General features: G+C 44.7%; 1 protein-coding gene and 3 non-coding genes across 4 annotated transcripts; 3 read left to right on the forward strand and 1 right to left on the reverse strand.

Moving 5' to 3' along the window:
• Positions 1-3,987: 3,987 nt before the first annotated feature.
• Positions 3,988-6,411, forward strand: LOC140207952 (probable G-protein coupled receptor 139). The gene is made up of 2 exons (XM_072276488.1): positions 3,988-4,057; positions 5,504-6,411. Exons 1-2 carry the CDS (start codon positions 3,988-3,990, stop codon positions 6,409-6,411), a joined length of 978 nt encoding a protein of 325 aa, XP_072132589.1.
• An 11,816-nt stretch (positions 6,412-18,227) lies between these two features.
• Positions 18,228-18,309, forward strand: trnas-uga (transfer RNA serine (anticodon UGA)). The gene has a single exon. It is a non-coding gene; the product is annotated as a tRNA-Ser (tRNA).
• Positions 18,310-24,369: 6,060 nt separating this feature from the next.
• trnar-ucg (transfer RNA arginine (anticodon UCG)) lies at positions 24,370-24,461 on the reverse strand. The gene is given in 2 exon segments: positions 24,370-24,405; positions 24,425-24,461. It is a non-coding gene; the product is annotated as a tRNA-Arg (tRNA).
• An 877-nt stretch (positions 24,462-25,338) lies between these two features.
• trnas-gcu (transfer RNA serine (anticodon GCU)) lies at positions 25,339-25,420 on the forward strand. Its single transcript has one exon. It is a non-coding gene; the product is annotated as a tRNA-Ser (tRNA).
• The last annotated feature ends 46,669 nt before the right edge of the window (positions 25,421-72,089 follow it).

Genomic DNA, 72,089 nt, shown 5'->3' on the forward strand with positions numbered 1-72,089 from the left:
GCTGTTGCATCACCGTCAGGTGTGGAGGTGCTAATGCAGAAGATCGGAAAAAGCCACGAAGTGTTGTAAAGTTGTCATCTCCAGTAATGGCATCAGGCTCCCCAGCATATTCAAAAAGCAATGCCTGTACAAGACGGCATCCATCATTACGGACCCTCAAGGTGCAGAACACTTTGCATTACTGTCTTCAGTAAGGAGGTACCTGGTCACAAGTCACACCCTGAGCGTTTCAGCAACACATGAGCGCATAATGCATACAGAAATACGGTATCGTAGGCACTCGTTTCTGCCCACGTTTTAGTCTATTCCAAGATCAATCTGACCCTTTATTACAACATAGCCATCATCTTTCCATTCATCTACGTGCCGATCTGAGAGTCAATGGAATGTCCCTAACGTATATGACGCTACGTCACCAGTTACAAAGGGTTGTACGTACACACCACTCACTGTGTAAAAGAAAAGCCTCTGCCATCACGACAATACTTTCCGCCCAACTCCATAAGGTTATGACTCCATGTTTTTGCCATTTCTGCCTGGGAAATATGCAGTTTCTCTTGCTGTGCAATCGACCATTGCCTCTCATCATCTTCTACGCCTTTCTGACGTCACAGCTCACATCCTGTCCTCCTAAAGAAAATTCTTAACTCGCACAACCTCTCTTCATAATCACGGTAAATCTCCTCTGCTCCGTCTCTAACGCTTCAACATCCTTCCTACAATGTGACGACCAGAACGGGACAGAAGACAGCAAATGCGGATTCAGCAGGGTTTTACAGAGCTGCCAAATCATCTATTGACCCTTGCACTCATTCGCCCATCTCATGAAGGCCACCGCAGCCTTTGTTTTCTGCGAAACCAACTCTGAATCCACATAGGTAATTTTCCCTGGAACTCATGCCTCCTGCCTTCTTGAATGAGCTGACTGAATGGGCGAAAATACCATACTATAATGAATTTTCACAACCTCCAGTCCTCGGTTTTTAATTAATATTTCTTTCCAATTCCTCAGGGAATTCACTTAGGTTCGTGACACATGCTCTTCTCTTCTGAAAGTCCTGTGGAATATCTTCAATCAGATTGTGCTTCTGCAAATGAATGGAATAAAATGGAACCTTTTTGTCATTGCTGAAGACAACGAAATTACTTTCCTCCCGCATACTGGGCAAAAACAGATATTTGCAATGGCCCTCAGGAAGAAGTTATTTCAGTCTACTGTCATGGAGAAGATGATTCCCTATCTCCTACCGGATGGCAGGAAATTAAACAGACAATATCAGAAATCGGATGGGTCTTTAATGTTGCCGTAGGCATCTGGAGTTGAAGATTATCTCCGAGTCCGGTAGTTGAGTCCCAGTGATGTTTTGAGCAGTCCTAATCGACCGTTTGAGCGGATTGCAATCTGTCTCGCTGCTTCTAGAGTTTAGCACATACAATGTTGACCTGCTGTTTTTGAGACAGATTAGCTCTCCCTAATCATCTCACACAGTATAGTCACTGTTGTGCTTTCGCCACCAACGAGGTTTTCATGATGGACCGAGAGAGCTGCTCGGTGATATTCATCACCAAAACCTTCCACCTGATGACGCTCTCCATTACGTCACCGGTTAGAAACAATGGGCCTTGTTCGAGACTTCTGGCATTTTTGAAGTCGACTGTCATTTCTATTTTCTTCTTGATGTTGACTGGAAGGCTGAAGTTCATCCTCTCTAACTTTAGATTCATTAGACTTTGTGATTAGTCCAGTCACTGTTGTGTCCTCTGAGACTATGATGATTGAGTCTGTAGCGTGAACAGGAGTGCAGTCATAGGCGGAGGGAGAGTAGAGAACTGGGCTCAGTACACACCAGTGTAAGGGACCTGTGCTCAGGGTTTCGGGATTTGATGCGCACCTGCTTAGTTTCACCGGCTGGGTACGATGAGTGAGGATGTCCACGGTGCAGTTACAGGTTGATGTGCCAAGCCTTGTCGAGCTCCTGCGTCGTATCTCCAGGAACTCGCCACCATTTTGCCCATCACTCAAGTAGGAGTCGCTGATCTATCATTTCCAGGGTTATTCCTGTTACCTTTCTTGAACAAAATAATTATATTTGCCAGAACCTCCAACCATCTAATCCTTCACACCTATTCATGTAGCCAATGAGGACTCACATGTCATTAGCAAAGCCGAGACAATCTCTTTCCACGCACCCAGTAGTAGTATGTGCTATGCTCCGTTCGGTCTCGGTGTCTTATCTATCTTCATTCTCTTCAAAATCTCCAGTGAATCTTCCTTCGAAACCTTGACATATTCCAGCATATGAGGCTGTTCACGCTGCCCCCTCGTTCATCAAGTTCCCTCTGGGATTCCTACTCTGTGGTCTACGGAGGACTGGGTTCATAGTGCTGGTCCCCGGCATCAACTCTGTCGGGAAGCTCTGCACTGGTGAATACTGAAGCAAAGCATTCATTACCGACCCGCACTGCCGCCCCCGACTCCCGGCGCATGTTTCTTTCCTCTTGTATCCTTCATCGTCTCTACGCTGTCGTCCTCCTGTTCTCCTCCTCGCCAATGCACACTCCTAACACTTATGTCCACTGTTTGCCTCATTCTTGATGACCTTGTAACTCTCCAGAAGCGTCTCTGATGATCTCTGCTTCTTAAGCCTTCAGCATGCTTCTTTCTTCCTCGGGAATGGATATTCCACATCTCGTCACAGCCGTGACCCCTTCGAGTTAGCATACTTTCCCTACCTCAGCGGGACAAACCTACCCAGAACGCCAAGCAAGGGCAACCTAAACAACCTTCACATTTCTGTTGGGCATTTCCCTGAACACATCCATTCCGAGTTCACATCCCCAGGCTCCTGCCTCATAGCGTCATGATGGGTACTCCCCCAAATTAAAAACTTCACAATATATTCTACTCCTATCCTTGTCCATGGTTGTGTAAAAGTCCAGAGAGTTGTCGTCAGTATCACCAAAATACTCGCCAAGCCTCGTATATCTTAGTTGAACTTATTCTCTTCAAGCATCGGCTTTCTAAACTATTCCGAAACTTTTCTAAATTATAAGAAAACTACGTCACTGTTTGCATTCTTTCTGCGCGATCCTCTCTTGTTTGTTTATTTCTTATTACTCATTTTGGCGCTTTTGGACGTATTGCACTGCACACGCATTTCACGACACTTACTGGAGATAGTAAACGTGATGCTGGTTCCGATTCTGATGATGGAAATGAGGAGCCAGTGATGATCCATAATATGCACCGCCATTTATTGAGACCTTATTCGGCGCCAGAAAAGCCGATGCGCGTTTGGTATCGGTAATATTCATCACAGAGGTTATTATAGAGATCTTTAACCTTCAATGTCAAAAATCAGGGGTTACTTCAATATATTTCGTGCTGTTGTTGTCAATCAGGCCTGCACAATGGGTTGGTGAGTTCAGTGTGACTGAAGAAGAATGGACAAAGTTGGAATAAGGTGATGAAATCCGTGCAGTCTGCAATTACATCGGGCAAATAACGCAGACTGTGCAAACCCGCTGTAAAGTTCATGCGATGTGGGATTGTCTTTAGGATAAATCGTGAGCTAACTCAAAGCTAACATTTGCTTTGTGAGATATAGAGCGAGATATCACACAATTAATATCAAATAAAATGAATGTGAAGGCAACAGTAAAAGTAGATGATAGATCATGACGGGCATTTCAATCCGGAATGCGCGGAACAGCTTTAAAGACTTTCTGATTGTCTACTTTACTAGACGGTGTTATGAACTGAGCTTTAAGTATTTCCCTTGGTGCCGAGGGAACACAGAAGTAGAAACGTCACCTTGTTTATTAACTGAATATAACTAACTCGAGTTGTCGTGCAACCTTTATTGTTGTTGTTGTTTTTTTTTTAAACGGGGTATAGATTAATATTTAAAAGTGCAGCGAGATCAGAACGCAGGCGACTGGCGCTTCCTGCAAGGAGTGCGGTACATTTTGCACGATACCCGAAAAATGGCTCTACCGGCAATCCGGCAAGTAAGGATTGTATTTTACCCTATCCTCACAGCTTTCGGTGTTCCGGGTAAGTCGACACATCCTCTGTCTGAAATGTTAGGGACGGACTTCTACTGAAACGAACTCAGCGCGGAGACACGGCGGACTACTGCTGCTGAACGGTTCGTCTCCGCTCTTTGTGCTGATGCAGGGTCAAGTTCACTGCCGCTGCACTCCCTCCAAAGTTCAGCACAAACGATGCTGCTGAAATTCAGAGAGATCAATCCTCTCCGCTGTTGACCACTGTCAGCGTGCATTTGATACCCCGGATTATTGCAGATTGAAATATATCTTGTGACCAAACCTTTGGTGAAGAAGCAGTATAATAGTACGAATTGTGGGAAAATTGTGGATTCTACCAACCACCGCCGGAGCTGAACTCTCTCTCTCTCTCTCTCTCTCTCTCTCTCTCTCTCTCTCTCTCTCTCTCTCTCTCTCTCTCTCTCTCTCTCTCTCTCTTCTCTCTCGTTCTGTCTCTCTGTCTCTGTGTCTCTCTCTTTCTCCCTGTCTCCCTCTCACTCTCTGTCACCTCACTCTCTCTCTCTCGCTCTCTTTCTCTCTCCCTCTCTCTCTCTCTCCTTCACCTGCTCTCTCCCTCTCATTCTCTCCCCCCTTTGTGGATTTCCGATCAAACCTTTGATTATATGTCTCACCCGTATCAGTTAGGATTATAGTAAATATTGCTACGACAAAAATGGGGTATCCAGCTGGAGATTTGAGTTAATTTCTCCCTATCGCACCTTTCAGATGATAATGAATGTGATCAAAAATGGCGGATATATCCAAGTAGAAGAGCTTATTTATTGACAGATGTTTCTGAAAGTATTCGAGTTTAAGCTAGATTGTATACAAGGGACACTAGACGACTCAGTGAAGTCCGATTCATTTACTAAACGGAGGGAACGAGTGCATCGGTTTCACCCTGGGACTGATGACCGACAGTCGGCACGACCCCAGTTACTCCGGGCCAGTAGCGACTCAATAATAATGAGAGTTCCGTTGAGTGGAATCTGTCGGCTGCACATCAGCCGATCCTCCTACAGCTACTGTGTTGAGCACTGTCACGGCTCTCATCCCCACGGCTGGTGCCTGAATGGCTCTTCGAGGGTAGTTGCCATTGAAATGACGATCCCACCGGTAGGGATTGTAGGGTGCAAGGGAGGTACGGGAGAAGATGGTGATCACCCCTGTTTTTCTGGGTTGTGGTGGCGAATGAGCAGCAGTGCTGCCCCCTCCCGGTTACATCGACAAGGTGAAATCGAGAGCACGTCACCAGCAACTTAACCAGCACCAAATGTGGAGCTCGGCTGCAAACTGTTTTAGTTCACTGAATGAGAAGAATTTATTCTCTCTTGGAATATATTTCCCTGGTAATTATGTTGATCACTGTCAGCATAGTATTTTCACATTGGACTCCGAGAACGCTTCTCCTCTCAATCTCTTTGTAACTCTCAATTTGTGTCTCTTTCCCTAGCGAACCTATTGACAATGGTGGTGCTCTTCCGAGGGAATTGCGGCCTTTCCAAATGTATATCCCACTACATGTTTGCCATGGCAATGGCGGATCTCCTGGTGATGATGTTTTGTATAATCGCGCATATCGTCATGTACCAGTTTCCATTCACCTTCCTGTCCCACACATCCGCCTGTAAGGTCGTCCTGTACTTCATGTCGACCAGCTTACAAACCTCGGTCTGGTACACTGTTCTGTTCACAGTCGATCGGTTTGTAGCGATCTGTTATCAGAAACTTAAAGCGAAATATTGCACAGTGAGGACAGCTGTTGCCGGCATTATAACCGTGCCGCTCCTGGTGCATTTACAGAATGTCCCGTATCTATTTGAGTTTACACCTGTGCGTGTAGTTAACGGTATTCAATGGGGCTGTCAGCCGAGCTCATGGTTCAGGACGTCTCTTGTGGGAGTCGCATTCTCCTTTCTGCAGATTATCTTAACGGTTATATTACCTTTTGTTCTGATAGTCCTGTTTAACTGTCTGACAGTGAGGCGCATTTTAGTAGCCAGTAAAGTGCGCCGAGAACTGCGCGGTCATAGCAGTCAAATACAGAACGATGCGGAGATGGAAGGCCGCCGGAAATCCATCATTTTACTCTTTAGTGTGTCCGGCAGTTTCATTCTCTTGTGGCTGACAGTCACTGTAAGTTCTCTGATCACCGGACTCACAGGAACCGCGCATTACGACGGCGATTACACCGACCCTGCTTTTGTCGCCACTGAAGCCGGCTACATGCTCATGTATCTGAGTTCCTGCACGAACGCCTGCATTTATACAGCGACCCAGACTAAGTTTAGAGAAGAAATGCGGCTGGTGTTAAAATCTCCTTGGACCCTGTTTTTAATATTGGTTAAAAAACACAGTTAAAGCAAAGCACATGTTCCTAAAGGTCGAATGTTCTTTAAGTACTAATTCTCCGGATCGGGCATCCGTCATTGGGTCGCGATGTACATCTGGGTTTTATGTGTTTAAGTATAATGCGCCTCGCTATTGAATTGACTTGGAATAAAATATAACTCCATTTCCGTGCAAGAGCGTCCTTGGCAGCCGTGACGTCATCAACAATCCCGGTATCCGATCGCTCAGTTGATTTCATTCACTCGTTGCGTTTGACAGCTGCGTTGACACTCAGGGCTCATTCGGCCGCAGGGTAACTCGGGTAAAGGTGGAGTCATCGCAATGACTTTTACACTGGCACTGGAGATTCGCTGCGGTCAGCGCTGTGGCAGAGCTACCTTCTTGTAGATTGCAGTGGGGAAAAATATTGCATAGATTCTGCCCCAGCCCGACTATGCCAATCCCCAGAGCCATGATACAGCCCGTATACCGCTCTACTTCTGTTAACCAAGGGTCATCCAGACACATTTCCATCATTTTGTTATCATCTGCATCCAGCACGTCCGCTGTAGACATAACCACGCAGCACTGGGCGAGAAAACAATCTCTTCAGATCTGAGTGTGTATGTGCCTGCAGTTTTAGCCACTGCTGAGGTAGGAAAAAAACAAAGCTGTTGGCTATCTGTACAAAATACACCTACTCATAATTATAAAAAAACCTTCTACAAGGACCCTTCAGTTTATTTTCTATTTGAAATAATCAAACTCCTCCTTGTAGTTTATCCCCTTCCCCGCAGACCATGAAACGATCTGGTGAATTTTGATCTGCCATCCCTCAGTTTTTCCAACATCCTTCCCATGGTATGGCAATCAGGATTGCAATCATTGCTCTCCGTCTGCTGTAACCAGTGCTTTGTATAGTTGTTAGGCCGAGCCGCAATTCTTCCACTCAAAGCCTTGGTGTACAATGCAAGTATAACATTACTAAACATTACTAAAGTCAATCCAAACTCTATCTACCTTTCGCTTCGTTAAGTCGTCAGATTATTCCTTTAAAAGCACAGTTAAATTTGTGAGACAAGATTTCCCCGGCAAAAGACCACGCCTTTGCACGAATAACGGCACAACGAAATCGAGTTCGCTGGATTTATAGTTCTGTGCCTTCGTATCTAACTCACTCCAACGTCTCGTCCAAATCAGGCCCATGATCCCAGAGTTCAGCGTTGTTTCAGTCATGCCCGCACGGCAATCCCTCCACCGCGGACGTCCATCCTTCAGCTACCTGAGGTGAAATGTCCGCAGTACCATCCGTCAGCTCCGTAGCCTGTCTATCCCTTCCACTTCTGAGCATTCTCTCAGTGGTAATTGAGCGAGATACGCATCCCGTCAAAAACTCATCCACAAGAATGCTCCAAGCCATATGGTAATAGACACGTAACTGAAAGCGTTGCAGGAGAACGAAACGGGGCAAATAGAGCATAGCCTCCTGGGTAATAACTGGGGTATAGCGATCACACTGTGAAAATACGCGGAAATCCGAGTGGGCATATGAAATAGAAGCAAAAGCTATTCCTTAATGAGACATTATCACGGCTAATATTTCCCCACGAAGACGTTCTTGTTTTGTTCCAAAATCTAATCCCGTTGACTGTATATTAAGAAATGGCTATTAGGAAGTATTTCAAAGACAGAGACCCCACGGAACTTCGGGTAAAAATTTACTAACATTCACTACATTCCTCAAAGGATATTCTGTCACAATGGGGGGGGGGGCGGAGGTGGTGAATGGACCCAAATGCAAGACACAGACACTGAAGTACAAAGACCAGAGGAACAGGACTTGACGAGAGTAGGGACGTGACAGATAACAGGCAAGGAGCAGGGGTAAGAACGCAGGCTTGGGCTTGGACCCCGAGCCAGAGACTGGGCAAGGACCGAGAACCTGGGTTTTCCCTCCGGTTCGGGCCCCAGATCTAGGCAAGGACATGACATGACTGTAGGACTGGAGGCTGGGGTCTAGAGGCTTGAGATTAGAGACAGGCTCGGGGTCTTCAGGCTTGAGCTTGGAAACAGGCTTGGGGTCTGGAGTCTTGAGGCTAGGGTACTTCGAGGCTTGGGGATGGACTCCGAGCCAGAGACTGGGAAAGGACCCAGTGATACTTCACTCGGGCTCGGACTCCAGAAGTAGGCGAGGACAAGACGAGGATACAGGACTGGACATGGCTTGGGTGTGGAACTCCTGGGTAGGGCGAGACACAGTGACAGGGAAAAGCACATGGACAGGACTCGGATAGGACTGTACTAGGCATGGACTGGACGAGGGCCTTCAGGAGCACGGAACCTTGGACAAGGAGCACGGAACACAGAGCCGGGACCCTTCCGTGGGAACAGGACGTAGAGTCGGGACTCACATACTTAACACAGAGCCGGGACTCCTCCTTGGGAACAGAACGTAGGACCGGGACTCATACAGAGAACACAGGCAGAGGGGTCAGGCGAGGTATTCAGACAGAAAGTCAGGCGAGGTATCCAGGCAGAGAGTCGGGCGAGGTATCCAGGCAGAGGGTCAGGCGAGGTATCCAGAGAGTCAGGCGAGGTATCCAGGCAGAGGGTCAGGCGAGGGGAACAAAGACAAGGAGGGGAACAGAACAGTGCAGCAGGGAATCCCTGGTTTGCAGAGGTATTTATGTCTCAGCCTCAAAACGAGAAACATGTGTCCACAACAGAAACTGGGGAAAACCAGAAACCCCGGAACAAGGAAGCATGCACCGGACCGTGAACCGAAGCACGGACATTACGGACCGGACTATGACATATTCTTCCCGTCACAGTTCCAAATTAACCCGTTTCTTAACTCCTAACCTGGAGACAATTACCTCTGTGTCCTCTCTAATGCATCCTGTCCGTAGCGTGTAAGTTTGGTTCAGTTCATTTCTGTTTCGTGTATTCACTCCATGGATCTCTTCAGCTCCGCCCTCCTGCATCTATTCTACTCTGTCATCCTCCTCCTTTGGAGCTTCATCACATTCTTACTGTTTCCATGTCTCCGTCGTACTTTTCCACGTTGGAAGATTCTCCACACCGTTACTCTGAAGTTCCGTCTCTCGTTTGAAGTCTTCTCTGCCAATATAGGGAAAATCCTTTCTGTATTTCCATTATTTCCTCTGCATATTCTCCCCACAACTCTCCCCAGTTCACCACGGTGCGATTTGGCTGGTCTGCATGCTCTTCAATATCTATTAGTCAGTAAGATTCTACCAACCTTCACAAATCTTTTTTTTTTCTCTCCAACTCCACGTCTTTCAGCATTTTGAAGAGACCATTCTTCACCTGATTTTCCCTCGCCACCATTATATCCTGGTCCTGGATGTGACACATCCACTGTGATCCAGGGACTTGCAGCTTAGCAAAACACCGGGCTAAGTGCTGGGGAAATTCTAGGCAGTCTCTGGAGCAGGTCTCTCTGCTGTGGGCCGAAGGGCCTGTAATGTGCTGTAAATATCTATGTTCGATGTTCTATGTTCATACAGATTTTCTCTCCATTCAGAGAAAACAGAAATGGAGTGGAACATCTGTTAATTTTGTGTTCTTCATTGAACGTTCAAAGACACGTCGCCTGTGCTTTGCGAAAAAGACAGACGGATGAGTAACCGCTCCTGCTTATCGTTGACTTTCTTTTTCCTGCCACTTTAATTCCTCATTCCTCTAACTCGTGATCTTTGTGTGTCTGGCCACATGCACTAGTATATAGATGAAACACCCTGGTTTCCTTGGCTGCGTAGGTCTAAGGACGGCACTCTCAATTCCCGCCAAACTCGTGAGATTGAGACGGTTCAATCCCACCTCAAACCCCGGGATGTGTGCATGCTGCGTAATTTGCTATTCTACTACAAAGAACAGACTCTACACTGCATACGATTAAAACAACTATATTTCTGAACCTTAACTTATTTAAAAGGTTAGTAAAGAATAACAAAAAGAAAAGCCCAATCCAAATCAAACAGTCAAATGGACACAAAAGTTGGAGCTCATCTGGCACTCTCTGTCACTCCGGCGCTGGGTCCTCGGTCAAGGTGAAAGCCCACACCACCTTCTGAACGTCGCTCGCAATCCATCTCGAACAAACGGGTCTCCCACCGGACCCTATGCTACGGCCGGCCTCCCCAACTTCTTCTCTCCCAGTCTCCCGCCGAACAAGAACCCAAGCCCAACCTTGGTGTCCCTCACCAGAGAAACATCCCCTTAATTCAACCATCCTAATTGGATGGCACACGTGCTTTTGTTCAACCATAAGCCAAAGAAGCTGAAAGCAAGCTGTTTATACAGAACTGCCAATACAAAACACGTACAGCATAACAGTAAAAGTAGGAAGCAGGACATTACACTCTCCCCACACCAAAATATTCATGTCCTCATGACTTGGAAATAATTGGTCCTCTCATACTATTAACACTGCTTTCAATAGAATTTCGTGATGTCATCAACTCCCATCTATTTGTAAACTGCAGTGACATATCTCACTAGGAGGATAGTCTTAGCAGTCTGTTCCTCTGGTGCTACATAGGCAAGCTTGTCTGGGGGTTTCCTGATTCTTTGAGACCTCCAAATCCCATCTACTTCTTCAGTTTCAAACACTCCTTGGGATACCTCTGGTGTACACGACGAGGCTTCCCCCGGTCTATCACTCGTGCCTTCCTATAACCAGGATTCCTCTGCTCAGCTTCATCCCCAGTTACTCTGGAGCCTAGACCCGCTTCCTGGTCTCACAGCAAGCCTGCCCGAGCACTGCTAATCCCCCACACTGACCCGGCCCCCCACCACGCCCAGGTCACCTACCTCAGCGAGAGATAAGTTGGAAATCTCTTGCTCAATTGTTGGGGTGTTGGTGAAAGACAGCATATACGACAACCCCTTTTCCTCATCTTCCGAGTCCATCAGTCTCTCCACGTTGCTTCAGAGTCCTCTTACTAGGTGTAGGGTCCAGGTCAGTCTCTGGGTTAACACGCACCTCTTGTCCCAGATGGAGAATCCTGACAGGCCCATTCCCATCCTCTTGTATCACCCAGAAAACTGGTACGTTTGGCATTTGACTCTCTATTACATAGGACGTAGCCGCCCAGCGGTCAGCCAACATACGCTTCCCTGGTAGCCCCAAATTCATTATGAGTACTCGGTTTCCAGGCATGCGTTAGGAGAAATTAAGTCTTTAGTCATACCTCCCCTTATTTCCTTGATTATCAGTTAATTCATAGCCTTTTTCAGCTCCCTTATCATATCGGACTCATACTTCAGATAAGTCTTCTGTGGTAGATCTTCCTCACCAGTCTCAACACGGAGATCGACGGGCAAACTCTCCTCGTGCCCAGACATCCGGTAATATGGCGAGTACCCGGTCTCTTCATTTCGGGTGCAGTTGTCGATGTGGATCAGATGCCCAATATGTTGACTCCACTTGTTCTTTTTGCTGATCTCCAAGGTTCCGAGCGTATCTCGCAAGGTCCGATTAAACCTATAGGGCCGGGTGATAGAGCGTAGTTCTCGATTCCAAGCATGCTCAGTAACTCATGTATAAGCCTACTCTCGAAATCTCGTCCCTGATCACTATTTATCCGCCTGGGGAGGTCTTAAGAAATGAAATACTTCTCCCATAACACCTTGGCCACCGTGGACGTACCCTGATCCTTGGTATGGAAGGCTTTCACATATCTGGTGCATTGATCCGTAATGACCAAGACTTTCGCCATGTTGCTGGCACCTGGCTCTATTGACAGGACATCCATACACACGAGGTCAACGGTCCCCGCACTCTTCGAGTGGGACAACAGGACGAACCTCGTAGGCACCATCTCCCTCCCTATACATCTAATGCACGACTTGCAATACTCCTCAATCTCCGGCGTCATTCGGGGCCACTGGAATCGATCACTGAGCAATCCAAAGGTCCTTAATCCCCCAAATAGCCAGAATCACCTTGAAGCGGCTTTAACACAATCCGCTGATACTTCTGAGGCAGAGCCAGCTGAGAGTGCTGAGGCCGGTCCAGAGCCGACGTGACCCTGTATTGGATCTGGTTTCTCCACTCCAGTCCGGGCCATTCACTCGGTAGTAGAGACACAGCAGAATGTTTCATCTTGTCTGTTTGGGTCATGTCCGCTTTCGCAACCGCTGACTAAATGGGACCAATGCCCAGGTCATCTCGTTCAGTGGCCGCCACTTCCCCAGGGCTGAGCTCTGGCAAACGCTTTCTCCTCAGAGCAGTCAGGTTACCGTGAGCTTGTGGAACGGCGCCATCAGAAGCTCCCGAATGATCTTCCATTTCAATCCATCCTGCCCTTACCTTTCCTCTGCCTTCCCGGTGATTGAAAACCAGCACATGGCCTTGACTTCAGGGGTAGGGACGCTCTCCCACTCTCCCTCCCTGTCCAGCCCTTCTTGCGCATGCCCGGAAAATGCATCGGCAACAGTGTTCCCACTTCCCGGCCGGTACTTCCGGCTGAAATCATAGACAAACAACGCCGTCAACCATCGGAGGCCTGTGGCATCCAATTTCTCCGAGGTCAGAATATAAATTAGGGGATTGTTTTCCGTCTTCACCTCAAACTTGGTACCATATAGATAATCACAGCTTATCCACCACGGCCCGTTTCAATGCCAGAAACTCCAAACTGTAGGTGGGATAGTTTTACTCAGAGGGTGACAGACTCCGGGTGACAAACGCGACAGGACTCAACCCTGTGCCCTAACCATGAAACAGAACATCGTCTAAGCCCGAAACGTTGGCTGTTCGTTTGTCCGGATGCTGCCGACCTGCTGAGTTCCTCCAGCGTGCTGTGCGTGTTGCTATAAAAACGTACTGTTGGTGGGGTGGGGGTTGTTAGTTTTGGAGGGGTGGCTTAGTGATTGGAGGTGTTGATCAGGCTTACTGCTTGAGGAAAGTAACTGGTTTTGAGTCTGGTGCTCCTGCTGTGGATGCTACGCAGCTTTCTCCCTCATGGGAGAGGGGCAAACAGACCACAGGCAGGATTAGTGGGATCCTGATGCTGCTGGCCCTTTTCCGGAGCCTTTCTGTATATACGTCCCTGATGGAAGGTAGGCTGGGGGTGCCGGTGATGCGTTGGGCAGTTTTGATGACCCGTTGTTCTAATGTTCTAGTGTTGGCCTGCCCTCTGCAGCACAACTGTAGAAGGACGGGAGTGTAGATGTGAGTACAGGTTAGACAACGTCTGTGGAAAGGGGAGAAAGGGGAGATGCTACGAGTCTATGACTTCAAATACAAGTTTGAAAACCATGCTGATTGCAGGTCGGGGGCTGAAGAGGAAAGAGGAGACCGAGTAATTTCAGTAGCAGGTGGTACAAGATTTCAACTGTCACCGGATCTGCTTAGAACACAGAACGGCACAAAAATAGGATCCTCAGCCCACAACTTTATATTTTTATTTTGACTGAATCAAGTAACGATTACTCTGTTACTCGCAAAGGAATACGGGCCCACCATATTTCGACATCAGGCCCTCCTCTCAACAACGGAAGTGCAATGGGTTTTCCAACAATTAACTTTAAATAGCACCGGAGTTCAGTTGTGACACAATCTACGAATGTGGGCTCGTTGGTCCAGTTGTGTGGTTCTTGTTTCCAGTGAGAAAGCATATGCAAGAGATCTCCGGTTCAAATCTCGCACGAACCCCTTTACAGGATATTATCAACATTCGCTCCATGATTTTTGCATCGACGCACAGGATAATTCGCTATTTCAACAAAGACACGGAAGAAGCAAATGAAAATGTATTTCAATGCAGATAAACTTGAGGTCGCGCACTTCTGAATGTCAAACCAGCGGAATATTTATACATTGGATGTTAGATTACCAGGGAGTGGAAGGGCATAGTTCGTTGAAAGCCGTGTCATACGCAGAGAGACTGTGGGAAAGCTGTTCCGCAACTCTGGCCTTCAGCGGTTAGAGCATTGCGTGTAGGAGTTGGGAGATTGTGTTGATGTTACAGTCTATTATAGAAAGACGTGTAAAATGGAAAGAGCACAGTAACTATATGGAAAACGATGGGTTTGTTTGTTGATGAGCGCTGTAGACATTGCTGTGGAAGAACAACAAACTGGCAAGCGAACTTATATAACCTAACCTCTTCCCTCTTTCTGACCAGGGCAGAAGTGGCTCGACATTTCATGGAATTTCAAACCGGCGCGGACCGAAATTGGATTACAAACCTGAAACAAATGACATCGTTCACTTCGGTCACAAGGTGGTGTTCTACTTCGAGGCTACGGTTGTGATCATTAATTATATGCCGACTCTGTGAAGGATACCAGTAATATCTGACAACGTAACGAGCCAACACCCTCAGGCTATATTCTCGTGAAAGTAGCTAACTCAGTCCAGCTTGCCTGTGCAAGGAAATGTGCAAACTCTTTATGAAACGTGTCATTCCTCGTGACGCCGCACTTTACTCCATTCTGTAGATACTGAACCATTTCCGCAACGACCAAGGACTGATTACTCACAGTCACTCACATCGGGTAGTCCAGAGGAACAGCCAATGCGTTGATTGGACTGCTAAACAATGACTGGGACGGGTAGCACTGAGGTGGATGTGACTTTCCATGCTAACCAGACTGCACTCGGAACTTGAAGGAACACATGATTTTCGTGCACTGTGCAGGGAACCTCATGCCTAATGGAGCCGGTAGGCGTACAAGCATCAGATAGATATGCTGGTTGGGTGGAATCGCAGCAACAATTTTGCAATCAATGTCAGTAAGACAAAGGAATTGATTGTGTACTCCAGGAAAATATGTCAGATGAACAAACACCAATCCTTATTGAGGGTTCAGTAGGTTGAACACTTTCAGGTTCCTGTGCCTCAACATCCCAAAGGATCCATACTGGTTCCAAGATGTTGACGTAGTCACGGAACAGTTGCGATAAGTGCTCATTGACGAGATTTAGTGCCGGCAAGTTATTCAATTAATTTCTATGGACCTATGTGGAGAACTTTATGAGTGGTTGCTTCACAGGCTGCTGTGGGGCGGATATCCAATGCAGAGCATCGAAAGAGGCTGCTGAGTGGTATAGCCGTCGTCACTTCAACCACGGGCACACGCTTCGCCACCATCGAGGATATGATGCTCAGAGTACGATGCCAAGAGCAGGCTGAGTGCATCATTCAGGACCTAGAGACTAAACTGCTCAGACACGTCTCAACACATTAACACTAAAGATTCCGTTTTACATATCCATTTAATTTGTTGTATTGTAACTTATAGTGATATATAGAAAATAAATCAAGTTCTTAGAGAGAGGTACTATAGGATCAGAGGAAGGGAGTTATATACAGTCCTCCAGCAGTAGACTGTGAGTACAAATAACAACGGGAGATACACGGACATGTGAAAACGGCAGTATTGCCATGGTCATTGTAGCATTTCAATATGAAGATAGTTTGGGAAAGTCCAGTTGGCGCTGGATCATCAGAGAGGGAATTTGGACAAAGCCTACTAGATGGCTTCTTCGAAAACGCTTTGGTTGAGCCCATTAGGAAAAAAAAACAATTGTGAATTGCGGGTTGTGTTGTGATTTGTCTAGGAAGTTTAAAATACTGGAATGCTTCAGAGGCAGTGTTTATGATATGATCGAATTCACTCTGTAGTTTGAGAGCGAGAAGCTAAAATCACACATATGAGGATTAAGTGCAATAAGTAGAACAGCAGAGGCAGGAGAGAGGAAAACAAAAAGGTTCAAAAGGTTAGTTTTATTGTCAAAGTCTGCATGTACAATACAACTCTAATAGTTGTCTACTCCAGATAGCTGTTAAATAGAGAGACCATGGGTGTAGATGTAAGGTCAGACATCAACCCCGGCCAGAAAAAAAGAAAATAAACAAATCTCGCAGACCCCAAAAAACCTCCTCCTCTGCAGCAAAATAAATACCGAAAGTAATAGTCCCCGATCACGTCACTCGCAAAAATAAAATCACTGACGATAACTGTCCTCGACGCTTTCACTCGCAAAAGCGAACAGCGACCAAAGTCTGGAGATGGCCAAGTGGATTGGAGACGAGAGAACGGCAGATCCACAATGACTGGTGTTCCTGGGGGCAATTGCGATACATCTCAAATAAGAATAAGTGTTCGAAAGGGAGGATGAGGCAACCGTGGCCGAAAATGGAAAGTAAAGTTAGCATAAAGGCAAAAGTGAGGGCTCATAATACAGCAAGCAGTAGTGGGAAGCTGGAGGTTTGAGACACTTTTAAAAACCAATGGAAAGAAATTAAAAAATGATAGAAAATAATAGAGATGAAAATACAAATTTTTCAGACATATGAATAAACGGGAGGCGAGAGTAGATATCAGAAGGCTGGAAAATGAGGCGGGAGAAGTAGTAATGGGTGAAAAATAAAAGATGGGCGAACTGAATGAATATTTTGTGTCAGTCTGCGCTGTGGAAGATAACAGCATAATGGCACCAATAAACGTATGGGAGAGGACATAAGTGAGAGTAGATGCTAAGACAACGGAGAAGGTGCTGGTGAAGCTAATAGTACTGAAGATAGATGTCACCTGGACCTGAGGACTACACCCCAGGGTTCTGAAAGAGGTAGCTGAAGAGATTCTGGAGGCATTAGTAGTACCCCTTCAAGTATCACTACATTCCGGAATGGTTCCCGATGACTGGAAAATTGTAATTGTCACCCACTCTGAAAGAAGGGAGGGAAGCTAAAGACTGGAAATAATATGCTGGGTAGCCTGACTTCAACCTGTTCCAAGATTCAAGGGACTGTTGAGGAGAATGGGCGAAGATTTGTCAATAGATCATCGTGTAGTACGGTGATGCTCCTTGGAAAAAAGATAACAAACGTCTCTATGTGAAGATAGTTTTCCGAAACCAGAGGTACAAGGAGACCTTGTGCAGTATTCTCTACTTGCCTACTTCAAGGCTTAGTCATAGATAAAGGAATTTTAACATGCAATTTTAACATTCAGTTCAGGAGTAGAATATAAAAGCAACAATGCAATGTTGACAGATATAAAACGTTGGTCAGAAGACACTCGGAGGGTCCAGAGGAGGTTCACTGGAAAGACACCGGGAACGCATGGGTTATCGTGTTCAAACGAGGGGAGTCTGATAGTTCCGTGCCTGTGCTCACTGCAGGGGCATCTCATTGAAATTTATGAAATATTGAAATCCCTATTTAAAGTAGTACGGAGGGTCTTTCCTATAGTGTGGCAGTCTAGGATTAGAGAGCGGGGCCTCAGAATAGAAAGATAATAGTTTAGAACAGGGATGAGGCAGAATATATTTATCCAAAGGGTGGCGCATCTGAGGAATTAGATGTCACAGACGGCTATGGAAGCCAAGTCATTGGGTGTATTTGAAGCAGTGGTTGATAATTTCTTGTTTGTTAAGGACGTCAATGTCCTTGCCCAGTAGAATGGGGTTGAGGGGATCATAAATCAGCGCTGCTACATTGGCGAAACAGACTCAATGGGGCGAATTCCTGTTCCTGTTCCTTTTTTTTATGGACCTATGATCTTATATTATTATTCTATATGTGTTACACGGTACAGCTGCCATAAAACAACAAAAATACATATATCCGTCATTATAACCCTGATTCTAATCCTGACCTTTATCCCCAGCAGTGGAAATCTCCTTCATTGACGATACTGACGCCAGTGTTATCCCTCTACACTCACGTTCTGACCTACCTGTCCTGAAACAAATTCCCAAATTGTCCAATCATGCTATTTGTATTGGAATGGTGATTTATCATTTCCATCACTGAAAATAAATCACTTCAGGTGCAGTGCTACGGTGAGTGATTAACATAGATGGAGCTGCGATGGCCGAGTGGTTAAGGCGTTGGACTTGAAATCCAATGGGGATTCCCCGCGCAGGTTCGAGCCCTGCTCGCAGCGGTCACACTACAGGCACGAGGGACCAGAACTCCAACTGCCTGTCAATAACTCCCTGGCTGCTGTCTGAACGCTACATTCTCTGCCAAACCCAGGCTGCAAATGTTAAGATTCTTACACTCTTCAATACTCTTCCATTCTCAGTGCCCAGAGTTCATTTTCACTCCGACTCTGATCAATCTCGGTGAGGAAGCTTAAACAACCCTTTCTCGCGGAGTTTACTTAGCGACGACATTGTTATTGTGCAACCGAGTATCTAAGAATAGATTTCGGGTAGAAACAGAGCGATTGATGTCGGCGAGTTCTACAGCTGTATGGATACAGAGCGCCCCACTTCGTTCACCAACCTACTTCCTTCAGCTAGACTGGGGACGATTTATCGCACTGAGCAGAATTCCTGCATCCAAATCAGCAGTAACTCTGGAATTTTAAGAATTAATGGCACCAATTTAAAGTTAATTGTCTTTATAATTGAAGAAACTCGGAGAAGTAACATCAATAAGTATAACGTAGCGCCCTCTCTTGCTCCTTCTGTTGGAAGATCATGTGTAAACGCATGAACTATTTCCCTCCTCCGTCCGAACGGTGACAATACTTACGAGCCCTCCAGCTTCCGACTTTAAATGAAGGGACGGAAAGAACCATTTCGTTTTCTCGCTGGGGTGAAATATTCTGATGGTCAAGAAAACACTATGAGGAAAACGATGGTCCAAAGTGAAAATGAAATTGTTAAATTGCAGTGTAACTCTCTCTCTTCCACTGCCTTTCAAACTCCCCCGCTTATCTCTCTTGCCCTGTCTACGATGCGACTCTCTCCCCTGTTTTACTTCCATGTCTCACTCTTTCCCTATCCGTCTCTGTAACATACACAAACTCACACACATTCTCTCTCTCCTCTCTCCTCTCTCTCTCTCTCTCTCTCCCCCCTTTCTTCTCTGCACATACTTCTTTCCTCCTCAGTCCCACACTCTCCTCTCAAGGCTGAAGCAAGCGTTCAGCAATCAATATTCGATGTTTGTGCTCAGTGAAAGGACTGCGTATTTGGGGTGGGAAGTTTATAGATATTCCTTTACGACACAGCTGGGATGGAGTATAGGGTAGGAGACGTGAACTGGTGCGGCAACGTAGGGGCGAACAGGTAACAAGACATGAAGGAGTAGCGATTTTCCAATAAATCTGTTCCAGGAACTTTGGTTCAGTGCTCTGTTAAGATAGGACCACCATGTGAATTTTAGCTGAAAAAGTATTGAAGTTTGAACCAATAAAATATTTACTCCTTTCAATAAGAAATATTGTTCAGCCGAGGGTGGGAGGGGGATTGAGATTATGACTCAGTCGCTGAACAGGGCCGACGGGTCCATGAAAGGGAAAAGCTTTCGCAGTTTCATGTCACTCGCTCTGCAGACTCTCCATTGCACTCTCGACCAGCGAGCGACCGTACATTGCCGTACATAATCTGGTTCGCTAATTTTCCGTCAATATCACCCTCGCCGGTTGTGACTGGTGGGGTGTAGCGACTGTGCACACTCCCGTCATCAGACAACAACCCACAAGCCAACCCTCGTCAAAGACATGCACCATACCTGGCTGCCATTGGTGTGTGCAGATGTCAATCTAATATGTTAACCAATGGCGGAAAACGGTTTCACCCAGGGGTTGTTCTCTCCCACAGACCCTGACTGGCTCTGCCTCCCCAAAGTCCTCTCAATCCTGAGCAAAATCTCAGAACAATGTCGCGTTTTTTAACATTTATATCCATATGCTTCTATCGGAAGTTGGCGGCGTTGTCAGGGCGTAGAAATAAAGGCGGACGACAGAAGATTACCTCCTCTCACCAAGGGAGATGGAAGAAGATTTGGTGGAGAACATATGACCGGCAAGTGTGGTATGGGGAGTAGGATTGACAGCAAGTTTGGACCAGCCTGACATTGAATGTCAGGGCTGGCTGAAGAGGATTAGAGCCTTGCCCTTCTCCCTGTTGCCTGTGTGTTTAAAGAAAGGGAATAAACAGACATTTCTTGGGCCAGCATGCTAACTCAATGGATATAATAGGGACCGATGGGAGATCAGTTGTTCCCAATCTATATAATCAGTTTGCCCGAGGAATAATTTCCAAGTCTGAAAACGGCACAAGATTTATATCTAGCTTTTGTTAATAATGCAGAACTGTATGATTTATGTTTTGCGGGCTCTCTGTCTCTTCGAGCCCACAATGATGCTGCAAGTTTTTTTATTGTACCTGTACCTCACCGTCCCGAGGCACACGGCAATAAACTCGACTGGACCAGGCAATACTCACTGAGATTTGAGCAGTGATGCACACGTCCAGATGAGTCAAGGTGATTTAGTCAAACTGAGTGATTACGACTGGAGTCCAATATGGGAAATATATGGTCACCTTCTTCTACAGAGAGACAGCATCACTGAGTGTGTTTAATAGGCGAGGGATTGAGGTGCAGTGAGTCGTGATGAAGATCAAATTATACATTGTATTTGTTGTAAGTTAATGTCTGTAAGACCTCACACAGTTATTTCGGGCTTTATTGAGACTGCACCTGCGATTTTTCTTTTTTTTTCAAAATCATTTTCTCCTTGTCAAACAAATGTCATATAGAACAAATAACGAATCGCTGCAGGAACAGTGGACAGCGGGTCAGGTAACATCTCTGGACGATAAGAAATAGAACACAATTCCGATCCACACACTGCCGCTGAACTGAACGTAGAGAGTTGATGACTAGAGTGGGGAGCTAAGAATGGGGAAGGAGTTGGGAAGGAACTGAAGGGTGCAAGTGAGGATGTGTAGTAGCCAGCTCGATATGCTCACTGTTGTTCGTTAATCGTTATTTATGTCGGTAATATTGATGCAAAATCGCGTCTTGATCAGGAAGTTTCTGCATGACACAAAATTAGGCGTTGCTGTTGATACTGAGGGAGATTACTCTTGATTACAAGCGTACCTGGTTCAATTAAAGAAGTGGCGGATGTGTTGTAAATGGATTCCAACGCAGATAAGTATAACGTCGTACACTTTGGAAATAAAACTTGCAAAGCACGTGTGCTGTAAATGGCAGGGCATTCCGCAGTACAGTTGATACGAGGGACCCAGAGGCACAGGCTCACTGTTCACTGATTTCGGAAGTATAGTGAAAAGCCTTTTCTCATTCCGACCTTCCTCATTCAGGGCAACAGGAAGGAAGGAAAAGTAAGACATTATGATAGGTCGTTGTTGAGTTTGTGGATAGAGTGCCATGTAGAGTTTCGGACGCTCTATTATAGAAAATAGGCCAATAAACTGGAAACAGTGCAAGTAAATTATACAATGTCGTTTTCAGGACAAGAACTGGGTTATATAAAGAATTTGTCCAAGCTTGTCATTTGTTCATTCCAGGACGAGGGGAATGAGATTTAAACAGAGATAAAATGAATGTTAACAGCCTTTTTTTTTCTGTGCAAAGGAGACCAAATTATTTGAAATTGGAATATTTGAAAGGAACGTGGGCAGCAACGTTTCCATGAAGAGTTCAGTGGATATGTGGAATGAGCTGCCAGAAGTAGATCAGGCAGGTAGAACAGTTTCACGGAAGGGCGGGCCCTAGAGGAATATGGTCCGCACGCAGGAAACTGGGACTTACTCTGGTGGGAAGGTGGTCGGAATGGATCTTTGAGTCGAAGAGCCTGTATCAATTCATAATTCCTTCACGACTCGTATCAGTGGGTTATGTCAGATATCACTGGACAGACATGATATGAAGGCAAAGGCAAAGACGAATGCTTGGTTACTAAGCCGATTACCGCTGTGATCAGGCGGTGGAGATGCTGTCATATTGCTGAACAATCATGTTGTCTCTGACTCACTTTTCACTTCTTACGAGCAATGCGGAACAATGTCATCCCGTGATGCGTTCACCGCCGGGACGAATATGTAAACACGAAGACTTCGATCAACCACCAACAGTCAGAATCAGAGTAGACACTGGTGCGTTGACTGTCCTCTTTCTAATTAAACGTGTCCTGCTGGTGCACAAGTAGACAGATGGCAAATAAATTAGATGAAGAAACTTACACGAGCGCTAAATGGGCACAGAATATAGTCATGAAACGGTTTTTGATCTCATCGGTAAAGCAGATGAAATTAATGAAACATTCCAACAGTTCCACTTCAGGGACCTGGAACCTGGAATAGTCGAATCACTCCACTCACCATGTACAGATTCTTCAGAGCGAAACGAGCAGGAGGTCCTTCTCGGAGGTAGAGAGGGTACAGACGAACTTAGGCTGGGAGAATGGACAAAGAAGTGGCAGATGGGATGCAGTGCAGGGAGATACATGGTCGAACACTTTGCTATCAAAAATGAAGGAGCACACTTTCTAAAAGGAGAGAAAATGCAAGCAATAAAACTGAGGCGCTAAGAGCCTTGGGAGTCCTTGTACAGGCCTCCCATTGCGACGTATACAACCGCACCATAATGTCCCAAAGGCTAATTTGTAGTTTCAATCTGTGGTGATAAAGACACATGCGATGTTCGCTTTCATTTCAAGAGGACTAGAATATAAAGCAAGGATGTGATTCAGAGACTTTACAAAGCACTGGTGAGGCCTCGCTTGCAGTATTGTAAGCACTTTTAGTTCCTTTACCTGAGGAAGTATTGCTGAAACTGGAGAGGGTTCCAAGGAGATTCAGAGAAATGATGCTAGGATGGATTGGCTAGTGATATGAAGAGCGTTTGCTGGCGCCGGGCCAACTCAAAACGAGAATCAGGTGCCTCAATTAAGGCACTCAATGGAACAAGGGAAAACAGGAAAACCCGGAATAAGGATCGATGAACCGGACTGTGAACGGAAATGCGGATTTCACGGACCGGACCATGACAGGTACATGGACTGTTTTAATTGGCCAACGAAATGGGAGACATATCTGGACTCATGCGAATGTCCATGGCTACCCATTGAATTTGAAGTTAGTAGGAGGAACCGAAGCAGAAACTGTTGAGGTGAGGACCGGTTCTGCCAGACGGAGGATGGTGATGATAGAGGGGAACTGGTTGGTTCTTTCCTTGAGAAATGTGGAGATTTTTAAGGCCTTTTAATACGGGGACTGGACGTCCGTAGAGAAAATGAGACGGTCATAGCCAGGGAACTGGAATTTAGTGAGTGGCATGGGAAGGTTCGCGAATGCAGGTGGGAAGGGACTGAGTATGGGGCATAGGATGGACTGGTGCTATGAGAACACAGGATCAGTGGGGCAGGAGCAGGAGCAGGTAGAGACCATGAGCCTACCTGGGCAATCAGATTTGTGAATTGAGTCGGAGGCAGAGCGAGCAGTTCAGGGCAATGGAACCATGAGTTATCTACAGTGAATGGAGGTTCTCCAGAGTTGATGACGACAGTGATAATGTCGGAGACAGTTCTGTGATCGTCCGCACCCCGGCGACAGTTCTGTGATCGTCCGCAGTCGGGATTATTCAAGGTGTAGGGATGAAGATGTGTCTGAGAGTTCCCGCCTTGTCTCAGCAAGGTAGAGGTCAGTCCGCCACTCTACAACAGCAGCACTTTGTCTGCGTATTGAAGGTAGATTTGGGGATGGGGGTTGAGATTTGGGAGAGCAGCGTATTCAGAGGGGTACGGTATGAGGAGAAGTCAGGATTCCTGATGCTGAGGCGGTTGATGTCTAGTTGGCAATTGGTGATGAAGATATCCCAGAACAGGCGGAGAACCAGAGTGCTAAGTCCAAGAAGAGGAGGGGTGTTGGAGACAGGAGAATGTACCGTCACTGCTGGGTGGTGAATCCTCGCCGATAAGGTGTGCTCGGAGACGGAGCTCAATGTGAAATAAACTTCACCTTCCCAGCAGAAGCTCCTTCTGAGCATCTGAGAAGATCCAACCAATTGTTTATAAAAGTGTCTGCAGAAATACCACGTAATATTATATGTTGTGAAGACGAGGCATTACATTTTCACTGAGGGTGTAGTACTCTGGTTAATCCCCACGCGGAATTGAGACAACCAATTGGCTGCAGGGAGTGAGAGACAGAATGGAACCGAATCCACCAGGTTTTCAAAACGACCGTGGCAGGACTCGAACCTGCAATCTTCTGATGACTTCCACCAATCAAGCATCGAAGTCAGACGCCTTATCCATTAGGCCACACGGCCGTATTCTGTGAGAAACGGAACATGCTGAATGCTGCAAGGAGGTTCCACCTGTTAAGTGGCTTCCTGACCGAGCTAAAAAGACACTCAAGCAATGATTTCATCCCAGGTGAACATTCGACCTGTTGTCAATATCTCTCCATGCATTCCTGCTTTGAGCTGTACAATATTTAGTTTCTGTCACACAGAAAGGAATTCTCAAAGGCACGTGCCACTGTCTTTTGCAGCGGCGTTATATTCTGGGATTGGAATCAGTGAAATGGTCCACCACATTCAAAACATTATTGATAGAATGAACTCGATTTCTTTTTAGGTATTTCAGCCGTTGGCTTGGTATTCCCGAACCGAGTAGCCATTTGTATGTGTCGGGTAAGCGTTAGGGTGTTCGGATCTGCGGCTGCGCACAGCCGGGCGTGCCGTCAGCGCGTCATAATATGGTAGCTATCGGGTTATTGCATTTGTCCAAATCACGGAAAATCGTCATTCTCGAACCAGATGGCAAATTCCTATAATATGTGTTTACTTGAAATCAAGCAATATGATAACAAAGCTATTCAGATTTTATTTAATTCGACATAAATTTATCTCACTTTACAACTCAAAACATTCACAGTTTCTCCGAGTTACAGAGCACGGATTCGATAGTTATGCCACAGCACGTCCATGGGGTCCAAAGTGCAAAAAAATACCTATTTCCATGTTTCCTGTGGTTGGCACATATCTCTCTAAACTGTCCTTACCCAAACTCCATGAATTCTGGTAAGCACGGCGAGCAAAGTAATTCGGCCTAGAATCTGAACACACATGGGTGGGCCTAAAGCAGAAGTTTTAAATGCTGTGAAGAAAATCAGAGCTTCGGAGTACCAGAGAGGGAAGAGCAGACGAGGTGGCCGAGAGGTTAAGGCGATGGACTGCTAATCCATTGTGCTCTGCACGCGTGGGTTCGAATCCCATCCTCGTCGCGACATGTTAATCGGGTGGACGACTTTTGAAACTGTCACTTAAAAACATCCAAGCCTCCAAATTTTGTCACAGGGACGCCAGGCGGTTTGTTATGTGAGTCATGAAAAGCGATATTCATCATTAATTTATCACCAAATTTGGCCTCAATACCACAAGATATAGGAGCAAAATTAGGCTATTCGGCTCACCGATCTCCGCCATTGCATCACGGCTGACGCCTCACCTTGAGTATTGTGAACAGTTTTGGGTGCCTCATCTTAGAAAATATGGGCTAGCACTGGAGAGAGTCTAGAGGACGTTCACAAGGATGATTGATGACTCCGGGACTGTACTCGCGGGAATTCAGAAGGATGAGAGGGGGATCTAATTGAAACTATTCGAATGTTGAAAGGACTAGACAGAGTAGATGTGGAAAGGGTGATTCCCATGGTAGGGGAGTCTCGGACAAGGGGGCCCAGCGTCAGGATGGAGGGGCGCCCTTTCAAAACAGAGATGCGTATGGGATTTATTTGGCCAAATGGTGGTAAATTTGTGGAATTTATTGCCACATCCAGTTGTGGAGGCCAGGTCGCTGGGCGTATTTAAGGCAGAGTTTGGTAGCTTTTTGACTAGACATGGCACCAAAGGTTATGGGGAGAGGGCTGGGAACTGGAGTCATGAGGAGAGAAAAAAAAAAGATCAGCCATGATTGAATGGCGGAGCAGACTCGATGGGCCAGATGGCCGAATTCTGCTCCTATGCCTTATGGTCTTATGGTCATACATATCATTCCTCTCAACTCCATTCCCCTGCCTTCTCCTCGTCACATTTGACACCCTTACTACCTGTCCACCTCCTCAACTACCGCTTTAAATATACCCAGTTACTTGCTTTTCACAGCTATCCGTGGCAATAAATTCCACAAATTCATAACTTTCTGGCTACAGAAATTGCTTCTCGTTCCTTTTCTAAAGGGACGTCCTTATCTGAGGTTGTGCCCGCTGGTCCTCGACTCTAGCACGACATCAAAATCCTCTCCAGGTGCATTCTAACTCGACTTGTCAATATTCGATAGATTTCACTGAGATCCCCGACTCATTCTTCCAAATTCCATCGACCAAAGCCCAAGGTCCTAAAATATTTCTCACATGTAACTCTTTTATTCCGGGCATCATTACCGTGACGGTCCTCTGGACTATCTCCTTCGCCGGCACATCCGTTTTAGATAAGGGACCCGAACCGTTCACCATACTCCAGCTGCAGTCACATGAAAGTCTTATAAAGGCTCCGCATTACATATTTGTTTTTATTTTCTAGTTCTCTAGAAATAAATCTTGACATTCCATTTGCCTCCCTTTCTACCGTATAGTCCATATGACACTTCATTGCCTATCTCTTCATCTGACCAAGGCCTTCTGCAAATTTTTTGCTTCCTCAAGACCACCTGCCCTTCAACCTTCGTTGGATTGTCCGCAATTTTGGCGGCAAAGTCACCAATTTCTGGCATATAAGTTGAAAAGATGCGGCCCTAATACCGACTAGTCACCGGCATCCCGACCAGGAAAGGAAGGGGAGGGAGAGAGGGGAGGGAACTCCGACTCAGACCATGAGAGGCCTGTGTCGGGCATTTTCATGCCTTACAAGGCGCAGATTGGAAGTGTGTGTGGGGCGCCACTCCTCGCACAGATTAGAGCAATGTGTGATTAAGTGCCTTGCTCAAGGGCACAAACACGCTGCCACAGCTGAGGCTCGAACTAGCGACGTTGAGGCAACTAGACGAACGCCTTAACCATTTGAACACGACCAGAAAAAGTCTCTTTTATTCCAACTGTTTCCACCCAAAGAGTGATCCATTTATCTATGGCGGTATCTTTGCAGTATTATCAGGAGCCTTTATCATTTTTTAGCAGACTCGTGTGCTGCACTTTGTCGATGACCTCCTGAAAATCCAAGTAAACAGCATTCAGTGACTCTCCTTTGCATATTCTGCCTGTTATTTCCTCAAAGAATTTGAAGCGATTTGTCAGGCTAGATTACCCCTTGAGGAAACCGTGCTGACTTCGGCCTATTTTATTATGTGCCTCAAAGTGCCGTGAAACTTCATCGTTAATAATAGCCTGCAACATCGTCTCAAACACTGAGGTCGGGCTAACAGGCTGATATTCTCTCTTTTGCTTCCCTCCCTTCTTAAAGAGTGAATGACGTTTCCAATTTTCAAAACTATTCGAGAATATTGTGCTTCTCGAAGGATCACTACAAATGCCTCCACAATATCTTGGGAGAAGTAGATTGGCGTGCATGTCGATACAATATGCCATGGCGATTAGTTTCGCTTTTTCGCTCTCTCTGCGTCTGTCCCTTCAGTTATCATCAAAGTGTGGAGACTTTATACAGCCCTGGGATTCGGCTGCATACGGTCAGCCACGAAGAAAATAAATCTAATAAAACTCATTAAAACAACAGAGGACTGTCAAACACCCAGTGAGCAGAGAGAGAGAAATACATCGTAGAAAAATAAAACCACGAAAACAGTTTTCAGGTCACAAAGCCAGGCATCACTGCAGCCGGACAAACAATCCACCAGTTGCAGGTCACAGCCTCAGGCCAACACAGAGACGAGCAAAACCCCGCGGAGCAATAAGCAGAGCCGGGCAGTCCCCTGCCTGTAACAACGGGCCATTTCTATCCGGCCTTTTTCTCAAATTGTCAAAACTTTGTGATATTCCTCGCTCTCTGTTACTTCGATCGCCCTCGGGATCGGATTTCGTCGCTTCGATTCGGCCAGTACCCGACACCGGCGTCGTCTGTATTTCCATTTGACTTAGAGTGTGTTTCCAAGTTTTTTGATAACTCGAAAGAAGGTGAGAGGGCCGGTTTTAACGCGCAAATTTGGACTTATGTACTGATAGATAGAAACAGTAAGTGAAAAGTCGGCATGTGGAGGTTAATGGTGGCAAATGTGAGGGAAGAAGAATCAAGTAGAGAAGATTGCACGTAAGTGATGTTCAAAGGGATGTTCTTGCGTCTGAGATATAGAATAGTTAGTTTGATTGTGCATCAAGCAGTCAAGGCAGCAAATGCCACAGTGGTATTTATTACAACAGGGCTGGGGATTGGGAATACAACTGTACAGAGTATTAGCACAGCTACACCTCGACCACTATGTACGGTTCTGAATTCCTTATTTAAGAGAGAATACGTTCACGTTGACAGTCTAGAAGATATTACCGCAGCAGGTTCCTGGATCAAAGGTGTTGTCCTATCACGAATGGCTGAAGATGATAGAATGAGGGGTGATCTATTTGAACCAGACAGAAGCTGAGAGGACGCAGCAGGGTGGATGTTGAGAGGGAGGCAGTGAGATAAATAGCATGGAAATGGGCTCCTCAACCTGTAAACTTCATGATAGCCATCAAGGACTATTATAAAACTAAATATGTCCCAGTCCTTTATATTCCCCTTACATGACCACTTGCTCTCGTCTGCATGCTGCCGCTCACCTACATTTAAAGCGACACATAAAGTAAGTCAAAATCACACATATATTTGGGATGTTGGAGGAAACTGGGACATTGAGGTTAAACACCTGTCATCACGCGAAATTTGTGTAATCTCCACTTACTCCCACCAAAGGGATATGTTTCCATTTGCAGTACAGCTTTCAAAAATGGACATAACGGGTCTGATTCACAACTGAGGTAGTTCTTAATTTCTTCCTACAGAAAGAACGAATGGCTGGCATTCTCTACCTTAGAGGTTTGCTGAAATTAGATCACTGGCTGTACATAATGAAGTAGAGGATACATTTTCAAAGACTAGGGATTTAAAACAATGTGGACATGAGAGAGGAGAAAAATTGTGAGAGGAGAAAGATTCATAGATTGTATCGACTCGCAGGGCTGGTTTGATGGGCTGAATAGCCTACAGTTGCATTTATTTGTTTATGTTCCTGTCTAAAGAGAAAGAGGGATCTCGGCTGGTAACTCAGAACACAAGGACTTGAAGGGAAGGGTTGGAGCATTTACCTCCAGGATGATAAAGTAAACAGGGCTGGGCAGCAGCGATATCCAGAGGGAAATCACACCTCTCCCAGTCCATCGTCCCTCTTTCACCTCAGTCTCATTTGTATTGGTTGTTCAAAGTCTTTGGGAAGAGTCTGGACACAAACTATTCATAGTCCATTCCCCCCGCACGGATTAGTTGCCTGACCTTCTGAGTTTCTGCAGCAATTTGATATTTTTGATTTACGTATCTGGAGTCTCTCATGTCTCCATAGTGCTCAATGGTTTTGTGAATTTTCACCAGATGTTATCTCTGTCTCTGTGTTCCGCTTGGTGACTCCATCTTTCTCTGTCTGACAACTTCCTGTAACAAACACCGCATAGGTAAATACTGCTGCCGCAAACAAATAATTTTACGACTGACAGGTCAGTGACGATATATATCTGATTCCGATTGGAAAATGACCTATGGAAACTATAACAGGCAGCAAGAAATTCAAAGTGCTCGAAGCAAGATCATAGGTGGATCAACTGTAGCAATTGACTGCGTCGTGGGGTAGGAATTTATAATCAATTTTAATAAATGTACTCACGCAGTAACAGCCCATTCAAACCAGGCAGACCCAGCCTGCCTTTGTAATCTGTACCAGCTACATTAACCACGCTCCTTTCAAGTGACGGTCACATTAACTGTTCCCATCTCTCCTTATGCAATTAGACAGCGTCCCTTTGAAAATAAATATTGAGCTGAATTTATAGGAACCATCTCCATGTGTAAAGAAGGCTCCACGAGAGCTGGAGATATCAGCTGAGTTCCCAGGAATATAATGACAACATTTCCCTGTGGAAAATGGCAGTGCACAAGATAAATCCCCCCACACCAGCACAATGTCCCTGTTGGGCAGATATAGAGCGAGCGGGGCATACATCCTCAAAATCAAACCCCATACAATAATGTTGAACACATTGTGTGGTGTGCACCCATGCATGACCACATCCACCCGTAGAATGGCCTTTCATAATCGAACCTCTCTTTTTCTCACAATCTTCTTCAGTACCTGGATGATCAGAGTTTTTGTCACTTTGTTGTTGGAATAAAATTATTATACTGGAAGTAGTGTAGAAAGGTTTGAAGAGGATGTTACTTGTCCAGAGAATCAGAATTATGGGGTAAATTTGGCCAGGCTGGGTATTTATTCCTTTGAACGTAGAGGAATGGGGATAAAAGTTACTGGAATGTTTAAAAACACAAGAGTCATATATAAGGCTGTCGCTGACAATCTTTGCTCCTGATTAGGAGTGTCGAAAATGACTGGTACAGTTTTAAGTTGAGAGGGCAAAGATTTAGAAGGTGCTGAGAATCAGGAATGAGGCCAGAAAAAGTGGCTGACGCAGCTTCACTGGGATAATTTAAGGAGCGCTTGTCACGGTCCGGTCCGTGAACTCTGTATTTCGGTTCACAGTCCGGTCCATCGACCCTTGCTCCAGGTTTTCCTGTTTACCCTGCTTCTGTTCGTGTTTAGCTCTGAGGCAGCAGATGCTCATTGTGGCTGGCTGCATAAATACCTCCAGATACCAGGGCGTGGTTGCTGGATTGTTCTTGTCCTTACTCCTTGTATCCCTTGCTCGGCTTTCTGTTTCCTCACCTGAAGCCCTGCCTTGTCTTGCCGGTAACTGTCGCCTCACCTGAAGTTCTCGTCTCGCCTTGCATTGCCTGAAGCCTTGCCTTGTCTTGCTGGTAAATATCGCCTCGTCTCGCCTGCAGTCTTGCCCTGGAGCCACCTTGTACCTAGTTCCCTTCCTGTCTCTTGCCTCCGCCCAGGTAAGTCAGGCCGTCTTGCCGTTACCTGCCGTTGGTTCTGTCCCTTCCAGTCCCTTGCCTCCGTCGAGTAAGCCAGGCCGTCTCGCCGTTGCCTGCGGTTGGTTCTGTCCCTTCCTGTCCCATGCCTCCGTCGGCTGGTGATCCGTGACCTGCCCAGGCGAACCACGCCCTGCCCAGGAGGATCCTGCCTAGCCTCAAGCCTGAAGACTCCAGCCTCCTGCCTCCTGCCAGGCCTCACCTCTAGCTTCAAGCCTGAAGACTCCAGCCTCGTCCTGCCTGCCTGCCAAATCTCGTCCTTGCCTAGTTCTGGGGTCCGAGCCAGAGTCAAGACCCAGGTATTGGGTCCTTGTCCAGTCTCTGGTCCGGAGTCCAAGCCCGGGCTCCTAGCTCTCTTGTCCAGTCCTGTTCCGGGTTCCCGGTTTTCGTGTCCATGTCCTTGCCCTCACCCTGTATACTAGTCCTGTCCTTAGTACTTCAGTGTCTGTGTCTTGCACTTGGGTCCGTTCCCAGCCACCTCCCTATGAGAGCGCTTCGATCGGTACATGGGCGATGTTTAAGTAAGTTGATAATGATTGGTCTGATTATCTATCTAAGGCATCCGTAAGTCTTGCGAGACTATGGATCTGCGCCTGGAAAGTCTTCACTCCCCAGGGCGCAGGCCTGGCCAAGGTTGTATGGAAGACCAGCAGTTGCCCATGCTGCAGGTCTCCCCTCTCCAAGACACCAATGTTATCCAAGAGAAGGGCATTAGGACCCATACAGCTTGGCACCAGTGTCGTCGCAGAGCAATGTGTGATTAAGTGCCTTGCTCAAGGACACAACAAGTTTCCTCGGCTGGGGCTCGAAATCACGACCTTCAGGTCGTTAGTCCAATGCCTTAACCTCTTGGCCAGTATCAATATTAAAATGTAAGGGTCAAGTCTAAAGTCGAATTTACAATTATACTTCGCACAAGAGCATGGATGCACAGTTTCAATGTACGACGTTTCCGTACATCCAAACTCACCTGGAAGGAGAGTTTAGAGCCCTGAATGGTAGTGAGGGAGGAGGTGTAGGGGAAGGTGTAGCACTTGCTCCGCTTGCAAGAGTACGCGCCAGGAGGGCGATCAATGGGGGGGAGGGTCGAATGGACAAGGAGTCGGGTGGGGAGCGATCCCCGCGGAAAACAGAAGGTGGCGGGGTGGGGAGTGAAGCGAAGATACGCTTGGCGGTGGGATTCCGTTGGAGATGGCCATAAGAGGAGAGAGATGGAGAGATTAAATATGAAGAGCATCATGCCAATAACATCATCAATCATACATTTTTTTGCAGATATATAAATAGTAAAAGACATGGGAGGGCAAACATTGCATTGCTGGAAAATAACCCTGAAGAGACAGTAACGGAGTTCAGAGAAATTGCGGACGAACTGAACAGTATTTCCGCAGTCTTTACTATGGAAAACACGAACAGTATGCTGAGAGTCCGAGGGTGTCAGGGGGCAGAAGTGAGTGCATTTTCTTTGACCAAGGAATAGCTGCTTGAGGAACTAATCAGTCTGAAGGTCGATCGGCCACCTTGAAATGACGGGAAGAGTTCTAAAAGTGGCGGCTAACGAGATTGTGGGTGCTTTAGTAATCACCTTTCAAGCCTTAATATATTCTGGCATGGCTGCAGACGACGGAGAATACCGAATGACACTTCACACTGTAGAAAGGGAGAAAAGCATTAGAGAGGAAATTATAGGTCAGTGACTCTGCCTTCAGTGTTTGGGAAGATGTTGGAGTGCATTGTTAAAGATGCGGTTTCGGGATACTCGAAGGCACATGACCAAGTAGGCCAAAGTCAGCATGGTTTCCTTAGGGGAATCGGACAAACCCGTTGGAATTATCTGAGGAAATAACAAGCAGGGTGGACAAATGAGAATCAGTGGATGTTGTGCAATTCGATTTTCAGAAGGCCAGGTCAAGATTCCGCACATGAATCTGCCCAGTGTAGTACATGAAAGATCCTAGCATAGGTAGAGTATTGGCTGATTGACAATCGGAAAAGTGGGGGAACAAAGCTATAACTTTCGGATTGGCTGCAGGTGACTAGTGGTGTCCACAAGGATTTTTGATACTTTTAAGTCCAAGTTGTGACGATTCTCTCCTAATCTATCTTCTCCACATCTGTAGTAGCAGTATATGTATGTGCGTGTGTGTGTGTGTGTGTGTGTGTGTGTGTGTGTGTGTGTGTGTTTGTGTGTGTATGTCTTTATGTGTGTATATGTGTCTATATATGTGACTGTGTGTGTAGAAGTACCTCTTACATATCCTGTAATATATATGCATGATATTTCCTACTCGTTCTGTGGAATTTGAAACGGTAAAGTGACGGACAAAGCTGTTGTTGAATGCACCAGAGGAACAGTTAGATGCTGAAACACTATGGCGTTCAATTGTCTATAGGAATACGATGGGCTGATAAGGCCGCCTTTCACTGCCCTGTGGATTACGAGTACTGCCATCAACACGTTTCACTCTGGTTTAAACATTGTCATGACATTTGCTTTCATTTATAGATTCAACTCCCTAATCAGATGTCTTCATCCCCAGCTTAACATAAAATACCTCTGTACTTGGGGTTACCTCCGCAGTGTCCTGGTAGAAATAAATGCAAGACCGCCAGATAAGGTCACACATCCAATAAACTCAAATTAGAATCCATTGTCACCACAGACGGATAGACAGACAGAGAGACAGACAGACACACACACACACACACACACACACACACACACACACACACACACAAACAAACACACATGAACAATCACAAGCACTTTCTCCATCTCTGACACGCACGCAGTTCTTCCATTTGTCTCTATCATTCGCTGTCTCCCTCCACTCCCTCTCTCTTCCTCTCCTTCTCCCCTTCTCCCTCTCTCACACTCTCTCTCTCCCTCTGCTCCTCTCACTCTCACTCACTCCCCCCCATGTCTCTCTCTCTCTCTCTCTCTCCACCCCCCACCTCTCTCAATACCTCGCCATTGTCCCTGTTCATGCCTTCCCTTCTGTCACTGAGGAAATAAACAATATTTTAGGTTGTAGTCTGCATATCGATTAACTGACAGGAAAAACAAAACAAGACAAAACAAAACAAAACAGAAGTGACATTGAAACAGCCTCAGGACCATGTTGCAGAAACAAGAGCGGAATCAGAAACAAAAAACTGGGAGTCTTTTCTCTCATTTCTCTCATAATGTGCTGTACTATTCAGAGTTATATGTTCTATATTTCTCCCAAAGGCATCGAGTAATAGCTCAGTCTACTGGAAAGGAGAGGATTCAGAATGCAAGCAAAAGACATCAAAGGTGCCGGTGAACGCAGCAGACCAGGCAGCATCTCTAGGAAGAGGAACAGTCGACGTTTCGGGCCGAGACCCTTCGTCAGAACTAACTGCCGGAAACGTCGACTGCACCTCTTCCTAGAGATGCTGCCTGGCCTGCTGCGTTCACCAGCAACTTTGAAGTGTGTTGCTTGAATTTCCAGCATCTGCAGAATTCCTCGTGTTTGCGGATTGAGGATGCAGTAGGTTTGAAAACGAAACTGAAGAGAGGGTTGATAGGAAATTCACATAAATTATGGGTTAGTGATAGAGCAACAACAGTGCAGAGACAATCTACAAACGGGAGAAATTCAGTCGGATAATATGAGGGTGTGCTGTTCAGTCTGTACCTGCTTGTCGCGGGGATAGTGTGCAGAGAGGTGGTTCATTGTGTACCCACCGGTCTCAGTGGGCTGTGAGAGTGTTGGATTCCTTCTGTAAATATCAGTCCCTGGAGCAGCCTGAAAGTCTGGGTTTCATTCTGTATCTGCCAGTCTGTGTTACAGTGTGAGAGTGTGGGTTTCATTCTGTACCTGTCAGTCTCTGTTACAGTGTGAGAGTGTGGGTTTCATTCTGTATCTATCAGTCTCAGCTATAGTGTCAGTGTGCTGGTTTCATTCTGTATGTGTCAGTCTCTGTTGCAGTGTGAAAGTGTGGGTTTCATTCTGTACCTATCAGTCTCTGTTACAGTGTGAGAGTGTGGGTTTCATTCTGTACCTGTCAGTCTCTGTTACAGTGTGAGAGTGTGAGTTTCATTCTCTATGTGTCAGTCTCTGCTACAGTGTGAGAGTGTGGGTTTCGTTCTGTATCTGTCAGTCTCTGCTACAGTGTCAGAGTGTGGGTTTCATTCTGTATCTGTCAGACTCTGCTGCAGTGTGAGAGTGTGGGCCTCATTCTGTATCTGTCAATCTCTGCTACAGTGTGAGAGTGTGGGTTTCATTCTGTATCTGTAAGTCTCTGCTACAGTGTGAGAGCGTGGGTTTCATGCTGTATCTGTCAGATTCCCTCGAGCGATAAGTGAGTCGTACCAGTCCAGTCGCTGCGTTCCTCTGATTCAGTTTGAGCGGGTGTGTCTTTATAGTGGATAGGGGAGAACCAGTGGATGTGGTATATTTGGATTTTCAAAAGACTTTTGACAAGGTCCCACACAGGAGATCAGTGTGCAAACTTAAAGCACACGGTATTGGGGGTAAGGTATTGGTGTGGGTGGAGAATTGGTTAGCAGACAGGAAACAAAGAGTGGGTCCAAACGGGACCTTTTCAGAATGGCAGGCGGTGACTAGTGGGGTACCGCAAGGCTCAGTGCTGGGACCCCAGTTGTTTACAATATATATTAATGACTTGGATGAGGGAATTAAATACAGCATCTCCAAGTTTGCGGATGACACGAAGCTGGGTGGCAGTGTTAGCTGTGAGGAGGATGCTAAGAGGATGCAGGGTGACTTGGATAGGTTAGGTGAGTGGGCAAATTCATGGCAGATGCAATTTACTGTGGTTAAATGTGAAGTTATCCGCTTTGGTGGTCAGAACAGGAAAACAGATTATTATCTGAATGGTGGCCGATTAGGAAAAGGGGAGGTGCAACGAGACCTGGGTGTCATTATACACCAGTCATTGAAAGTGGGCATGCAGGTACAGCAGGCGGTGAAAAAGGCGAATGGTATGCTGGCATTTATAGCGAGAGGATTTGAGTACAGGAGCAGGGAGGTACTACTGCAGTTGTTCAAGGCCTTGGTGAGACCACTCCTGGAGTATTGTGTGCAGTTTTGGTCCCCTAATCTGAGGAAAGACATCCTTGCCATAGAGGGAGTACAAAGAAGGTTCACCAGATTGATTCCTGGGATGGCAGGACTTTCATATGAAGAAAGACTGGATGAACTGGGCTTGTACTCGTTGGAATTCAGAAGATTGAGGGGTGATCTGATTGAAACGTATAAAATCCTAAAGAGATTGGACAGGCTAGATGCAGGAAGATTGTTCCCGACGTTGGGGAAGTCCAGAACGAGGGGCCACAGTTTGAGGATAGAGGGGAAGCCTTTTAGGACCGAGATTAGGAAAAACTTCTTCACACAGAGAGTGGTGAATCTGTGGAATTCTCTGCCACAGTAAACAGTTGAGGCCAGTTCATTGGCTGTATTTAAGAGGGAGTTAGATATGGCCCTTGTGGCTATTGGGATCAGGGGGTTTTGGAGGGAAGGCTGGGGCGGGGTTCTGAGTTGGATGATCAGCCATGATCATAATAAATAGCGGTACAGGCTCGAAGGGCCGAATGGCCTACTCCTGCGCCTATTTTCTATGTTTCTATGTTTCTATGTTTATCTCTATTTCCCGCTGTTCCTCAAATCTAGTAAATATTCTTAAAATAGATTCTGAATTATCTGAGCTATTTTTAGAACAAGGGACTTCTGCGGTGGGTTTATAAGACCATGAGACGATAAAATATAAGAGCAGACGTAGACCATTCAGCTCATCGAGTCTGCTCTGCCATTCAATCATGGGCTGATCCAATTCTTCCAGTCATCCCCACTTCCCTGCTTTCACTCCATACACTCTGCTGCCCTGGCTAATCAAAAACCTATCTGCATCTGTCAAAATAACCATATGACCATATAATAATTACAGCATGGATACAGGCCATCTCGGCCTTCCTAGTCCGTGCCGAACGCATACTGTCACCCAATCCCACCGACCTGCACTCAACCCATAACCGTCCATTCATGTTTTGTCCATATAGCTATCTAATTTAACTTTAAACGACAACATCGAACTTGCCTCAACCTCTTCTGCTGGAAGCTCGTTCCACACAGCTACCACTCTGAGTGCAGGTGTTCCCCCTCATGTTTCCCCTAAACATTTGCTATTTAACTCTCAACTCATGTCCTCTTGATTGAAACTTTCCCACTCTCAATGGGAAAAGCCTATCCCGTCAACTCTATCTATCCCCTCATAATTTTAAATACCTCTATCAAGTCCCCCCTCAACCTTCCACGCTCCAAAGTATAGAGACCCATCTTGTTCAACTTTCTCTGTAACTTAGGAGATGAAACCCAGGTAACACTCTGTTAAATATTCTCAGTACTCTCTCAAGTCTGTTGACATATTTCCTGTAATTCAGTGACCAGAATACCCCATAATACACAATACTCCAAATTTGACCTTACCAATGCCTTGTACAATTTCAACATTACATCCGACATCCTATACGCAATGTTCTGAGTTATAATGGCCAGCATATCAAAAGCTTTCATCACCACCCTATCCACAGGAGATTCCACTTTCAGGGAATTATGCACCATTATTCCTAGATCCCTCTGTTCTATTGCATTCTTCAATGCCCTACCATTTACCATGTATATCCTATTTTGATTAGTCCTACCAAAATGTAGCACCTCACATTTATCGGCGTTAAACTCCATCTGCCATCTTTCAGCCCGCTGTTCGAACTGGCCTAAATCTCTCTGCAAGCTTTGAAAACATACATCATTATCCACATCTCCACCTATCTTACTATCGCCTGCATACTTACTAATCCTATTTACAACCCCATCATGCAGATGATTAATATATATGACAAACAATACTGGACCCAGTACAGATCCCTGAGGCACACCACTAGTCACCGGCCTCCAATCTGACAAACAGCTATCCACCACTACACTCTGGCGTCTCCTATCCAGCCATAGTTGAATCCATTTTACTAATTTAATATTAACACTGTCACACTGGGAGGCATTGGGAACGGACCCAAATGCGAGACACAGACACTGAAGTACAAGGACTCGACTAGAGTAGGAACGTGACAGGATACAAACAAGGAGCAGGGACAAGAACGTAAACTTGGGCTTGGACATGGACTAGACAAGGAACCCGGACAAGGAACTAAGAAGTAGGAGCCTGGGCTAGGGAGAGCGGGACCAGGACTAGAAACCATGGACTGGCAGACAAGGCTTGGAATCCGAGTCAGAGACTGGTCAAGGACCTAGAACTCCGGTCGTCTCGGGCTGGGACACCAGAACTAGGCAAGGACATGTCATGACTTCAGTACAGGACGCGGCTGGGGTCTAGAGGCCTGAACTTGGAGACAGGCTGGGGTCTTGGGGTTTTGGCTTTTGTGGCTTGAGGCTGGAGGCTGCAGGCTGGGGTCTTGAGTCTTGGAATGCAGAGGCTGATAACTCGGAGGCTGGAGCTCGGAGACAGACTGGGAACTGTACATCAACATAGAGCCGGGACTCAAATTAACTTCCACACCAAGGTGGGACAGATCCCTCGGTCGGGTAACGGTAGAACGACCGGACTTACCCAACAGAGGCGAAGGCAAGACAAGACAGATCCCCCCGCGCAGGACAACGACAGAACGGCCTGACATACCCCACGGAGGCGAGGACAAGAAGAGACAAACACTAACGAACGACAGACAGATCCATCTCTGCTTCGAGGTTATTCCGAGTCGCAGTTACGGCCAGCAACCTAGGTTGGCTATGGAAACAACCAGATCCCTACCTAGCTCGGAGTGGCTGACGGCCACTCAGCTGACTCGGGAAACAGCCGAGTCGATATCGCAAAGACGGCTTCGACTACCGACAGCAAGGCTCCAGGAAGCGATGGTTTTCTAACGCATCCTAAAGATGACAAGTGGCTGCTCTGGCCTTCCACCGGTAGGTTGCTCCCAGGGAAACTTGACAAGAGAAACCAGCCGCCCACACACAACCACAAGGCTACTTATATTCCAAGCCACAAGATGGGAATCAGGTGCCTATGATTAAGTCAACCAAAACAAGGGACAGCTGGAAGACCCGGAGTACTGAATCCAAGAACCGGACCGTGAACCTGAATGCGGACTTCACGGACAGGACCATGAGAAATGCCTAACGATTGAACCTTCCCAACTAACCTTCCGTGTGGAACATTGTCAAAGGCCTTACTGAAGTCCGTATAGACAATATCCTCCGCTTTACCCTTGACAACTTTCTTAGTAACATCTTCAATAAATTAAATAAGATTTGTCAAACATGAACTTCCACGCACAAATCCTTGTTGACTGTTCCTAATCTGATCCTGTCTATCCAGATAATTATATATACCATTTCTAAGAATACTTTCCATCAATTTACACACCACTGACGTCAAACTCACAGGCCGATAATCGCTAGGTTTACTCTTAGAACCCTTTTTAAACAATGGAACAACATAAGCAACACGCCAATCCTGCAGCACCATCCCCGTTTCTAATGACATTTGAAATATTTCTGTCAGAGTCCCTGCTATTTCCACACTAACTTCCCTCAAGGTCCGAGGGAATATCCTGTCAGGAAATACTCCCAATGACTTGGCTCCACAGTATATCTACAGATTTACCACCCTCTGACTAAAGTAGTTTCTCCGCATCTCAGTTCTTACACCCGAAGGGGAGAAGAGGAGGCCGTGGCTGACAAAGGAAGAAATGGACAGTATAAAAATAAAAGAGAAAAAGTATAACATAGCAAAGACGAGTGGGAAGCCGGAGGATTGGGAAACGTTTAAAGAGCAACAGAAGGGAACTAAAAAGGTAATAAGCGGAGAAAAACTGAGGTACGAATGTAAACTAGCCAAGAATATAAAGGAGGATAATAAAAGCTTCTTTAGGTATGTGAAAAGGAAAAAAAAAATACTTAAGACCAAAACTGGGCCCTTGAAGACAGAAATGCGTGAATTTATTATGGGGAACAAGAAAATGGCAGACGAGTTGAACAGGTACTTTGGATCTGTCTTCACTAGGGAAGACACAAACAATCTCCCAGATATAATAGTGGCCAAAGGACCTAGGGTAATGGATGAACTGAAGGAAATACATATTAGGCAGGAAATTAGGCAGTTGGGTCTGAAGTCTGATAAGTCCCCGGGACCTGATGGTCTGCATCCCAGGGTTCTTAAGGAGGTGGCTTTAGAAATCGTGGACGCATTGGTAATCATTTTCCAATGTTCTATAGATTCAGGATCAGTTCCTGTGGATTGGAGGGTGGCTAATGTTGTCCCTCTCTTCAAGAAGGGAGGAAGAGAGAAACAGGGAATTATAGACTGGTTAGCCTGACGTCGGTGGTGGGAAAGATGCTGGAGTGAATTATAAAAGATGAAATTACAACACATCTGGATAGTAGTAACAGGATCGGTCTGAGTCAGCATGTATTTACGAAGGGGAAATCGTACTTGACTAATCTTCTGGAATTTTTTGAGGATGTAATTATGAAAATGGACAAGGGAGACCCAGTGGATGTAGTGTACCTGGACTTTCAGAAAGCCTTTGATAAATTCCCACATAGGAGATTAGTAGGCAAAATCAGGGCACATTGTATTAGGGGCAGAGTACTGACAGGGATTGAAAATTGGCTGGCTGCCAGAAAACAAAGAGTAGCAATTAACGGGTTAGTTTTGGAATGGCAGGCGGTGACCAGTCGGGTACCGCAGGGTTCAGTGCTGGGACCGCAGCTGTTTACAATATATATTAATGATTTAGATGAGGGGATTAAAAGTAACATTAGCAAATTCGCCGTTCAGACAAAGCTGGGTGGCAGTGTGAAATGTGAGGAGGATGTTATGTGAATACAAGGTGACTTGGACAGGCTGGGTGAGTGGGCAGATGCATGGCAGATGCAGTTTAATGTGGATAAATGTGAGTTTATCCACTTTGCTGGTAAGAATAAGAAGGCAGATTATTATCTAAATGGAGTCAAGTTAGGGTAAGGGGAAGTACAACGAGATCTAGGTGTTCTTGTACATCAGTCACTGAAAGCAAGTAATGTAAGTACAGCAGGCTGTGAAGAAAACTAATGGCATGCTGGCTTTCATAACAAAGGGAATTGAGTATAAGAGCAAAGAGGTCCTTCTGCAGCTGCACAGGGCCCTGGTGAGACCACACCTGGAGTACTGTGTGCAGATTTGGTCTCTAAATTTGAGGAAGGATATTCTTGCTATTGAGGGAGTGCAGCGCAGGTTCACGAGGTTAATTCCCGGGATGGCGAGACAGTCATATGTTGAAAGATTGGAGCGACAGAGCTTGTATACTCAGGAATTTAGAAGGCCTAGAGGGGATCTTGTTGAAACATATAAGATTATTAAGCGATTGAACACGTTGGAGGCAGGAAGCATGTTTCTGCTGATGGGTGAGTCCAGAATCAGAGGCCACAGTTTACGAATAAGGGGTAGGCCATTTAGAACGGAGATACGGAAAAACGTTCTCACCGAGAGAGTGGTGGATATATAGAATGCTCTGCCCTAGAAGGCTGTGGACGCCAAGTCTCTCTATGCTTTCAAGAAAGAGGTGGATAGAGCTCTTAAACGCAGCGGAATCAAAGATTGTGCGGATAAGTCAGGAACTGGATATTGATTGTGGATGATCGGCCATGATTACAGTAAATGGCGGTGCTTGCTCGAAGGGCCGAATGGCCTACTCCTGCACCAATTGTCTATTGCCTATTGTCTATTCTGAAAAGATGTCCTTCAATCCTGAAGGCGTGCCCTCTTGTCCTAGAATCCCCTACCATGGGGAATAACTTCGCCGTTTCCAATCTGTTCAGGCCTTTTAACATTCTGGAAGCTACTATGAGATTCCACCCCCGCCCCACACTCATGCTCCTGAACTTCAGGGAATACAGCCCAAGAGCTGACAGACGCTCCTCATACGGTAAACCTTTCATTCCTGGATTCATTGTCGCGAATCTTCTGTTAACCTTCTCCAATGTAAGTATATCCTTTCAAAAATAAGGAGCCCAATACTGCACACAATACTCCAAGTGTTGTCTCAACCGTGTTTTATAGAGCCTCAAAATCTCATCTCAACATCACACCTGCGCTGATGTTCTATCCCTCTAGAAATAAATGCCAGCACTGCATTCGCCCTCTTCACAACCAACTCAACCTGGAGGTTAACGTTTAGGGTATCTTGCACAAGGGCTCTCAAGTCCCTTTGCATCTCTGCATTTTGAATTCCCTCCCCATCTAAATAATAGTCTGTCCGTTTATTTCCTCCACCAAAATGCATCACCATACAGTTTCCAACATTGTATTTCACTTGCCACTTTTTTGCCCATTCCCGTAAACTATCTAAGTCTCTCTACAGGCTCTCTGTTTCCACAACACTATCCACTCCTCCACCTATCTTTGCATTATCGGCAAATTTAGCCACAAATCGATTAATGCCATTCTCCAAATTGTTGACATACATCGTAAAAAGCAGCGGTCCCAACACCAACCCCTGTGGAGCATCACTGGTAACCGGCAGCCAGCCAGAATAGGATCCTTTTATTACCACTCCCTCTTTTCTGCCGACCAGCCAATGCTACACACACGCTAGTAGTTTTCTCTGTAATTCCATGGGCTCCTAAATTGCTAAGCAGCCTCATGTGCGGCATCTTGTAAAAGGCCTTCTGAAAATCCAAGTACTCCTCGTCTACTGCATCTTCTTTGTCTACCGTGCTTGCAATTTCCTCAAAGAATTGCAGTAGGTTTCGCAGGCAGGAATTTCCTTTCAGGAAACAATGCTGCCTTTGGCCTCTCTTGACATGTGCCTCCAGGTACTCCGTAACCTCATCCCCAACAATCGATTCCAACAACTTCTCAATCACTGATGTCAGGCTAACAGGTCTATAGTTTCTATATGTCAAAATTGTGAGATGGACAGTGCACTTATGAATGATGACGTTTTACGGAGCAGTACATTCTGGCAAACAGACTGTTCTATGACTTCATTCTACACCCTATTCGTTGCTCAACCTCATACAGCCAATTGAGCAGCGCCTCATCTGTAACATTCTATGGGTTGGCAACAGAAATTCTTAAATGTTGAATAAAAATAAACAAAATAAATAAATTAAATATTTAAATAAGTAAGTGCGTATTTAAGTTCATAATTTACTCGAAATAAAACTCTCAGTATCAGCGCGTTTATGTTCCAGCAGCGTTTATATGAATACATTTCTCTCTCAGCAATTCTAAATTGCTCCCTTCACCGTGTATCTCTGCACTCTTATGTTTGCTGACTCTGTTATCCGTTCCACTATATGTGCACCAGAGTATCAATTTATTCGAGCGATGCCCCATTCATAAATAATTAAATAATAATTTCGATTTTCTTCTGACAGCTTCAGGCTGGTCTGTAATATGCCTTGTATATTTTTCATGGAGTGTGATGGGACGGTGCGGAAGGATCTACACTCTGTGTCTGACCCTGGGAGAATGCGCGATGGGACAGTGTAGAGGGAGTTTCACTGTTTTTGGACATCCGTGATATACTGTATTTACTCAACCAACTAATGCTGTCGAGCCCCTGTCATGCTATCGCGATTGCATTACCGTGCTGGCCCTATGCCGGATCCTCGGAGGTATTATCGCCCGAGATTTTGACTCTGCTCTCCGTGTCCACAGCTGAGCCATCAGCGAGGGTTGCTGTTTTCTCCCGAATTCCTCTTCCGGAGTGCTGCCATCAGTCTCTCAGTCATTCAGATATTGTTGTGCGGGATAAGCGTTTCCGCAGCATTCAAGTGGCCGGACTGGTCATGGACGATTGCGCTGAGAATCTCTAAAATGCTGATGGGTTTACTTTCCGTGTTAACCAAAGCAACTGCAACGGGATATGGAACAAATTCGCTGTGAAGAGTGGGGATATGTATGACAGAAACATAGAAACATAGAAAATAGGTGCAGGAGTAGGTCATTCGGCCCTTCGAGCCTGCAGCGTCATTCAGTATGATCATGGCTGATCATCCAACTCAAAACCTTGTACCTGACATCTCTCCATACCCCCGACCCCTTTAGCCACAAGAGCCATATCTAACTCCCTCTTAAATATAGCCAATGAACTGGCCTGAACTGTTTCCTGTGGGAGAGAATTCCACAGATTCACCACTCTCTGTGTGAAGTAGTTTTTCCTCATCTCGGTCCTAAAAGGCTTCCCCTTTATCCTCAAACTGTGACCCCTCATTCTGGACTTCCCCAACATCGGGAACAATCTTCCTGCATCTAGCCTGTCCAATCCCTTTAGAATTTTATACATTTCAATCAGATCCCCCCTTAATCTTTTAAATTCCAGAGAGTATAAGCCTAGTCGATCCAGTCTTTCATCATATGAAAGTCCTGCCATCCCAGGAATCAATCTGGTGAACCTTCTTTGTACTCCCTCGATGGCAAGAATGTCTTTCCTCAGATTAGGGGACCAAAACTGCACACAATATTCCAGGATTGGTCTCACCAGGGCCTTGTACAATTGCAGTAGTACCTCCCTGCTCCTGTACTCAAATCCTCTCGCTATAAATGCCAGCATACCATTCGCCTTTTTCACCGCCTGCTGTACCTGCATGCCCACTTTCAATGACTGGTGTACAATGACACCCAGGTCTCGTTGCACCCCCTTTTCCAAATCGCGCACCATTCAGAAAATAATCTGTTTTCCTGTTCTGGCCACCAAAGCGGTAACTTCACATTTAACCACAGTAAATTGCATTGCTATGAATTTGCCCACTCACCTAACCTATCCAAGTCACCCTGCATCTTCTTAGCATCCTCCTCACAGTTAACACTACCTCCCAGCTTCGTGTTATCCGCAAACTTGCAGATGCTGCATTTAATTCCCTCGTCTAAGTCATTAATATATATTGTAAACAAATGGGGTCCCAGCACTGAGCCTTGCGGTACCCAACTAGTCGCTGCCTGCCATTCCGAAAAGGTGCCGCTTATTCCCACTCTTTGCTTCCTGTCTGCCAACCAATTCCCTATCCACATCAATACCTTATCCCCAATACCGTGTTCTTTAAGATTGCACACTAATCTCCCGTGCGGGACCTTGTCAAAAGCCTTTTGATAATCCAAATATATCATATCCACTGGTTCTCCCCTATCCACTCTACCAGTATCATCCTCAAAAAATTCTATGAGATTCGTCAGACATGATTCTCCTTTTACAAATCCATGCTGACTTTGTCCGATGATTTCACCGCTTTCCAAATGTGCTGCTATCACATCTTTGATAACTGACTCCAGCAGTTTCCCCACCACCGATATCAGGCTGCCACAGTGGCGGGTCATGGGGAGCAAGGGTGGACCCAAATGCAAGACATGTCTTGTGTGGTTACTTAGATTTAGTTTATTGTTCGATACCAGGCCAGCAAGGCAGGAGCAGGAAATAGCGAACTGGACAAGGACTCAGGACCTCGACTAAGTTGGGACCAAGGGTCTGGGCTTGGAATCAGAATCGGCTCCCAGAACTAGAGGAGACATGAAGAGGCTAGGATATGGACTCCGAGCCAGAGACTGGGCAAGAACCCAGTACCTGGGACTTCCCTCGGACTCGGACCCCAGAACCAGGCAAGGACGTGACATGGGCTAGGGAGAGGAGGAACATGGGAACACAGATCCTCGGCCTCGGGAAGCAGGTACATGGAACGATGGACACATACACAGAACCGGAACCCCTCCTTGGGTACAGGACATAGGGCGGGACTCACACACAGAACAGAGAGCCGGGACCCCTTCCTGGGTACAGGACATAGGGCCGGGACTCACACACAGAACAGAGAGCCGGCGCCCCTTCTTGGGTACAGGACATAGGGCCGGGACTCATGACCCTCCGCGTGGTAACGGCAAAACGGCCTGACTTACCCCACGGAGGCGAGGACAAGACAAGACAAGGTATGACTCCCCGCGGAGCAACGGCAAGACGGCCTGACTTACCCCACAGAGGCGAAGACAAGACAAGACAAGACCAACACGAATGAGCACCAGACAGTACCTATCTAGCTCCAGTGATGGAACTAGACAGAAGTGCAGGCGGGGGCTGCAGACGAAGGCTAGAGGAGAGAGGGGCAGAGAAGGGATTCAGACAAGGCGGTAGGACAGGAAACACAGACCGCCAGGGCCAGGACTTGAATCAGAACTGGGAAGCCTTCAGGACCAGGACCTGACTTGGTGCTTGATTTCCCCCAGGGCCAGAACTTGACATGGAGCTAGAATGCCGCCAGGACCAGGACTTGACTTGGTGCTTGAATGCCGGCAGCGCCAGGACTTGACGGTGCTTGAATGCCCCCAGGGACAGGACTTGACTTGGTGCTTGAATGGCCCCAGGGAGGGGACTTGACTTGGTGCTTGAATGCCGCCAGGGCCAGGACTTGACTTGAAGTTTACGGGTAGTGGCGAGCTCTCAAATCGGACCGGGAAAAGTAGACAGCGGTTCTTGATTCCCTCCGGCGGGTTAACTGACGGACCCACCTCGGTGAGGAATCTTAGCAGGCTCGCTTTGGCGAGATAACTGTGCAGGGTTGCTCCGTTGAGGAAAGGCGAATTACGGGCCCTCGCTTCAGGCAGAGACTAGGCTTGCTCCGGCCAGATGACATTGGCACGCCGTGCCTTGGTAACTTTGCAGACGCTCCCGCGCCGAACGGCTGAAAGCCGGAGACTATAAACTACCGGTTCAGCCGAGCGTTAATTGCCGCTAATCACCAAGGTCGAGGGACACGGATAAACAGGGAATCAACGGTCCGGAACGTAACATAAACAAAGTAAATTTAAAGGGACCCCGATCCGGACCATGACACAGGCTTACAGGTCTAAAATTCCCCGGTTTCACTCTCCCTCTTTTTTAAAAAAGCGGGGTTACATTAGCCAACCTCCAATGCTCAGGTGCTAATCCAGAATCTAAAGTGTTTTGAAAAATTATTACTAAAGCATCCACTATTTCTTGGGCTACTTCCTTAAGCACTCTGGGATGCAGACCATCTGGCCCTAGGGATTTATCTGCCTTAAATCCCTTCAATTTACCTAACACTACTTCCATACTATCTTATATTTCCCTCAGATCCTCCATCTAACTAGACCCTCGGTCCCCTACTATTTCCGGAATATTATTTGAGTCCTCCTTAGCGAAGACAGAACCAAAGTAGTTATTCAATTGTTTTGCCATGTCCTTGTTCCCCATCATCAATTCACCTGTTTCTGACTAAAAGGGAACTACATTTGTCTTAACCAGTCTGTTTTTCACATACCTATAAAAGCTTTTACAGTCAGTTTTTATGTTCCCTGCCAGCTTTTTCTCATAATCTTTTTTTCCCTTTCATAATTAAGCCATTTGTCCTCCTCTGCTGAACTCTGAATTTCTCCCAGTCCTCAGGTGTGCCTCTTTTTCTGGCTAATTTGTATGCTTCTTCTTTGGAATTGAAACTATCCCTAATTTCCCTTGGCAGCCACGGGTGCACTACCTTCCCTGGTTTATTCTTTTGCCAAACTGGGATGACCAATTGTTATAATTCATCCATGCGATCTTTAAATGCTTGCCATTGCATATCCACCGTCAACACTTTAAGTATCATTTGCCGGTCTATCTTAGCTAACTCACGTCTCATACCTCCAAAGTTACCCTTCTTTTAGTTCAGAAACTTTGTTACTGAATTAACTATATCACTCTCCATCTTAATAAAGAATTCCACCATATTATGGTCACTCTTACCCAAGGGGCCTCGCACGACAAGATGCTAACCAACCCTTCCTCATTGCTCAATACACAGTCTAGAATGGCCTGCTGTCCAGTTGGTTCCTCGACATGTTGGTTCAGAAAACTATCCCGCATACATTCCAAGAAATCTTCTTCCTCAGCACCCTTACCGATTTGGTTCACCCAATCTATATGTAGATTGAAGTCACCTATTATAACTGCTGATTTCTTTATTGCACGCATTTCTAATTTCCTGTGGATTCCTGTGCATTTCTAGGACCTTGAGGGAAGTTAGTATGAAAATAGCAGAGGCTCTGACAGAAATATTTCAAATGTCATTAGAAACGGGGATGGTACCAGAGAATTGGCGTATTGCTCATGTAGTTCCGTTGTTTAAAAAGGGTTCTAAGAGTAAACCTAGCAATTATCGGCCTGTGAGTTTGACGTCAGCGGTGGGTAAATTGATGGAAAATATTCTTAGAGATGGTATGTATAATTATCTGGATAGACAGGATCTGATTAGGAACAGTCAACTTCGATTTGTGCGTGGAACGTCATGTTTGACAAATCTTATTGAATTTTTTGAAGAGGTTACTAGGAAAGTTGACGAGGGTAAAGCGGTGATATTGTCTATATCGACTTCAGTAAGGCCTTTGACAAGGTCCCACACGGAAGGTTGGTTACGAAGGTCCAATCATTAGGTATTAATATTGAAGTAGTAAAATTGATTCAGCTGTGGCTGGATGGGAGACGCCAGAGTGTGGTGGTGGATAACTGTGTGTCAGATTGGGGGCCGGTGGCTAGTGGTGTTCCTCATGGATCTGTACTGGGTCCGATGTTATTTGTCATATACATTAATGATGTGGATGATGGGGTCGTAAATTGGATGAGTAATTATGCAGATGATACGAATGTAGGTGGAGTTGTGGATAATGAAGTAGGTTTTCAAAACTTGCAGAGAGATTTAGGCCAGTTAGAAGAGTGGGCTGAAAGATGGCAGATGGAGTTTAATTCTGATAAATGTGACGTGCTACATTTTGGTAGGACTAATCAAAAGAGGACATACATGGTAAATGGTTGGGCATTGAAGAATGCAGTCGAACCGAGGGATCTAGGAATAATGGTGCTTAGTTCACTGAAGGTGGAATCTCACGTGGATAAGGTGGTGAAGTAAACTTTTGGTATGCTGGCCTTTATAAATCGGAGCATTGAGTATAGGAGTTGGGATGTAATTTTGAAATTGTACAAGGCATTGGTGAGGCCATATTTGGAGTATTCTGTACAGTTTTGGTCACCGAATTATAGGAAAGATGTCAACAAGATAGAGAGACGACAGAGAAGATTTGCTAGAATATTACCTTGGTTTCATCACCTAAATTACAGAGAAAGGTTGAACAAGCTGGGACTTAATTCTTTGGAACGTAGTAGATTGAGGGGTGGTGGCTTGATAGAGGTATTTAAAATTATGAGGGGGATCGATCGAGTTGACGTGGATAGGCTTTTTCAATTGAGAGCTGGGGAGATTGAAACAAGAGGACACGAGTTGAAAGTTAAAGGGCAAAGGATTAGGGGTAACATGAGGGGGAACTTCTTTACTCAGAGAGTGGTAGCTGTGTGGAACGAACTTCCAGCAGAAGTGGTTGAGGCAGGATCGATGTTGTCGTTAAAAGTTAAATTGGACAGATATATAGACAGGAAAGGAATAGAGGTTTATTGGCTGAGTGCAGGTCGGTGGGAGTATATGGGAGTAAGAGTTAGGCACGGGCTAGAAGGGGGGAGATGGCCTGTTTCCGTGCTGTAGTTGTTATATGGTTATATGGTTATAAACATCTATGATTTCCTCGGCTATCTCAACTCCCTTTCTTGAATAAAGTAACAACATTCGCAACCCTCCAACCCTCCATCTCGCCCGGTCCCTGTGACTTTTCCAACTTGGTGCTTTCCAAATCTTCCAGCATATGCTCTTCTTTAATATCCTTAATATCTCTATTGTCAGGATTTTCAGTCCGCTTTAAGTCATCCCTACAATCGACAAGATCCTTTCCTGTAGTGAGGTGGGTTTCATCAACAGTATATTTCTTTCAAAATTGTCATGAGTAACTTTAGGTTTTCATTCAATAATTATATGATTACCTGAATTAACATTGCTCTGTTACACCAATAGAACAATGGTCCAGGCCTTTGGACACTGGCAGTATAATTTAACTCTTGAAACAATATAGCTGCCAATGACTTACTTTCCAAGATTCGTACCATCTCAAAATTGGATTGTCTGTAGCTCTTCGGCCAGCTCAGTACGTTCTCCTCAATAACTATTCAGAACTAAAACTAAACATTCGCACAGTTCTGACTTGGATAAAGAGTCTGGAACAAAAATTAGGCCCATAAGCATTTGAGTCAGAATGTAATTACAAAATAAATACAGAAACCGCATATCAGTGTTTCAGAGGAGAAGATGTATTCAAGATATGTGCAACAACAGGTGTTTCCTGTGAGCTCAACAGAAAAGCACTTTTTAGACACATTGCTGCAGAATGTGACAAGACGGTTTATATATACACAGAATGAATGAATGAATATTAGGAACTTTATTTAATTATTACTGTGCAAATATTCTTTCCGGACGTTCCTAGGGACAAAAAGATGCAAGACACATATTGAAATGCTATTATTAAAATAGGAGTGACTACATTAGCTTAATGTCATGGCGAGATGCCAAGAAAACTAAATAAAAACACAAATGTTCTTGTTCTGAAGCAGTTCTTAGTGTCCACAGTGTTGGGGGAGGGAGAGGAGAAATTGATTACATTGGCAAATTTTGGAATCCATGCAATCTCTGATAACAGCTAGAACAGAAAGTAACTCGAGTGCAGGATCTGACAACAAAAATAGCTCAAAATGAACGGACAAATGCAGCAGAATTTTTCAAATTGCAAATGTAAGTTAACAGAGCAATCAGTTTAACCTTAAAGATATGATTAAAGACATAAACAGCTGCTGCATTATTTGAATTTTTGTATAGCTTGTTGCCGTCCCAAAGCTGTACTCAGGATTGACAGGTACGAGAAATCCAAGAGTGTAAGAATATAAAACCAATAATGTTTCGAAATTGGGGAAAATGCATTTGGTGATTTGGGTTTGGAGTAGCAAAACAATATTCACTGGAATCAGTGGTGACCTGTTACAGATAAATAATGCATGTTGTGGAAATTCAGTTTTCGAAATGAGTCTAAGACGAGGCCATTGTCATATGTTCTGTGTCCTTATTTCTCAGAGTCATTTTATGATACAGTACCATCGTGTATATCGGTATGTCAATTGCTTCATGGTATTACTGCTGCTCCGTCTATCGATGTACTGCATACAATCGAGAAGTAAATATGATAAAATCATTATCAAAGTAACGCTGGCATAGAGAAAGCGCAACTTGACGCAGCGTCCAATCCAGCTGGACATTCATCTTCCATTTTGCCCGAAATACTTCCAATTTTCTCGGACTTCCCGGCAGTTTTAGTTTCTAAAAATAGAATGTTAATTTTTGTAACAAAAACATCTATTCTGTTTTTCCTCTCCCCTTTTCACTGCCTTTCTTTAGTATTCTGTACTGTTTTATCTTTTCACTTGGTGCATTGGATGCTTATGCAACTCAGCATTGAGTTCACTGTGCTTCGTCACAGCCCAATATTTCACATAAAAGATGATGACATTCTTTCTCCGATTTCAGATATGTCTTTGTTTTCCAAACTCCTCAACCTTCCTTCGCGTTTCCATTTTCATTTCGCATTTTCTTCAAGACAGACTTAGAAATTTTCACGTTGATCGCAGTTTATTTCTAGAAACAGAAATTCGATAGATAAATGCAAGATTGGTTCATGGACTACAAGACTCGTCTTGCCTGTTGAATGTTCTCAGCTTTTCGCATGTGACTTGTTCTCCTTTGCCTTGCAATAGCGTTCAGTTGCTCATCTCAGCTTTGACTTTGTATTTATGTATGTATGTATGTATGTATGTATGTATGTATGTATGTATGTGTGTATGTATTTATTTATTTATTTTGCTGTATTAGAGCATAGAACATAGAATAGTACAGCACAGCACAGACCCTTCGGCCCACAATGTTGTGCCGACCCTTAAACCCCACCTCCAATATAAACCCCCTCACTTTAAATTCCTCCAAATACCTGTGTAGTAGTCTCCTAAAGTTCACTAGTGTATCTGCCTCCACCACTGACTCAGGCAGTGCATTCCGCGTATTAACTACTCCCTCAGTAAATAACCTTCCTCTAATATCCCCCTTGAACTTCCCACTCCTTACCTGAAAGCCAGTCCCTCTTGTATTGAGCAGTGGTGCCCTGGGGAAGAGGTGCTGGCTGTCCACTCTATGTATTCCTCATAATATCTTGTATACCTCTATCATTTCTCCTCTCATCCTCATTCTCTCCAGAGGGTAAAGCCATAGCTCCCCTAATCTCTGATCATAATGCATACTGTCTAAACCAGGCAGCATCCTGGTAAATCTCCTTTGTACCCTTCCCAATGCTTCCACATCCTTGCTATAATGAGGCGACCAGAACTGGACACAGTACTCCAAGTGTGGCCTAACCAGAGTTTTATAGAGCTGCATCATTACATCGCTACTCTTAAAATCTATCGCTCGACTTATGAAAGCCAACACCCTATAAGCTTTCTTAATTACCCTAGCTACCCGTAAGGGAACTGCCAGGGATCTGCGGATATGTACCCCCAGCTCCCTCTGCTCCTCCACACTTCCTGTGCACCTAACGTCCAAGTGAGATTGCTGCTATCAATATGATTCCAGTGCATGGGGAGGAACGGTCATCTTCCAGAAAATGGTTTCCCACTATACTCTGGAGAACGTTTTAAATTACGAAATACAGAGACATACAAAAAAAAAAAGAATCTTGAGATACATGTATGTCATTATGTCCCATTAAAAACACACTCTGATGAGGGCACAGAAACAGCAAAAACTCTTAAAAAACGAGAATAGCAAGTGTCTTAGTCAGAGAAAATAGAAACTAAACCGGTAGACAGTAGGAACAGATTCTTGCGCCAATGGTATCTGTACTAAAATCCGCACAAAATTGCACACCCCATATCTACCAGCATATTTACAGTCAAACCAGCCGCATCATGTTCCTGATCCCATCTGAAAATCTTCTGAACGCAACTATCGTATCTGCTTCTAGCGGTAGCTTTAGCAACTTGTTAGACGTACCTCTCTTTGTTAATTAAATAGCTTCCCCTGCACATTCACTGTAAACGTGTCTTCCTTTCAGACTAAAGTTTAGCTGCTGTGGTTTTGTTCTTTTTAATATGAGCGTTCGTGATGGTGGTCTTGTCATGGCTTTGTACAAGGCGGAGAGAGGGAGGGAGAGGGAGAGAGAGAGAGATAGAGAGAGAGAGAGAGAGAGAACGAGCGAGAGAGAGAGCGAGCGACTGTGACTGTGTGGCGCGCCACTCCTCACACAGGCATTTTCGCAGTATTTTCCCTTTATTTTACGAGGTCAACCTTGCATGTACGCGGGAGCGGAGCCGACTGGTTTCGAACCCGGGAAGCTCCGCTCCCGGGTCCGGCGCCGATGTCATTGCGCCACCAGCCGACCCGAGATGCCCTTTTCCACAAAGAAACCATACCGGTTTGCCACTCCCATCCTATGTGTACTGCAGACTGTAATTAATCCTAGTCCTTACAATCCACCCACAAATTTCAGATCATTGAACAGAGTCTCATTTGTCTCCTCGATTTCTTAGTCAAGGGATAAACATTGTGCTCCAGTTCATTGGCAGCTTAGCTGTCTGGACAGTAAATACAGCAACCTTTGTCTGTTCCCCAGCGATCTGCCCACGTTCATCTCCTAAAGGTCGGATAAATCCTATCAGGTCATGGGAATTCAGCCATCTCACCACCATCTCTCCTTTCAGCCTAAAGTTAAGCTGCCTTGTCTCTCATCTTTCTAACAAGCAACACATTTCTGTTTCGGGATACTAGTGTCTTCCCTGGGTGCACTGCCTCAAATGTTTCCCGGTTGAACCATATTGAAAATACCTTCAGCCATCACTTTTCATGATAGTCTATTGAATATTTTGACGATCTTTCTCATTTTTCAGACATTGCCATTTTGTATCATCCACAAATTTAACCACAATGTTTATGTTATTTCAAAGGAACAAACGGCCTAACACATCCCCTTGCAGAACACCACTAGGCACGGTCTTCAAGCCAGAATTTCACGCTGCAACCTCCATAGTCTGTCGAGTTCTATACCCAAACTTCCAAGTGGCTCGGCATCCTGTGTATCTAAATCTTCATGTTCAACCCACCATAGAAAGCATTAACAGATGCAACGCCAATCAGCATGCCGAAGTCACCCAAGACGAATACATTAAATCACTGAACTCGCTTTCTACAGTTCTAAATTCACTTTTTTCCCTGCGATCACCTCTTCCACACAAAACAAACATGCTGATTGCCACTCCTACCCTATGTTATTGTTTTTTTTTTCTGTAATCAATCTTATCCTTGGCAATCTACCCCACTAATTTCACAACACTCATTGGGGACTCAATTGTCTGTTCGCATTTGTAGTCACGGGAACAACATTGAGATCCAACCCACTGGTAGCTTGGCTGAATGGACAGTAAGTACAGAAATCTTCATCGATTCCACAACATTCTTCCCACTTGTATCTCCATTAGGTAGGATAAGTCCTATCAGACCATGGGAATGTGTCCATCTTAATGTCCTTCAAAGCATTTAATAAAATCGACCTCTTTGCTTCACAATTCAGCTGCTTATTCTAATAGCACACTTTGATCTCACTTTCCCTGTATCCTTCTCCTTCGTGAATTTAAATGCAGAAAACTGATTTAGTACTTTGCCGACATCCTCTGACTCCTGACACAAATTAACTCCATGCTCCTTCAGCAGTAATAGCTCCTCCATAGTCTGTCTCTTGTTCTGAAACTGCGGCATATGTAGTTAGGATTCTTCTTGAGCAAGTTGTTAAGATCGTTCTGAAACCTTTGGAGTTTCTCTTCCTTGATAAAGTTCTCTATATATCTCTAAATACCTTGTCCGATTTCATGAGCTATGTTTTCCTTTCTCTCCCTTTAGTGACTAGAACTACAACTTCTTCTGTCACTTAAGGCCCCTTCCTTTACCATCTTTATATTTCAATCTCACTGAACGTGCCTTATCTGACCTCTGGACTAAGTCAGTGAACTGGGGCATATGAGAAACTTGAATCGGGTGAGTGACTGATTGAGCGAGACCATATCCGTGAAATAAACTACCGGGAAATTACGCACCTTGATGAAAAGGAGGGAAATTGAGAACTCAATGTCATGGGACTCACAATCATTTTAAGACGTGAGAAAAAGCCTGATAAGTTCTGGAGTGCGTTCTAATATTCCTGGAGATTTATGAATTCCTGGAGAGATATGTTTCAGATAATTCGATGTATCATCAGAGAATGGTATACAGCACTCTTTTGTTATTTCTTTGCTGATTTTGCGTGGAAAGAACATAAACTATTCTGCCTGAAATCGAGAGACATAGATGGACAAATTGACGACAGCATGAAGCATTTTTGTATTGCAAACCCCTACCCGCATTTCCGCACCGAAAGCTGATCAGCAAGGACCATGAATTAAAGGAGCATTCAACAAGGCGCGATACTATCATGCTACTAATGATAGTGTGAGTCGGGACAGGGTCGCTGAGCAAATTATCAATGAGCCGAACAGCATGATGTTGGGAAAATGGAAGTTGAGTAATCTGGTCTCAGAGAAAGCTCACCAGATCTTAAACAAAGTTACAAGATAGGATATGTTTCGATGCACACATCGGGTCGGTGATTCATGGCCTTTCCAGTTTCTAACCGCTCATTGGTTTCTCACAGCCAATGAGAGAAGATGGCCCCATCATGTCCATTAAAGGGCAAAGTTTATCTCATTGGTGCGTTTCAGTGAATTGCAGTTCACAACTCAATATGCTGAATTTGACAGTTCAGAGAGAAATATTGAGTACTCGGGGAAAAGAAAAAAAGTTCAGATCAAGTGGAGCGTGAGAAGGTTTTGGAGAGATTCTTAGCTGTCTGCAGTACCGGCTCCTTTAACATTCTGGAGAAACCTTTCTAAATGACCACCGCTACAATGCTGCACACTGTCGTGGCACTGACGATGATGCATATCTGGACCAGTGAGTATATTAAGAATATGGAAATTATTGGGCAAAGAACAGAAATTGTCAATAACCTGTTCATTTGCGCACGTTTATAGCAATCTTGCTGAATATTACAATCTTATTGGAAAGAAGAACACAGAAATAACATTATGATTAGACAATATTGGAACATATATTTCCCCTCCGAATTTTCCGTGTAAAGGAAAGCTTAATTTGTTTGTATGATTAGAGTATAGTGGCTGAATTGATTAGGAATCAGGCAGATTTGTTCGCAACTCATGACGATGAAAATAGAACACTGAGATTTGTTTACTTTGCAGTTTCATTGAAAATGTTTTTTTTTATTCCATTGCTTAAGCAAGTTCTCGCTTGAATCGCTGACGTTAGAGAACTGTTTCCATTAATTACATGGACTTACACGTTTGAACGTCCTATTGAGGTCTTTGTGAAATGGCTCACTCTGAATTTGCACCTACACTAAGGGAGGTGTCTCGTCTCAGAAATTATCCCTCTGCAAACCAGCGGCTGTTGTCAAATTATATTCCAAACAGATTATAAATTGGGATTGACTAGAACTGGAGATAAATTAATGTTAGGAATCTACGCATCGGGGTCCGGAATGAATATCTCAGTGAATGTGCGTAGCTGCCAAAGCTGCAGTTGCTCCTGGCTGAAGGCCTGTGCACAACTTTCTTGCTGTTACGTATTAGCTACAGCTCTTTCTGCCACCATGTGGCATATTCAAGTGAAGGAATTTGAAAAATGTACTTCGATTTTGTAAACGTTTCACATCTTTGAATGTCATTCTGCAATACAGTGAATACATCATTCTGGAATCATTCTGCAATACGGTGAATACTTACTAATAATTTTGGTTTTATTCTTCAATCATTCGAAGATTTTTAGTTTTAATCCACCATACAGTGATGGAATGAGATTCGTTATCTACGATCTTATATTACATTATATATCAAATTTTACATTTAACTTTCACTTTATTGCGCGTCAGGAGAAATGCAACTAAACATTTTGTTTTGCAGTCCATATTCCTGTGTTCCAGTGCATGGATGCGACGAATCACAGCTGGTGACATGTTGAAATTTATATTCTTATTCCCTGTCTTGGTTTAAATTATGATTTAGATTCTCAAGGAAAATGCGACGATTTTTTTTTTATCTCCTTTGAAGTATCTGGATAAAATGTTTAATACTTGTCTGCCGTATGAAATGGAAACATCCAGGGAATCAGGGACACCAAAGAAATGGGAAATTCACTTAACATTTAGGCAGAATGTGCAATATCTATGAAAATTAAAAAAAAATACAAATAGCTCCCGTCCGCAGATACAGCTTAATCCGTCTTGCGATTTTTGACTTTATTTCTCTTCTGTTGAATATCCCGCCTAACATCCTATGACCACACAACCTAATCCCACTACTTCACAAACAAATCTAATTCTGCATTTCTCATTTCAGGTCGCTTCGGGGATTGTCAGCCAGAACCGTCAGGTAACTTTGCTAACTTCTCACTGCGCGGGGGGCTGGGCAATTACAACTAATTGCTATTGAAACTCCAGCTGATAGGTGACTGCACCATTAGACTTAAGAGCAGAATTAGTTCATTTAACCTATCGAGCCTGCTCTGCCGTTCCATCATATCTGATTCTAGATCACACTCGACCCCATACACCTGCCTTCTCGCTATAACCTTTGATGCCCTGACCAAACTGGAAACTATCGGATTCCGCTTCAGATATACCCATGATCGGCCACTGCCGAAGTCTGTGGCAGAGCATTGCAGAGATCTACTACTGTCTGGCTAAAAAGATCCGCCTTACCTCTCTTTTAAAACGTCACCCCTCAATATTTGAGGCTGCGTGCTCTAGTTCTGGAAATCTCACTACAGCAGCCAACCTCTCCTCGTCCACCTTAGCCCATTCAACATTCGGTAGGAATCAAAGAGATTCTGCCCCTCCGCATTCCTCTCAATTCCAGTCAGTACAGACAGAAATCAACCAAACGCTCCTCATATGTTAACCCCGTCATTCGTGGGGAGTCACCCTCGTGAACCTCATCTGAACTCTCCCTAATGACAATACGTATTTTCTGAGGTATGCGGCCCAAACTGTTGACAATACCCCAAATGCGGCATGATTAGTGTGTTGTAAAAACTCAGTATTATTATTTTTTTTTAATTCTAATCCCCTTGAAATAAAGGCCTATTTGCATTCTATACCGCAGACTGGGTCTGTAATTTAATCTTCTGGGAATCTTGCACGAGTCTTGCAAAAACCACTGAGTTTTGAGTTATCTCACCATTTAGATAATAATTTGCACCATTGTTCATTTTACCAAAATGCATTTTCATAAAATAATGTCTCATCAGCCACTTCTTTTTTTTGCCCGATTTTCCAATTTGTTTGCGTTCTTCTGCAATCGCATTGCTTTCTCGGCACTAACTGCTCCTCATACTATCTTCCGATCATCGGCAGACTTTGCCGCAAAGTCATAAGTTCTATTACCTAATTCTTTGCCAAACAATGTGAAAAGTAGCGGCCCCAATACTGACCGACGAGGATCACCAATGGTCACTGGCAGCCAAAAGAAATGGCACCCTTTATTCCAAGACGCTGCCTCCTGCCTGTCAGCCATTCTTCTGCCCATGCCGGTATCTTTCCGGTAAGGAAATAGGATTTTATTTCTACTTGGAATGATAATCAGTCATCTTTAGGCAGGGCAGTTAGCAGATAAGGTATTCTCCCTGACCTTATTTTCCCCAAGCTTAAATAAGCTTTCATTATTAAATTCATCCTCTTACTGCTGATGCTGACGACACGTGAAGTCTCAGTTCGACTCTTTCCAACAAATTTTGGTTTCGATATCCCAATAAATGAGGACTGTGTGCAGTAGGACAATGACAGAATGGCAGATCTGCCGCTCTCCGAAGAATGCATATGACCTTATCTTCTGAGGAGCTGCCCAATTCTTCTCCTGGGACGACAGGCTTCCTCTAGTTCTCAGCCGTCCACTAGTTTCTTGTCTTTTTGTCACGTTAAGCAGCTCAAAAGGGATTTCCCTATCCTGACCTCCCGCTTAACCAAACGTTTTGCATGAAGAATTTTGAATTTTCAGGCGTCGTTTGGTAGCGTACGCGATGCGCCGAGCACTAATGGCCTCCAGCTTAAACCGCTGTTTACCGAGGATCGTTATTTTCTGTTATTTTCCAGAAAGCCTGAAGTTGAGGTTGGTGAATGGCGGCGGTCGATGCGACGGGAGATTGGAGATTCAGTACAAAGGAAACTGGGGGACTGTGAATGCTCGTTCTTGGGATATGCCGAAATCGAATGTAGTGTGTCGACAGCTGGGCTGTGGCGCTGTATATAAAGCCTTAGCTGGTGGCTATGGGGAAGGATCCGGACCTGTTTTCACGCCGAATGTTAAGTGCGGTGGGAGCGAGGCCGCTCTCCAGGAGTGTAAATCAGAGCCATGGGGTGACACTGGCTATTCACACAGTGAGGATGCTGGCGTTGTTTGTAAAGGTAAAAGTCAGGTTTTTATATCTGCGGTGCCGCGAGTTTGATGTCCTCCTGCATATCACTAATGCCAATACTCGAACAGAACGCCCTCGGCGTCAAACTAAATCCAATTTGTGTCGGAATTATTTTCGTCATGTTGGAATTACTATTCATGTTATCGTATCTTGTACTGATGATAACCAACGTAAAAATACTTGTCAGTCTGCACAACTACTCAGTCATATGACCAGGTCGAACAGCATCTGTGGTGGGAGAGAGATTCTCCGTAAGACAATGAGATATCGGAGCACAATTAGACTATTTGATCCAATGAGTCTGCTACGCTTTCAGTCACGCTGATCATTTCCCCCTTCCTCAACTCCACTCCCAGGACTTCCCTCTGTAAATTTTCTTGCCGTACCCATCAAGAGCTTATCAAGTTCTTCGTTAAATATCCCCAACGACCTGGCTTTCAGCGCAGTCTTTCGTAATAAATTCACAAATTTACCTCCCTCTGGCAAAAAAAAAAAAAAAATCTCAGCATCCCTCTTCTATATGGACGTCCCCCTTTCGTGAGGCTGTTCCCTCTTGTCCAAGAATCCTCCTACACGGGAAACATCCTTTTCACATGTTTTCTGACTAGGCTTTCAACATCCGAAATTTTCTCTGAGATCCCCTCCCCATCCTTCTAAATAACAGAGCGAACAGATCCGTGGTATTAAACCTTCTTCTGTGAGAATCCTTTCATTCGTGGACTCATCGTTGTAACTTCCTCTGAACCTTTCTTAATACCAGCGAATGTTTTTCTTAGAATGGGAGCACAAATCTGTTAACAATGCTCAAGGTGACGCCTCACCAGTAGCGTATAAATCCTCCGCATCATTTGTTTTCTAGTCGTCTGGAAATGAAGATGCTGGAGAAAAATAATGCGTTCGCCTTACTCACCACCGACTCAGCCTGCAAGTTAACCATTCCGGGTGTTTTGCACCAGGACTCCCAGGTCCCTTTGCAGTTCAGATTTTGTTCTGAATTTCTCCCCGTTTAGAAAATAGTCTGTACCTTTATATCTATTACCAAAGTTTATGATCATACATTTTCCATCATTGTATTTCATTTGCCACTTTGTTCCCTATTCTCCCAACATGTCTACGTCCTTTTACAGTCTGCCAGTTTCCTCAACACTACCTGTCCTGACTCCAATCTTCATATCATCTGCACACCTGACAACAAAGCCGTCTATTTTATCATCTGAATCATTGACATACGGCATAAAAAGAAGCAAACCCGAAACCGAACCCTCCGAAACACCACTAGACTCTGGCAGCCAACTGAAATGACTTTTCCCACTCGCTGCTTCCTAGCAATCAGCCAATGATCTCACCGTTTTTTTGTAAGACCATGGCCTCTACCTTGTTAGGCAGCATCATTTGTGGCACCTTGTGAAAGCTCTTCTGAGAGATCGAATAATCGACATCCTCAGCATCCCCTCTATCAATCCTAATTGTAATCTCGAAAAGGAATATCTGCAGATTCACTACGCAAGATTTTCCGTTATGGAGTCCATGCTGAGTTTGACCTGCCGTGTCCGGTGTCACCAAGTACTCCATTACTTCATCGTTAGCGATTGTATGAAACATGTTTCTAACCACTGAAGTCACGCTGGCTGGTTCATAATTTCCTTTCTGCTGCCTTCCTTCTTCCTTAAAGAGTGGAGTGAGTTCTGAAATTTACCATTCATCTGGCACCATTCCAGAATCCAATGTTTTATGGAAGATTATTAATAATGCCTGTGCAATATCTACCGCTACCTCTTTCAGAACCCTAGGATGCTGTTCGTTTGGACCGGATGACTGACGTACCCTTCGCTGTTTCAGATTTTTGAACACCATACTCCCTTGTAATAGTAACTGCACACACTTTTCTTCCCTCACTCCCTTTAATACCTGGCACACTTCAATTGTCTTCCACAGTGAAGACTGATGCAAGGAACTCATTTAGCTCGTCTGTCATCTCCTTGTGCCCCGTTATTATTTCTCCCGCCTCATTTTCTAGCGATCCTATATCCACTTCCATCCTGATTTTATTGTTTACGTACTTGAAAAAGATTTTACTATTGACTTTGAACTTGTTGGCTAGCTTGCTTTCATCTTTTCACCTTTTTCCTCCAAATGATCTTTGAGTTCCTCTCTGTAGATTTCGAAACGCTTCCCAATCCTCCAGCTTCCAGATAATTTCTGCGGTGTTGTCTGCCGTTCCTTTTCCTTTAACTTTCACTTGCCTTGTCAGACACGGCTGTACTGTTTTGCCTGTTGAGTATTTCTTCGTTTTTTTCAAATACATCTCGTCTTCACTTTCCTCATTTTTTTGCCCCCAGAAGCGCACGCCATTGCGGCCCTGCTCTCAACCCTGCCAGCAGCTCGTTCCAATTTACTTTGGTCAACTCCTTCCTCAATCTAGTGCACTACTCCACTAAAATATTTCTGCGTCAGATTTTACTTTTTTTCCTGTAGAATTTTAAGTTGAACTCAATCATATTGTGATTACTGCATGCAGTCCATTTACCTCATGCTCCCTGATCACCTCCATTTCATTATGAAACACCCAATCCAGTATAGTTGGTCCCCTAGTAGACTCAACGACAAACTGCTCGAAAAAGCCATCTCGCACCATTCAATAAACTCACTCCCTTGAGACTCATAACTAATCCGATTTCCCAGTCACCCTGCATGTTGAAGTATTCCATCATTATAATACATTTGCCCTTTTGACACGCCTTTTCTATGTCCCGTTGGTTCACATGCGAACTCCTGTTGGGAGGCCTGTATATAACTGCAACGAGGGTCTTTTCCCTTGCAGTTCCTGAAATCAACCAACATGGATTCAACAACTTCCGTTTCTATGTCACATATTTCTAAAGATTTGATGTCATTCTTTACCAGCCTACCCTGCCACCCTCTCTGCAGCCATTCTTATCGCTCCAATGCAACGTGTACCCTCAGACATTCAGCTGCCAACTACAGCTATCCTGCAGCCATGATTCGCTGATGGCCACAACATCATACCTGATAATCTGCAATGGTGTAGCAAGAACATCCACCATATTTCCTGTACCCCGTGCACTGTTAAAACACTTTGTGTACTGTATTAGCTCCCCTTTATTGATACTGAATCCCTAATTTTATCCTGTCCTCTACCTGACCTTCGTGACAGTCTTACTATACGCTATATTTGGTTTTATACCATCCGTCTTATTCTGAGCCCCTTCACTCCGGTTTTCATCCGCTGTCAACAGTTTAAACACTGCACAGCCGCTCTAACAAACCTAACCGCGAGGATATGGGCACCCTTCGGGTTCAGGTGCAACCCGTCGCTTTGGTACATGTCATATTTCTCCCAGCAGTGATCCCAATGACCCAAGAACCTGAAGCCCTATCCCCTGAACTAGCGTCTCAGCCGTGCATTAACTTGTTGACGTCCGGACTGTACAGACTCGAACCAGAAATGCCTGGAATTTGATGATCAAAGTCAAAATCAATGTGAAGCAGATGATGATTGCTTTCTTATTTCTTCCACATTTCTTTTTCAGTTGCTCCAAATTCCACAATTTGCAGCCATTGATTGTAGTGTCATTCAGCACCGCAACAGTTCTTTTCCCCTAACCTATACAAGAGAACCAACATGATAATCTGATCCGATTTGACACACGGTGTCCCATATCTCTGCGAACATGTTCCATCTTTATATTTGTCGAAGTGGATTTAAAGTTGCGTTTCTTTAACTGTTTCAACTACTTTCTCTCGCAGTTCCCTGGGACACCTTCCACCATGTGGTTTAAGAGGTTGGCCCTCAGCTGCTTTTGATTATTTTTTCTCTCTCATGATACACCTGTGCTTTCAATTATTGATCCATTTTCCTTACAAAAGCATTGTGCGCAACAAATAAACAAATAAATGATAATAAATAATGGTGACAGCATGAAATAAGGGAATAAGCAAGTAAATAAACAAGTAATCATAGAGCTGCCGCGAAATGGGCAGATAGATAGACAGAGAGAAACATAGAAACGTAGAAAGCTTTCAGCACAATACAGGCGCTTCGGCCCACAAAGTTGTGCCGAACATGTCCCAACCTTAGAAATTACTAGGCTTTCCTATAGCCCTCATTTTTTCTAAACTCCATGTAACTGTCCAAAAGTCTCTTAAAAAACTCGGATCCGCCTCCGCCACCGCTGTTTCCGGCAGCCCATTGGACGCACTCACCACTCCCTGCGTAAAAAACGTGCCTCTGATATCTCCTCTGTACCTACTCCCCAGCACCTTAAAACTGTGTCCTCTTGTGGCAACCATTTCCGCCCTGGAAAATAGCTTCTGACTGCCCACACGATCAATGCCTCTCATCATCTTATACATCTCTATCAGGTCACCTCTCAGACTCGGTCGCTCCAAGGAGAAAAAGGCCGAGTTCACTCAGTTTTCAGATATACTAACATACCAATGAATGTGTATATAAAATACTAATTTATCAATTTAACTGCTTATTTATTTGCTTGTTTGTTTGTTTGCTTATTTAATTAATAAATATATATAGTATTTGAATAAGACATATATGGAAATCAACAAACAATCGATGCTTCGGGCTGAGGCCATTCCTCGCCGTGAATAATCAATGTTCGTATTTTGGGTGCTTTGCTCCTCTCGATGGATGCTGACTGATGTGTAAAGATCCGTCAGCATTTTGTGTCTGTTGCTCAACATTTCTAGCCTGTGCAAAAACTGTTGTGTTAACGTTTAATCTTTTTTTTTAATTCCAGAAAGTATGAAAGTGAGACTGGAAAAAGGAGGCAGTCCATGCGCCGGAAGAGTGGAAGTGAACTACAGGGGATACTGGAGACCTGTCTATGCTTCCAGCTGGGATTTGCAGGATGCAACTGTGGTGTGCAGAGAGCTGAGCTGCGGCGCCGCGCTGAAAGCCCCACACAAATATCACTTTGGAAAGGTTTTTGGCTCCGTTATAACGCGTAATGTTAAATGCATCGGGACCGAGGCTGCTCTGCGGGAATGTCAATCAGACGAATGGAAATTCTACACACACTCTGAACCTAACTATGCCGGCGTTATCTGCGCAGGTAAATTGAGCCCCTTTTCTCTGAGTACACCCTGTCTTTATTGATCTGGGCTGTCCTCGAATTAGAATAACACAAACTTGCCGCTTGCTGCGTGAGATCTGGTACTAAATCTACCTGTTTAGAGATTACTACTGCCATGTTGAGATAGCATCCTGATTTCAAACACCTACATAAAAATGTAAATATGTGACAGCCGGCACAGCCACCAGAAGGATTGAACGGATCAAGCGACATCTGTGGGTAAGAAAATGCAGAATGCTGTCGTCAGGACTAGTATAGACCAAACTCGATATTTTAGCAATTTCTCTTGCACCACAGCTGTTGCTGGTTCCCCGGGTTCCGCCTTATTTCGAAGTTGTCGGTAAACTTCAGCTAATTACGAAGTATGAATAAGATGTGATGAGTCCTGTCGGAAGTAAGGGATTAGGAAACTGACCTTACATCTCTCAAGGATATACGGTGTATCGGAAAGATGGGATAGTAGGTAGAGCAGGTGGTGTGGTCCTGTGTATATGAAATAATATTAAATCATTAGAAATGGGTGATATGGGATCGGAAGGTGTAGAGTCTCTCTGGGGTGAGTTAAGAAATGGCAAGTTTAAAATGAACCTACTGGCAGTTTCATAAAGACTTCCAAACAGTATCCAGAATGTGGATTACCAATTGCAGCAGGAGATAGAAAAGGCAGTGTCTGAAGGGTAATGGCATGAATTTGCTTGGGGACTTTAACGTGAAAGTGGATTGGGAAAACCAGGTCAGTACCGGACCTCAAGAGAGAGTGAATTTGTGGAATGTCTAAAGGATAGCTTTTCAGAACAGCTTGTTGATGAGCGCACTGTGGGATCGGCTGTGCTGAATTGGGTGTTGCACAATGATCTGGAGGTGATAAGAGAGCTCATGGTTAAGGGACCCTTTGGGAAAAGTGATCAGAATATGATAGAGTTCACTTTGCAACTTGATAAGGAGGAACTAAATCCCAATGTGTTGGTATTTGAGTGGAGTAAATGAAACTACAATGGCATGAGAAAGGAACAGAACAAGGTGGTTGGAAGGGGACACTAGCAGGAAGGACAGCAGAACAGAAATGGCCTGAGTTACTGCGAAAAATGAGAGAAGTACAATGCAGATCTATTGCCAAAAAAGAAATATCCGAATGGAAGAAGGACACTACCGTGGCTGACAAGTGAAGTAGGAGCCAAAGTAAAAACAAAAGAGAGGGCGTACAAAGAGGTCAAAGCTACACGAAGATCAAGATCGCAGAAAGAAACAAAATGGTCATTAGGAACGAAAAGATGAATTATGGAAGGTCGCTGGCGACCAATATCAAAAAAAAACTAAAAGCGTTATTAAGTATAGAAAAGTATGGAGAGTTGATGGTAGATATTTAACCAATAGAAACTGACGTTAGAAGTGTTCTGAAAAAGAATAGTTGAAGAGATCGTGAAGCCTTTAACGATGATCTTTCAAGAGTCGAAAGATTCTAGCGCTGTACGGCATGTCTGGAAAATTACAAATGCTACGTTACAATTTAAGAAGGGTGAGTGGCAGCAGAAAGAAAATCAGAGACTAGTTAGCTGATATCAGTAGTTGGGGAATTTTTGGAATCGATTGATAGGGATGAGAATACGGAATACCTGGAGGCACGTGACAAGATAGGCCAAAGTCAGCATGGTTTCCTGAAAGACAAAATCCTGCATGGCTAAATTATCGCATTATTTGAGGAACTTACAAGCAGGGTAGACAAAGGAGGTGTAGTGAAAATGATGTACTTGGATTTTCAGAAGGCCTTTGACAAGGTGCCGCACATGAGGTTGCTTCGGTAGATAAGAGCCATCGAATTACATGGGAATTACTAGCATGGGTGGAGCATTGGCTGTTCGGCAGAAAACAGATCTTATTCTGGCTGGATGCCGATTACCAGTAGAGTTCCACGGGAGTCGGTGTTGGGACCGCCGCATTTTACGATGTATGTCAATGATATGGACTGTGGAATTAATGTATTTGTGGCTAAATTTGCCGATGATGCAAAGATAGGTGGAAGAGCGTGTGGTGTTTAGATATTTAGATAGTTTCGGAGAATAGGCAAATACGTGACAAATGAAATTCAATGTTGGAAAGTGCATGGGAAACAAATAAACGGGCAGACTATTATTTAGATGTGGAGGGAATTCAAAATGCATAGATGCGAAGGGACTTGGGAGTCCTTGAGCTGGATACCATGAGGTTACCCTTCAAGCGGAGATGGTGCTGAAGACGGCAAATGCATTGTTGGCATTCGTTTCTAGAGGTAAAGAATGTAAGAGCTGGGATGTGATGTTGAGGCTCTGTAAGGTAGTTGCAGACCACACGGTGTCTTGTGTGCCGTCTTAGCCTCCTTATTTTAGAAACGATATACTGACATTGGAGAGGGTTCGGAGAAGATTCACGAGAATGATTCCAGGAATGGAAGGGCAGCCCCTGGACTGTGCTCCCTGCAGTTCCAGAGAATGAGGGAAGTTCTTATAGAAACATTCGAAATATTAAAAATACTGAACATATTAGATACGGCAAAGATGTTTCCCATGGATGGGAAGTCGTTGACAAGAGGGCATGACTTCAGAATTGAAGGGCGACCTTTTCGAACAGAGATACGGATACACTATTTTCGTCAGAGGGTGGAAAATCTGTGGAATTTGTTGCCCCGAGCGGCTGTGGAAACCAAGTCATTGAGTGCATTTAAGGCAGAGGTAAATAGGTTCTTGATTAGTCAGGACTCAGAGGGTTTGGGGGGAAGGCAGAGGAGTGGGGATGACTGGAAAAATTGGATCAGCCATGACTGGATGGCGGAGCAGACTGGATGGACCGAATGGCCTACTTCTGCTCTCATAACTTATGTTCTTATGGTCACACTCATGGCATTGTGAATGCCAATGTCCCTCCGGATTAGATTCCATATTCATTCTGTGAGGAAATATGAACATGATTTCAGACCATCGCTAATGCTTGGTACCATTACATAGAATCGATTGCATTTTTAGTGATAACGAACTAACTTCGACCTCAGAACGCGCATGTACTACCCTTTGCATTGATAACGCGGTCTGTGTGCCTCTGTTTTCTTTCCTATTTGGTTCAGATTTTTGTTAACTGCAGCGTTGCATTTTAAGTATCAAATCCAAGCAAATGTTGCCGTTGTATAACTGCCATTGTCTCGCAGAACCAGTAATTGAACCTACGGTGTATGAAAACAATCTGGAAAAAAATAAGGTTAATGCAATTCCGAAATTACTGTTCCATATAAAATTATTTCAACACATTGTCACACTTGAGAGGATCAAATGCTATCGGGACTGTAGGAAACCTGAATAAAATTAAACCGCTGGATGAACTGAACTAATCACCTGTCCTGTATAGAGAAAATAGGAACAACACCGTTCCGTTCCGGGACATTGTTGTAGATTGCCTGAACAGGAAAAAGAGGGCAAGGGATTCAGAGTGAGTTCTCTACCCCATAAAACTGGAGATACGGCCGAAAGGGGTGTCTACTAACAGCGGAAAAGATAAGTGCACCGTAGTACATGCTGCCGTTTCTAGAGAGGCTACTGCTTCGGTCATCGGGTTTCCGGAATCAGACTCGGAATTAATATTACCGGCATTTGTCGTGAAGTATGTTAACATTGTAGCAGCCGCATAATGCAATACGGAAAAATATAGAAAAATTGTGAAATGCATTAGGTATCTATATATATATATACACACACACACATACAGACACACGCACACACACACACACACACACACACACACACACACAGATGCATATATATATGACATGACATGTGTGTGTGTGTGTGTGTGTGTGTGTGTGCATTTCACACACACAAATAGCTAATTTAAATAAAGGCTGCAAAAACAGAAAAAAAAAAAGAATAGTGGGGCCCTGATCATGGGCTCAATGACCATTGAGAAATCGGATGGCAGATGGAAAGAAACTGTTCTTGAATCGATGAGTGAGTGCTTTCAGGCTTCTGTGCCCCCTTCTTGATGTTACCGATGAGAATTGGCATGTCCTTGTTGGAGGGAGTCTCTTTAATGATTGAGACCGCCTCTTTGAGGCACCGCTCCTTGACGTGTCCTGGATATTACAGAGACCAGTTCTCATAACGGGACCGACAACATTTACAACTTTTTGCAGCTTACGAGATCCTTGCAGTTGTCTCGCTGTAGCAGACGGCGAGAAGGACTTACTGGTTCGAAAGTTACTCAAATCAAGTCTTCATGACTGCGGTCAAGCAATTCTCTCTCCGTCAAATCTCATGAAGCAAATTCGGTTTACACAGTAGCAATTTATACAACTGAGCCGTACTATGGTTTACATATTCGGGTTTAGCTGTGATTTCTCTGTTTGACGCGGAGAATCTGTTCTCATAAAATACATACAGCATACCTAGTATATATTAATATACCGCCCAGCGATAACATTTTTAATCTGATTCTTCGATTTTAGTAACCTCTATTTAGTTAAATTTAACAGTCCTTAACAATTAAATAACTTTTACTAAAACAGGTTATTGTGTTGGCTTGCTGGGATTCTATCGTCTGGAACCATTTCTGACTTTTCTTAACGTCATCAGCTGACAGGAACTCCACAGGACGAGATCTGTATTCACTAGGGAAACAAAGGATTACTGGAAAGGCAGGGTCTGATTCTGCACAGTCTGCATAACGTTGTGATGGGGTAACCTCGTGTTTCTAATAAACTTGATTAATTGTTCCAGTAATTGCAAATATTCTTGATGGCACAGCAGTGCGCATTAAAAACATTTTGCACAAGATTTCGCATAACGGGCTTTCGTAAAGATGAGGCACACGGGTTGCAAGGCAGGCTGAATAATTTTGAAATTACGCTGCACTGCAGGAGACAGAATCCAAAGATAGAACAATGCTTGTCTTATTGTTAATCTGTGACCAATTTTGCATCCAAAGGGCGGTGCTTCAACTTCTGTTGTGTACGATGTGTATCAATAACTAGGAAATAAATGCTTGTCGTTTTGATTATCAATTGTATAGATGAAACGAAATTGATAGATATCTAATATATAATACAACAGGATATAGATTAAAAAGAGAATATTTTCATTATCCAGAACTTTATACAGCTGTGGATAATCCACACTTGAGATAGAAACATAGAAAGATAGAAACATAGAAAATATGTGCAGGAGTAGGCCACTCGGCCCTTCAAACCTGCACCGCCATTCAGTATGATCATGGCTGATCATCCAACTCAGAACCCTGTACCAGCCTTCCCTCCATACCCCCTGACCCCTTTAGCCACAAGGACCATATCTAACTCCCTCTTAAATATAGCCAGTGAACTGGCCTCAACTGTTTCCTGTGGCAGAGAATTCCACAGATTCACCAGTCTCTGTGTGAAGAAGGTTTTCCTTATCTCGGTCCTAAAAGGCTTCCTCTTTATCCTCAAACTGTGATCCCTCGTTCTGGACTTCCACAACATCGGGAACAATCTTCCCGCATCTAGCCTATCTAATTCCTTTAGGATTTTATACGTTTTAATAAAATCCCCGCCCCCACCCTCAATCTTCTAAATTCCAACCAGCATAAGCCTAGCCGATACAGTCTTTCATCTTATGAAAATCTTGCCATCCCAGGAATCAATCTGGTGAACGTTCTTTGTACTCCCACTATGGCAAGAATGTCTTTCCTCAGATTAGGGGACCAAAACTGCACACAATTCTCCAGGTGTGGTCTCACCACGGCCTTGTACAACTGCAGTAGTACCTCCCTGCTCCTGTACTCGAATCCTCTTGCTATGAGTGCCAGCATACCATTCGCCTTTTTCACCGCCTGCTGTACCTGTATGCCCACTTTCAATGATTGGTGTATAATGACACCCAGGTCTCGTTGCACCTCCCCTTTTTCTAATCGGCCACCATTCGGACAATAATCTATTTTCTTGTTTTTTGCCACCAAAGTGGATAACCTCACATTTATCCACATTAAATTTGCCCACTCACCTAACCTATCCAAGTCTCCCTGCATCTTCTTAGCATCCTCCTCACAGCTAACACTGCCGCACAGCTGCGTGTCATCCACAGACTTGGAGATGCTGCATTTAGTTCCCTCATATAAGTCATTAATATATATTGTAAACAACTGGGGTCCCAGCACTGAGCCTTGCGGTACCCCACTATTCACTGCCTGCCATTCTGAAAAGGTCCCGTTTATTCCCACTCTTTGCCTCATGTATGCCAACTAATTCTCTATCCACATCAATACCTTACCCCCAATATCGTGTGCTTTAAGTTTGCACTCTAATCTCCTGTGTGGGACCGTGTCCAAAGCCTTTTCAAAATCCAAATATACCACATCCACTGGTTCTCCCCTATCCACTCTACTAGTTACTTCTTCAAAAGATACTATGAAATTTGTCAGACATGATTTTCCTTTCACGCATCCATGCTAATCATGATCATACTGAATGGCGGTGCAGCCTCGAGGGGCCGAATGGCATACTCCTGCACCTATTTTCTATGTTTCTATGTTTCTAGCTTTGTCCGATGATTTCACCGCTTTCCAAATGTGCTGTTATCGCATCTTTGATAACTGACTCTAGCATTTTCCGCACCAACGATGTTAGGCTAACCGGTCTGTAATTTCCCGGTTTCTCTCTCCTTCCATCTTTTTTTTTAAAAAAGGGGTTACATTAGCCACCTTCCAATCCTCGGGAACTAGTCCAGAATCTACCGAGTTTTGAAAAATTATCACAAATGCATCCACTATTTCTTGGGCTACTTCCTTAAGCACTCTGGGATGCAGACCCTCTGGCCCTGGGAGTTTATCTGCCTTTAATCCCTTCAATTTACCAAACACCACTTCCCTACTAACATGTATTTCCCTCAGTTCCTCCATCTCACTAGACCCTCTGTCCCCTATTACTTCCGAAAGATTATTTATGTCCTCCCTAGTGAAGACAGAACCAAAGTAGTTCTTCAATTGGTCTGCCATGTCCTTGTTCCCCATAATCAGTTCACCTGTTTCTGTCTGTAAGGGACCTTCATTTGTTTAAACCAATCTTTTTTCTTTTCACATATGTATAAAAGCTTTTACAGTCAGTTTTTATGTTCCCTGGCAATTTTCTCTCATAATCTCTTTTCCCTTTCCTAATTAAGCCCTTTGTCCTCCTCTGCTGAATTCTGAATTTCTCCCACTCCTCAGGT

The sequence above is a fragment of the Mobula birostris genome, chromosome 13, assembly GCF_030028105.1.
Source record: "Mobula birostris isolate sMobBir1 chromosome 13, sMobBir1.hap1, whole genome shotgun sequence".
Taxonomy (NCBI): domain Eukaryota; kingdom Metazoa; phylum Chordata; class Chondrichthyes; order Myliobatiformes; family Myliobatidae; genus Mobula; species Mobula birostris.

What these genes read in the sequence shown, in the direction of transcription:
- LOC140207952 (XM_072276488.1), top strand. Translation starts at nt 3,988, where the DNA reads ATGGCTCTACCGGCAATCCGGCAAGTAAGGATTGTATTTTACCCTATC. An exon ending in CACAGCTTTCGGTGTTCCGG is followed by an intron (nt 4,058 to 5,503) that starts GTAAGTCGACAC and finishes CTCTTTCCCTAG; the next exon opens with CGAACCTATTGACAATGGTG.